This window comes from Gymnodraco acuticeps, unplaced genomic scaffold (genome assembly GCF_902827175.1).
Source record: "Gymnodraco acuticeps unplaced genomic scaffold, fGymAcu1.1, whole genome shotgun sequence".
NCBI classification, from domain to species: domain Eukaryota; kingdom Metazoa; phylum Chordata; class Actinopteri; order Perciformes; family Bathydraconidae; genus Gymnodraco; species Gymnodraco acuticeps.
The window spans coordinates 2,150,136-2,222,224 of record NW_022990440.1 but is presented as its reverse complement, the minus strand read 5'-3'; the positions used below and the strand labels follow the sequence as shown (position 1 = coordinate 2,222,224).

Here is a 72,089-nt window from a genome sequence, read left to right as displayed (position 1 = left end):
GGACACAACTAAATTTCCCATTACCAAAGGAAATCATTTATGCCCCCGTTCTCCTTTTGATCCATCAGACTTGTGATGAAAAGAATAGTGGAGCCTCAGTCTAGTGATCCGCTTCCTTTGAGACTCGACAGCTTGACTCATTTCATTACTGTCATGAATTAAAGATACCCAATCTCCTTTTACTCCATTCACACGGCAATGATCTACCCTTAGTTAATTTACAGTTGCTCGTTGTGCAAGGCCTCCAGCCTCAAAGCTCCCATGACAATTTACCTGTGTCCTTTTCACTTACTGGTATATATCATTATGATATACTCTAATGGAATGAGCAGAGGACTAAGGAGTTTGTGAGCATGTTGTATAATGAGTCTGGGGGTTGAATAGTAAACAGTTACTTCATTTCCTGGCACAAGGAAGCATATTAACAAGTGAGCCAAATTAGTGTTTTTCTAGCTTGGGATTTATTTAAGAAATGTTATACTCTGGGAATGTATTGCCGTAGCAAATATATACAATAATGTCAACAATGTGACTTAATTAAGATCCTTTTATTATGCAACTTGAGTTATTGACTGCTAAGCCCGCGTCACACTGTCCCGAAATTGACACCCGATGGACACACGATAAAGGGAATGTTCAAATTCGGCTCTGATCGTAACAACATCGGGCCATTCGTAAGGGCATCTTAAGCCATCGTATGACCGCCGGTGGAGTTTCTCAGGCTCCGGCAGAAACTTCGTGAGCGGCAACTTCGTAAGGCACTCGTGAGGGCATCTTGTCAAATCGTGTCATCTTCGTGTTATCATCGGTGCCATCGGGCATTTGCCCTCACTCTGATCGGGGCGAATGCCCGATGGCACCGATGATAACAAGATGCCCTCACGATGGCCTTACGAAGGGCAAAATTGACACACAAATTCAACACGAAAATGAACCTTTGCAAGGTCCATCGGCAATTTTTTGGCATGCCAAAGATTTTGCCACCGCTCACGAAGTTGCTGCCAATCACAATTTCAATAGCTTACCATTAAATGACGGATATACCTTTCTGTACAGACATCAGATATGAATGTGTATACACATTAATATATATTACACTATATATCATATATATATATATATATATATATCTACATTATGTAACATATTGTAGTTCTATAGAACTACAATATGTGAAATAATATAGCAATATCCTGTACAATTATGTGAAAACATGAATAAAACTACACATCTTCAGATGTTATACATACATAAGTGTCCTACATTAATAATACAAAGTTTTTATGGTATTGTATGCTGTGTGTTATTTGTAACATCTTCAGAAACTACCTTTCCAACTCATGCAGTTGACTGTTACAGGTCTATACAGGTTCATGGTACAATGCATAAGCTTCAAATCGCTTTCTTTACCGTTCTGTTTTAATTTCACAATAAAGTTAATAGTAACATTATGTTTGATATTATTATGTTTATAAGAAGACCACTGTTTTTTTTAACCCGCACCGCCTAGTGGTTAAAGCACGTTATTGAATTTAGTTGTTATATTTGATGAAAACATTTCAATATTAAGAGTAGCCTACATACAAAATAGGGGGAAAGTAGAAGGTCAATGATAGAAATATAGAATAGAAAATATCAAGAAGATACTCTAGTGATCCATCCATCCATCCATCTTCTCCCGCTTATCCGTGGTCGGGTCATGGGGGTAGCAGTTCCAGCAGAGAGCCCCAAACTTTCCTTTCCCTGGCCACATCAACCAGCTCTGACTGGGGGATCCCAAGGCGCTCCCAGGCCAGCGAAGAGATATAATCCGTCCACCTGGTCCTAGGTCTACCCCTTGGTCTCTTCCCAGCTGGACGTGCCTGGAACACCTCCCTAGGGAGGCGCCCAGGTGGCATCCTAACTAGGTGCCCGAACCACTTCAACTGGCTCCTTTCGACGCGAAGGAGAAGCGGTTCAACTCCGAGTCCCTCCCGGATGACCGAACTTCTCACCTTATCCCTAAGGGAGACACCAGCCACCCTGCGGAGAAAACCCATCTCGGCCGCTTGTATCCGCGATCTCGCTCTTTCGGTCATGACCCATCCTTCATGACCATAGGTGAGGGTAGGAACGAAAATGGCCCGGTAGACAGAGAGCTTTGCCTTCTGGCTCAGCTCCCTTTTCATCACAACGGTGCGGTAAAGCGACTGAAGTACCGCTCCCGCTGCTCCGATTCTCCGGCCCATCTCACGCTCCATTGTTCCCTCACTCGAGAACAAGACCCCGAGATACTTGATCTCCTTCACTTGGGGTAAGGACTCATTCCCTACTTGGAGTGGACAGTCCATCGGTTTCCTGCTGAGAACCATGGCCTCAGATTTGGAGGTGCTGATCCTCATCCCAGCCGCTTCACACTCGGTTGCGAACCGATCCAGTGAGTGCTGAAGGTCGCAGACCGATGAAGCCATTAGAACCACATCATCTGCAAAGAGCAGTGGTGCAATCCACCGAACTGCAGACCCCCTCCCCCACGACTACGCCTCGAAGTCCGATCCATGTATATTACAAACAGGATTGGTGACAAAGCACAGCCCTGGCGGAGGCCAACCCTCACCGGAAATGGGTCCGACTTACTGCCGAGGACCCGGACACAGCTCTCGCTTTGGGAGTACAGAGATTGGATGGCCCTGAGTAGAGACCCCCTCACCCCATACTCCCGCAGCACCTCCCACAGTAACTCCCTGGGAACTCGGCCATACGCCTTCTCCAAGTCTACAAAACACAGACCGGATAAGCGTGCTCCCAGGCCCCCTCCAGGATCCTTGCGAAAGTAAAAAGCTGATCCGTCGTTCCACGACCAGGACGGAATCCGCATTGTTCCTCCTCAATCTGAGGTTCGACAATCGGCCTGACCCTCCTTTCGAGTACCTTAGAGTAAACTTTCCCGGGGAGGCTGAGTAGTGTGATGCCTCTGTAATTGGCACACACCCTCTGATCCCCCTTTTTGAAAAGGGGAACCACCACCCCGGTCTGCCACTCCTTCAGTACTGTTTCCGACTTCCACGCAACGTTGATGAGACGTGTCAACCATGACAGTCCCTCAACACCCAGAGCCTTCAGCATTTCTGGGCGGATCTCATCCACCCCCGGGGCTTTGCCACTGTGGAGTTGTTTGACGACCTCAGTGACCTCCCCCCGGGAGATTGGTGTTGATCCCCCGTCATACTCCAGTTCTGCCTCTAACATAGAGGGCGGAGTTGTCGGGTTCAGGAGTTCCTCAAAGTGTTCTTTCCAACGCCCTAACACTCCATCAGTTGAGGTAAACAACGTCCTATCCTTACTGTACACAGCTTGGATGGTTCCCTGCTTCCCCCTCCTGAGGTGTCGGACAGTTTTCCAGAACAACTTTGGTGCCACCCGAAAGTCCTTTTCCATGTCTTCTCCGAACTTCTCCCACACCTGCTGCTTTGCCTCGGCCACGGCTGAGGCTGCTGCCCTTCGGGCCTGTTGGTACCTTGCAACTGCCTCGGGAGTCCCCCGGGATAACAAATCCCTGAAGGCCTCCTTCTTCAGTCGGACGGCTTCCCTGACCACCGGTGTCCACCAGGAGGTTCGAGGGTTACAGCCCCTTGAGGCACCTAAGACCTTGAGACCACAGCTCCCCGCCGCGGCTTCGGCAATAGAGGCTTTGAACACCGACCACTCTGGTTCAATGTCCCCAACCTCCACAGGAATGCCCGAAAAGCTCCGCCGGAGGTGTGAGTTGAAGGCCTCCTGAACTTGGGCCTCCTCCAGATGTTCCCAGTTTACCCAAACTACACGTTTGGGATTACCAGGTCAATCCAGAGGCTTCCCCCGCCACTTGACCCAACTCACCACCAGATCGTGATCAGTTGACAACTCCACCCTTCTCTTTACCCGAGTGTCCAAAACATACGGCCTCAGGTCCGATGATACGATAACGAAATCGATCATGGACCTTCTGTTACGATTATTGTGTTATGTCACGTTTTGTATGTCTTGTTTTGGGTGTTTTGCTGTTCTCCCTGTCATGTTTTCCTCTTGGTATATTGTCTGGTCCTTTTCCCTGTGTTTTTCCTCCTGTCGTTAGTTTCCCTGGTGTGTCTAGTTGTCTGATTGTGTTCACCTGGTGCCCCTGTGTTTTCTCCTCCCTCCTCACCTGTCTCTTGTTTGTTTGATTAGTCCTGGGTGTATTTAGGTTCTGTGTTTTCTGTTAGTCTTTGTGAGTTCCTTGTCGTATTTGGACGTTGTTCACGGGGTGAGAGTACTGTTTTGTTGAAGTTTGTTCCAGTAGCCTTGAAATAAAGGTATTTTTTCTGTTCATCTGCATTTGGGTCCTGCTTGCCTCATTCAACCCTGACAGAAGGAACTCACCAAATATGGGCCCAGCAGATCCTTTTGAGCAGGAATTGTTGGATTTTACTTTTTCTTTGGCTACCTACCTGCTCTGATCAATGGATGGGAGCGTCCAGGGTTCAGCAGCGGCGCGCGAGATAACTATGGAGAAACCAGGCTTGGTGAGATTCTTGCCGGGCGGGATTTTGGATTTCCTCATGGTGTGTTATCCCCTGCCTGACAGCCCCAGGCCTCCCAACTCCCGTTATGACACCACACGCATCGGTGTGGTCCGTTTGGAGTCAACCCTGGCTTCTGCCCCAGTGTTTGCTACAGTCCAGGAGCCATTCGCTGGTACTCGTCTGGCTTTTGGAGGTCCACAGAGCCTCCAAACGGCTCCTAAAGGAAGGAGTCGCAAGGCCAGGTTAGCAGCACGAGCCCAAAGGGCCATGATTCCAGAACCAGTTCAGCCCCCAGCAGCCATGGTTACAGACCCAGTTCTGGCCCCAGCAGCCATGGTCCTTGCTCCAGAACCGGTCCCGGCAGCCATGGATTCGGCTCCAGAGCCGGCCCATACAGCCATGTTTCCGTCTCCAGAACCGGACCTTACAGCCATGTTTCCGGCTCCAGAACCGGACCTTACAGCCATGTTTCCGGCTCCAGAACCGGACCTTACAGCCATGTTTCCGGCTCCAGAACCGGACCTTACAGCCATGATTCTGGCTTCAATTCCGGCCCGCGCAGCCATGGTTCCAGACCCAGCTCTTGCCCCAGCTGCCATAGTCCCATCTCTTGTCCCTTCTCTAGTCTCTTCTCGAGTTCCCCCTCTAGTCCCTTCTCTAGTCCCTTCTCTAGTCCCTTCCCAAGTCCCTTCTCTAGTCCCTTCCCTAGTCCCTCCTCAGGTCACTTCTCTAGTCCCTTCTCCAGTCACACCTCTAGTCACTTCTCTAGTCACTTCTCAGGTAACAACTTTAGTCCCATCTCAAGTCCCTCCTCTAGTCCCTCCTCTAGTCCCTCCTCTAGTCCCATCTCAAGTTTCTTCTCAAGTCCCCTCTCCAGTTTCCTCTCAAGTCCCCTCTCCAGTTTCCTCTCGAGTCCCCTCTCCAGTTTCCTCTCAAGTCCCCTCTCGAGCCCCCTCTCGAGTCCCCTCTCGAGTCCCCTCTCGAGTCCCCTCTCGAGTCCCCTGTCGAGTTCCCTCTCCAGTCCCAACTCGAGTTCCCTCTCCAGTCCCAACTCAAGTTCCTACTCAAGTCCCAATTCAAGTTCCTACTGATGTGCCGTTGGAGGTTCCGCTGGGGGTCCTGCCAACTCCATGTCTTGTCCCGTTGGGGGTCCCGCCGACTACTCTCCTGCCGGGGGTCCTGCCAACCCTATGTCCTGTCCCGTTGGGGGTCCCGCCGACTACTCTCCTGCCGGGGGTCCTGCCAACCCTATGTCCTTCGCCCTCGAGCCCGGCCCCCTGACTTTCCCGGCCGCGGTCCTCGCCCTCATGCTCGGCCCCCTGAGTTCGCCCGCGGTGGCCTTCGCCCCTCCATAACCCCCACCTTGGACTCTGTCTTGCCCCAGGGCCGTCCGCCCGAGTCCCCCTTCTCGGCTTCTGCCTTGCCCCCGGGCCGTCCGCCCGAGATCCCTTCCGGGTCCTCTGCGGCGCTCCTGGCCCAAACCCGTCCTCCTGAGTCCCTCCACCCACCCCGGTGGCCCTAGTTTTGTCTCCCTCCTCCGGTCCCCCTCCACCCACCCTGCTGGACATTGTTTTTTGGACGTTTATTGGACTGTTTTGGTGTTTTAGGGACGTCTGGAATCCGTCCCTTGAGGGGGGGAGGTTCTGTTACGATTATTGTGTTAGGTCACGTTTTGTATGTCTTGTTTTGGGTGTTTTGCTGTTCTCCCTGTCATGTTTTCCTCTTGGTATATTGTCTGGTCCTTTTCCCTGTGTTTTTCCTCCTGTCGTTAGTTTCCCTGGTGTGTCTAGTTGTCTGATTGTGTTCACCTGGTGCCCCTGTGTTTTCTCCTCCCTCCTCACCTGTCTCTTGTTTGTTTGATTAGTCCTGGGTGTATTTAGGTTCTGTGTTTTCTGTTAGTCTTTGTGAGTTCCTTGTCGTATTTGGACGTTGTTCACGGGGTGAGAGTACTGTTTTGTCGAGGTTTGTTCCAGTAGCCTTGAAATAAAGGTATTTGTTCTGTTCATCTGCATTTGGGTCCTGCTTGCCTCACTCAACCCTGACACCTTCTGCCTAGGGTGCTCTGGTACCACGTACACTTATGAGCATCCTTATGTTCGAACATGGTGTTTGTTATGGCAAACCCATGACTAGCACAGAAGTCCAGTAATCAGTAATCAGATCAGGGGGGCCGTTCCTCCCAATCACGCCCCTCCAAGTGTCTCCATCATTGCCCACATGTGCGTTGAAGTCTCCCAGCAAGATTAAAGAGTCCCCTTCAGGAGCCCCATACAGGACTCTTTCCAGGGTCTCCAAGAAGGCCGTATACTCTGAACTGCTGTTTGGTGCATAAGCACACACAACAGTCAGAGTTTTCCCCCCCATAACCCGCAGGCGTAGGGAGGCGAACCTCTCGTCCACTGGGGTAAACTCCAACAACGAAGCACCCAACCGGGGACTTGTGAGTATCCCCACACCCGCCCGGCGCCTCACACCTTGAGCAACTCCGGAGAAGAATAGAGTCCAACCCCTATCCAGAAGTAAGGTTCCAGAACCGACGCTGTGCGTAGAGGTGAGCCCAACCAGATCCAACTGGTAACGCTCCACCTCCCGCTCCGACTCCTTCCCCCCAGAGAGGTGATGTTCCACGTCCCCAAAGCCAGCTTCTGTCGCCCGGGTCTGGTCCGTCAAGACCCTCTGCTTTCACTGCCACACTTCTGGCAGCGCACCCGACCCCATCGCTGTTTCCCGTAGGTGGTGGGCCCGCGGAACGGAGAAGCAGAGGTGTTGCCCACGTTGCCTTTTCGGGCTGTGCCCGGCCGGGCTCCGTGACAAGCCCGGCCACCAGACGCTCGCTGACGAGTCCTCCTTCTGGGCCTGGCTCCAGAAGGGGACCCCGGGCTTCCTCCGGGCCGGGTATCCTCACTTCTTTGTTGTTCTTTCATGAGGTCTTTTGAACCAATCTTAGTCTGGCCCCTTGCCTGAGACCAATTTGCCATGGGAGACCCTACCAGGAACACAAGGTTCCAGACAACACAGCCCCCAGGTTCATCAGGGCACACTCTAGTGATCTCTACAATAAAAAAAGCTAGTGGAGGACGTCCAACGATATTAATAGGAGGATGTGCAAAACAAACAAACTAATAAGGCTTTATTCAAACATTAAACAATACTTTAAGTTAAGGTCTTCGTTTTAATAAGAACAAAACGTTGGGGGTATCAACAGATACATATTAAGTCTGACAAAGTACTTAACGTCTAATATATTGCATAGTTTATTTTGGCACTTGACAATCACCTTCCCTGAATTGTACTCAGGTGTAACTAAAGTCTGATTTAAGGGTTGTGACCCACTTTATCGAAATCAGTCGGAAGTCGCAACGGCTAATTTTAAAATAAACGTGGATTTGTGTAAAAAAAAGTTTTTCGGGGTTCGGGTGTTTTGTTTAATTTTAAATAAACAAAGTATTGGCTTTCAGAATATGAAACTTTTATTTCCAAAATCACACGATAAATACATTTTTGAAGCTTCTAAAGGGAAGATGACAGCTCTCACTCGCCACTCTGCTGTTCCACAGCGCTGCTTCCCCTTTCTCCGGCTGAAATTATTAATGTAAGGCGTATCATAATCATGGATAACACGGCAGGGTCCGTTACAGTTTGTTTTCATCTGATTTCAAATAAACAAAATCTTGGCTTTCAGAATACTAAACTTGATTCGGCAAATTCAGATGATAAATACAACTTTGAAGCTTGTAACGGCATGATTACAAGCGGAGAACGGAGTAACTTGACGTCACAGCAGGCATAACAACAGCCGATGTTTCTCGTGAGTGTTTTCCCCGGGAAACAAATACAATACACACAAACGCAAAAATACACACACGTATACACACACGCACACACTCGCAAGCTTCCCCCAGACCAGTAATCCAAAAGAAAATATCTTCCCTCTGTAGTATTTTAATCATTTGCTCCGCTAATAATCAATCAGATCGATGGATTTCAGAGAAGACGAAACTTTAAAGGCCTTTTTCTCAAAATGATGACTCGGTGACAGTCATTATATAATGTGACATATTTTGCTTAATATTTGGAGTACAAAAACAATCCTGATAGTATTAGAAAGCGAGGAATCTCCTCTTTCCAACAGTGTATACAACTCAAAATGTGTCTTCGGGTCAATGCGACTGATTTCGATGGAGCAGGTTACATATTTCATATCATTATTCAGAATCTGCAAAGTAACTGAAATAAATGTAGTGGAGTAAAAATACCAGGTTAACCTCTGAATTGTAGTGGAGTAGAACAAAGTAGTACATGCTGCTGTAACAAAAACATTTCCCAACTTGGGATCAATAAAGTATATCTTATCTTATCTTAAGATGATCGATGGCTACTGCCATATTTGCAACATGTGCCTCTGAACCCTGACAAGTGCATGTTTCAGGCTTTTCAATGAACAACAGGAGGGGTCACAGACATAAGACCAGCTGTTAAATAAAGCTCTTCTGACCTTAGCTGTCATGTGGGTATAGTAATGCTGCCCATTATGGACACAAGCAATTTTCACCCATTTATTAATGATATGTTTTAAATTTGATAACACCAATGTGTTTCGTATCCCCTAAACCTCCAGGGGTGTACACAGTTTAATACTGGCAACTTCTAATTATGGGAAATACGAAAACGTCTTTTAAAACTACAATTTCCAGTAGAGACGTGCCATAGAACATGTTGCGAAACACAATAGCCAGCATGTGTAGTTCTGGGGGGGAGGGGGAGCTGGGCTGGATCCGTTCAAGTCCAGTTTTGGATAGTCTGCCGTGGTTACATTCCATTTAAAAGAGCTGTTTGACGCTCGGTGTAACCTTGTTGCACTGCCACTCCAACATCCAATCACAGAGCTTGAGGACTATTATCACGGGGTTTGTAAAGGAAAGCGGATGCTGTAGTCACAAACGATAGCTGAGGATTCTGGGTAGTGTAGTGTCTTCGGAAACTCTGTAGTGTCTAAATTCCGAAAAAACTATTTGTTTCTCCGAATCGAAGGTTAAAAACACAAAAGCATTGTACACAATTTAAACCAATCAATATTGTGTAATTAACAAGGATAAACTGATGTTTTTTAGTGGATGAGTAATGCAGATATCACTGTGTAATCATTTGACAGTGTGGGGAATACTTCCGGTTTTATTAAGGTTGTGTCTTCCTGGTCGAATGTACTTATTGTAAGTCGCTTTGGACAAAAGCGTCAGCTAAATGCAATGTAATGAAAACTTCTAGACCGGAAATACTGTTTTGACCCCGTGAGGGTTGACGCCAACTTTACATGGACGCTGCGTAAATACGTAATATATGTTCTCCTGGCGAGACCTCAAATCATCTTCGTAATATCTATCAAACTATAGATCCTACACATTCACTGTGTAAAAGTACAATATACACTTCTCGCTAGAAATCTAATCAAAAAGCATTTGAAACTATCCTACAATTTAGGATTTTCCAGAGAGGGTTATTTGTGAATAAACGACCCTCCGGAGCGTTTGCAATCAACGGGATCATGTTGTTTCTTACGCGACCACTAGAGGTGCTACACTTTAAAACGTGACTATGGGTCGTGATAAACTGCTGAACAATCAACCTATTTGGTATTTTTTTGTAGGAGGACAGGCTATGGAAGCAAACAAGAGACAGAAGTATTTGAATTGTATTAGACACCGAATTTATAGCATTGAAAATAATTACTTTGAAAATCATGTATCTAAATGTTTTTGCTCCGAATTTACCTATGTGAAATACAAATGTAAAAATTCAAGTGAAAAAAATTCGAATAATCAAATTCAGATCCCAAAAATTAGACGTCAAAAAATTCGATGTATAAAATTCGATGTCCAAAATTGCGATGCAGCATCATCCGGGCTACGCAGACAGGATAAGCAATCGAGCCCTAATGCAACTCCGACTTCTGGCCTATCAGAGCACGGCTTTGTCAGTCATGTGATCACAACAACCCGGGAGAAAAATGACGGAGAACAGCGGGGCTCGCCGCTCGGGTAAGTAGTCAGTTTGTGCTCTTTATTTTACAAGCAGTGAGGGCTCGACAGCATTTGTATCTTACATTAGCTAGCTAAATGAGTGAAGTAGCCTTGTGCCTTGCTGTTAGCAAGCTCCGTTACCATTAATTGAAGTGAATCACAACGTGTGTGTGTGTGTGTGGGTTGGTTGGTTGGGGGTGACGGTTTGCAAAGTAACGTAACGATCACTTCGGTTAGATAAGTCAAGTAGACCATGCTACACTATACGAAATACTCTCTTACAAAAGCCCTGCATTTAAACATGTTAATGTTACTTTAGTAAAAGTATGCTAGTATAATTAGGAAAGTGTTGTTAAAGTAGACACAAGTTATACTATTATATCATTTGATTTATTGTTATTACCGATGCACGAGTTGACTTAACTGTTGTAGTTGGAGCTCATTTTGAACAATGAGCTAACTAATTATTACTTTCATAATGGTGTAATGTGCCAACTATTTTCTACATTAATAGATGGTCTGGTTTGTTCAAACTCTCAAAATAGTAGGACCAGAGCCCTAGAGACTCTAGGGCTGAGTAGGAAATGCTGTCATTAGTCCGAAGTGACACCTTTACAATGTTAAAGCTGTTAGATAAATGTAGTGACGTAAAAACTAAAGTATTCAAGATAGTGTAGTGAAAAAGAGATGTTTTTTTTTTTTTTTTTTTAAATGTTACCAAAACAAAATCTCTTGTTTTGGACTGACAGTAATAATTCAAGAAATAGTAGATACATAAATACACACACATCAATCTGTTGTGGATGGAACACAACAAATGGTGCTCTTAACTGTGATGCCTCCTCCACACATTATAACCAGACTGTATCATTCAAACTATAAGTAACAGTTCTAGCTACTTGACTTCAGACAAACAATTCAAAAGACAAAATCAACACAATTTATTGAAAGACCAATCTTTATTTCTCTCCTTTTGTTTGTGTTATTAAACCCTGTCAATCTAAAAAACTGAGCAACTCAACAGTTAACTTTATATTTCTTATTGTCCAAAGCATCTATTACACTATTTGTTCCCCTCTCATATTCACAGGATGGATGATTAGAGACTTTGGGGGAAACCTCAGCTTTATGAACTTCCTGTCTGTTGCTTTGGCCAGAGAGGGCTGAGGGTCTTTCCCTGCGAGGAGGACTCCTCGCAGGGAAAGACCCTGCAGGCCTGAGGGAGGAGGACCAGACCTGATGGAGGAGGACCTGCACCACCTACAGAACTTAGCCCATGCTGGGCATAGCTGTTACCACCTGCACAGGCCTAGCCTGTCAATTAACAGATTAACATTTAGTGTAACTTATGTATATTATTTCGTTTTTATTTAAAAAAAATGGTGATGGTTCATGCTTGATAACTTTTAGTTCACATTTCAATAAATTGTATTTGCACTCCTTTAGTCCGTTATTCTTGCTGAAAATGTTAGATTACACATTCACATCTGAATGAAGATTGGCACCATTTATTTATGACGTTGCAAACTCTGCGGTACAAGGCACAAGTGATGTGAAGCTCATAAAGTGAGGCAAATGCATTTGATCAGCTGACTTTTTTTTTTTGCCAAACTTTATAGGCCTGACAATAATCACACTGTCTCTGAGGTGCAACGTAAAACACAAAACAACACAAATGAAGTTCCTGTTAGACTACAAAACTATTCAGTGTGCAGGTCTTTGTGTTACAATACAAGTGTCTCTTAGTGAATGTCCTGTACTGCTCTTAAATCTCATAACATCAGCTTCTCCTTTCCCTCTTGGATGTTCTTCTGGACCCTCAGAGAAAGAGAACATGGTGAAGCAGTCCTGTCTCTCAGGCATGTCCTTTCCTAACATAAATATCAAAAAACATATTATTGCAGAGCAAGTGTGTTATTTAAGAAAGAGGTGTGTTTGTTTGTTCATAAATATAATGATTTTTTTATTTGAATGTGTTTTTCTAAATCCAACAGTGTACTGCAAAGATAATCAGATTATGAATAAACCGTTCTAAATTCCTCAACATTGAAATAAATGTATTATTAAAATAATATTTAACTGTTATCAAAACTTAGTGCAACTGTAGAAGCTTGCTCTGTTCGGTTGTCTCACTGAAAGACAAAGGGTCGCAGTTCTCACTATGTTCAATAATATTTGCCTTAAATACATTGAAATGTGAAAGTTGAACAAAAAAGTGATGTTGCTTGGTAAAATGTAAATGTAACCTTTTGCTAAGAAAGTCCACTCAACATCACTGATGTGTAGGAGATCTAGTATTCAGTCATGTTTAATGGCATGTCTATCAGTGTATTAGAGTCATTACTTTATGCGTTCTTTGTAAAGTATGAAAAAGGTGTACCTTGGAATCCGTGCTGAAGTTCTCTGCTGCTAGGACTCCAGATATGTCTCTCCTCCTCTGGTCCAGCCTGTCTGGATCACCTTAAGGACAAACAGATGTAAAGTTACATGCGTGGGTTACAGACTTCTTTACATGCAAACTACTTTTTATCTTCTTTTAAAAACAGGTCATAATCTTATTGTTATACTTAAGAAATTGCTGGATATCACAGTCCTTATACTGTATCAGTTTGATTGAGTATTATTGTGTAGGTCCTTTTTATTTTACTGTTTGGATGAGGTTTTCATGAGTCAGTCATATTCATTTGTTTTCATATGCCATATTCATATGTATCACACACATAGGGGTAAGACACAAACCTATTGAACAAATGCAATGCAATGGATAAGCTTAATTTCCACTGAAGTCACAGATAATGTCATATCTAATATTTAAACAAATCATTTCCTTGTCACTAAAGCATTGACTACGCTATTCATCGTCCTTAAATGCAGGCATTAAGTTACATGTTCCGTTGTACAGCCACGATAAGGCTGTTTCTCAAGTGTGATGATAATACAATTAAAAGAGGCATTGGTAATAATATTAAAAACAACAATGTTTGGGTCGTTCGTCGGATAGGCGGTTAGCTGCAATAAATAACTCCAGTTCAACAAACCATATTACAATATCTAAGGGAGCGTTATTTCTGGACCATCTTGAAATGTGACGTTCATATTTTAAAAGATACACACATTTCATTGTGAGGTTGATTTAATATACACTAAGCCTCTCTTCAACAATACGTTGAAGTTAGCTAGTCTATTTTATGCTATAGTAGAGCATAGCGAATTTAAATGAACCTTAACAATGCATACAGTAACCTAAATAGCAAACTAACTATCTAACGTACAAGGATGACCTTATTTTAGCAACCTCGCACAGAAGCCTTTTAGTATACAGTAGCATCCCACTTAATGTTTTACACTCTTGGATGCTACGCATAGCATCGTTAGCACAGATGGAGCTACGATTGCTCAAATGCTAACCCAACTCTAAACATTCATTAACGTTAGCTTAATAAAAACACCAGTAACATAACATAAAGTACGCAGGGTTGACTTACCGAAGAAACTGCATTCATGGACGGTCTGTTTCAACCACAGATAAATCCTATATTTGCATGACGAATAGTCCACCAGGAACCAACACAACAAACACGGCCGAGTTCAAGTAGTGTTGTCCTCATGCGCTGAGCCGCTGTAGCATCACGGAGCTAGCAGTGAGACAGAGGAGCTAGGAGCAGCAGTCCCGTTGTCATGAAGGGGGAATCTAACTATATACAGAATATGTTTTTGTAGATCCAGGCTAGAAACATGTTCATTTTCTGATGTTAAGTTGGACATTTTAACATAGGGTCTACGGGAATTGCTCCCATCTGCATCCATCGCCTACAGTTTGTTTGCAGCATTGGGCTTCACCGCACTGTCCCGGGGTTTGCCGCTTGGCTCTGATAGACCAGAAGTCGGTTTGATTGCATTCGGACTCGATTGCTTATCCTGTCTGAGTAGCCCGGATGAGGCTGCATCCCAATTTTTGACGTCGAATTTTATACACCGAAATATTTGACATCGAATTTTAAACACCGAAATATTTGACGTCGAATTTTTTTCACTTGAATTTTTGGGATCTGAATTTGAACATTCGAATTTTTTTAACTTGAATTTTTACATTTTTATTTCACATAGATAAATTCGGAGCAAAAAAAATTCAGATTCATGATTTTCAAAGTAATTATTTTCAATGCTATAAATTCGGTGTCTAATACAATTCGAATACTTCTGTCTCTTGTTTGCTTCCATAACAGGCTGCACACAGCATACAAATGCATGACAGGATTATGCACACGCGCACACGTGTTTGCCCGCACGGATGCATTCAGATAAAGTAGGGAAAACAGACGACCGTGAAAGGTGACAGCATTTCCTATTCTCGTGGGGTGACCTCGTTCTCAGCAGGTCGCTGCGGCGGCTTTGGACTGGGTCTCTACTGGCCATCTGTCCCTGCCGGTCTCCACTGTGAGCAAATACCAGGCGAGTGGCTCACTGACATATTCTGATGTGATTCAATATTGGTAGTTGTAAACCTGGGATTAGCCTGCTGCATGTACACCCATTTTACTCCACTACACCGCCCACCTGGCTGTGGTTTCCATTCACCTGCTCCCTACTGTAATCTGTTTGCTTTTAACTGTCTCAGTCTACCTATAATATATGATTAACACACTCATTTAATATTGTGTAAGTGCACATAATACACAATTTAGTAGTGTCTGTCACAATTCCAAAACATGCAATTCTATAGATTGAGTTTCAAATGTGGATGTTTTTCCCACATTTCCTGCCAGCAGGTGGTAATATTCCAGATTACTTTATAGGGAAAAAACTAATATAAACAATATTGTCTCCACGGTGAATTCAATAGTGCCTTTCCCCTGTCGTACAAACAAATAGACAGCATTATCCACAGAAGAAGCTGCCGTCTGTGGTGCTGAAGATCTATTTTTATGTTTGCCGGTAGGGGGCGTGTGGTACCTAAAGATAATAGCACTGCTGCTGTGAATCCAATTCTCCTGGGCTTCAGCAAACCAAGCATAGCTGCCGACTAGAGCAATGGTGAACTGGTCTATGGTCCAATCAGCATTGCCACAGCGTGCCTGCTGCTCAATGGTCTAATCACTTTGTAAAAGAAACCATTATCATATAAAATGCGTAGAAACTGAATGTTTAATGTGGGATTCTCTGCAAAGACATGCTATGCTTCCAGGCACTTTGACTTTCCATATAGAGAGAAACAGGCAGGAAGAATGTCTGCTTGAGTTGAAGATAAGATGTAAAATAAGATTTTATATAATCATAATAATAATTAAATAATGTGCAAAAGTATATAACTGAATGTCGTAAATTGAAAACATGTAATAAAAAATAATATTTCAGAATCGGTCTGAATTCTATTTAGTTTGTATTATATCTTGTAATCCTCTTTTTGTTAAACGGTCCCCTTTTTGCTGCTGTAATATCGCCATTTTTGTTTTTGTGATAGATGATTCTATAATGTTATATTATCTTCAAATCAAAATCTAAAAAGGAGAAGATTTCCCCAACAGTCCCAGGTAGTGATGGCAACTCCAACTACGACACCAGAGAGGCCAAATTATCCAATTCCCAGAAGGGATTGCGGGTCCCACCAGCAGACCAGGCTCTCTTCTGTCTTGTGGTTCCTGTTTTCGTATGCATGTGCGTGCCTGGATGTGTCCGATCCAAATAGATTCGCCTCACGTCACCTTCCTACCCACCCTCTGCACATAAAACATTCATTATAGAGCAGCCCTGCACTGCAAGAAATGACCGTCTGCTCGTACGTCCATTAAGTCTCGGATTCACTCTTGAAGTAGGCTACATCGGTTATGTAAAACAACTCATATTTCCAGTAAATGCCTGTTTGTGTGTTATCTATTCAAATCAAATCAAGTTTTATTTATATAACACATTTTAAAAACGATTTTTAGTCGAGCCAAAGAGCTGTACATGCAATAAAAACAGAAGACAATAAATTACAACAGCAAAAATAAAAATCACACACAGGGAAATGTAAGGATTATTAAGTTTGTGTTAGTTAAAGCAGGAATACAAACACACAAAGTTCAATAAATACAATCTAAGTATAGATGTTTTTTTGCAGTGTGATACATTCCCATGAAACATTCATCTCTCAAATCTCTGTCCCTTTTTCTCCCTCTTTCCGCCAAACGCACCTCGCTGCCCCGCCCTCCCTCTACTCCTCCCCGTGGTGGTAAACGCACTCTGATGCTCAGCAGTGCGGCCGACATCCGTGCGCAACCACCACAATTTGTCTCCGTGTTCTTGGAAAATATACAGAGGGGCAAAGTGGATATGTGCTGCTGTTTCCAAACATGGATCCGATACTGATTTTACGCCTGTGCCGTTAAGTCTCCACTTCTGCGTTAACACTTGCGCTCACCTCCGGAGCTGTTGGCGCGTCCTATTTGTGGGGAGGTGTCGACTGGTGTGTCGAGTCTACTGATCCAAATTTGGATGTTTATTGCTGACTATTTTTCAATCCCTCGTCCAAATGACTGAGCTCGGGTGCAGTCGGAGACGTGGCTCCCCACTCGGGAACACCTACGGCTAAAGTTTGAAGGTGCAGGGCTCTAGGCTGTCCGCCTCCCACCGTGCACTGGATTTGCAATTAGCCATACATTGCAATAAACAGCGGATATCCTATCTGTCTCCGAACACGCTGGGATTCATTCGACTTGGATTTATACAGCATCCGGATTTCACCCCAATCTAAATCATGAAGACCGTTATTATTAATGGTGAGTACGCTTTAAACAATAGGAAATCTCTTTAAAGTTTTCAGATAAAGCAGACCGGAGGATTCTTGGTTACTGCGCAATGACAAAATCCACATCGGGCAGCAGTGGTACCGCTCTGTGGAGAGCAACCAAAGATACATCAGATGTCCTAATTGGAGTTTACTCTGCTTGCTCCTCCGGGGTTTGGTAAACTGGTACATGACGGATAATCTGGGCAGAGACACCTCTAATCTACACAGTAACATATTATCCTCTTTTGGTAGCACTAGAGAAAACAGAGTCAATATCAGTTATGGATAGTGCGGCTGTAAACGACCTTGAATCAGTTGCTCTTAATTGAGTCATAATTCAGAGCTGATGTTGTGCTTCTTTCTTTCTTGTGCGTGTATCAGTGTGCGAGCGTGTGCGCGTGACAGGCCGTGTGGGGTTTGTGCTGGTCAATATGCTCTGCATGATATCGCAATTTAACCCGGGCATCCGATCAGCCCGTCTGGTCGCTGTGGGCTGAGTTTGTTTGATCAAGTCTGCAGATGGTCCGCATGGCGGCCCAATAATGCCGCTTTAACTCTCCAGCTCCTTGGCTTATAATTGCTGTGTTTGAGGCATCGTCCCACTCAGGGTGCCGCAAAGAAAGAGAGAAAAATCGGCCTTGTAGCGTACACTGACATGAGCTTTTCTAATGAGGGCAGAGATGCTTCTCCATTCCCGCCGGAAATGGCTAATAATTTCATTTTCTTGGCAGGAGAATGCTGTGTGTTTGTGTTTGCGCGCATAGGTGGGAGGAGGGGCGTGAAGGAGGAAGCACCTGGCATGTCAGTGCGTGTGTTCCTGCACGCTTGATTGTACCCGTGCCTGTGTTGTGTAAATACGTTTAATGCAGTGCATAGAGACTCACACTTGCATGGCGTGTTTGATAGGCAACACCAGGATGAGATAAGTGCATGAATGCAACATCCAATTTGTTCCACCCAGAGCTTGTGGAAACCCCTTATCTCCACCCTGCCCCACCCTTGCACACATATATTCTCTCTCTCTCTCTCTCTCTCTCTCTCTCGCTCTCTCTCTCTCTCTCTCTCTCTCGCTCTCTCTCTCTCTCTCTCTCTCTCTCTCTCTCTCTCTCTCTCGCACTCACTCACGCACTCAGACACACACACACACACACACAGCCTACTGGGTGATTATGCAACATGCTGTACACTCTTCCTCACGTTGTTCATTATTTGGATACAACTGCAGGATTATGAGAAGAAAGCCGCAGATTATGTGGGACTACAGAGTAACTTTGCATTTCACAACTATCAAAATCAAAGAGCCACGTCTACTTGTGCATTCCCTTTGATATGTCACAGGGTGATGCAAATTCAAATGCACACCCCTTCATTGGCACAGAATGGCTGTGGGTCCCTCAGACCCTTCAGGCGGGTTTTCATCATCCGACTGCTGGTGTGATTTAGCACCAGGCTTCTGAAACACACCTGTGTCTGATTATTTCTTTCCTCTGCTGCAATTATAATTGGCATCCATCTCTCCACTGATTTAGCAGAGAAAATATGGCCTGTCGTGTCTTGTGTTGAAGGTGTCAGAGTGAGTATAGGGACTTTAATTTAGACTGTTTTTCACCCAGTCAGCATATGATCAAATGGCTCCGTGGGAAAGCTGTTGCTCGGGGTTGCCATTGCAACCCACTGACTGCCAAGCAAAGCCAATAAAGCCTAAATGAATGGATAAAACCATTAAGATGGAACAGAATGATTTTCTTTTCAGGAGTTCAAACTGCTACACAATGAGTTTTTTTGTTGTTGTTTTACTTCAATTAGTTAACTTTTGTTGTTGTTTTGGCGGTGTCTTGCCAACAAGTCTGCCCTATTTTAAAAAATAGGCCACAAGATGCAGCATCTGGGGTGGCAAGATAATTGTTTAGAACGCACAAAGAAGAAGATGGCACGCAAAGAAAGAAAAAAATAATGACAATGGGTGATTTGCATAGCAGCATTAGGTGGGATCAGACATTGTATCATAAACTGACAATAAGACGCCGCATCTTGAAAGTGAATGTGAAATTGATCCATCTTTGTGTTGGGTGTGTATGAGCACAGAGGGAGTGCTGGGAGGGATCATGTGTGTGGGTGGGTGTAGCGTTCTATGAGTGTATGGGGAGGTGTGAGGCGAGAAAGGGAGAGAAAGACAACAAGAAAAGAAAGCTGCATATGAAATTAAGAAGTGTGAAGGCTGTGAGACTTATCATGTCTGCCGCTTATGTGCCACCATTTGTTTTCCAGTTACATTGTCTTCCCTCACTGTCAGTCTTTAACCTGCATGCATGAATTAGCAGTGCAGCATTTCTGCAGCATTAACTCCCATCAATGTGGAATGTTTTTTTTTACTCTTAATTGGCAAACAGCACCAATAAAAGCACAGCTCCCTCTTTTCCAGGTGAAATATGAGGGATTTGTAACTCCTGGTTGTGCAAAATGACAATTATATATCTGAAGCTGGAAAGGTCGTTGATCAATAGAAGTGACTTACTGATTACTCTTCCAGGTGCTGAGATTTCTGGCTTTCATTTCTAGCTTCCAAGCCTAAACTTCAAGAGCCTCCCAGTCTCCATGGTCTCATTTATTCACCTTTTTCCAAGTCTTTAACAATTGGAGTGGGTTCTATGAGCCAGACCTTTCAGTTATGAAGACACATTTAGCCTCATTACCTGTTCCAAAGCATCTCCAAGAAGAGGAGGTAATAATTACTGATAATGTTGTTGCAATTCCTTAAAATAAGCAATAGGTGTCGATGTAGTTCACAGGTTTTTTGGGACACATTTTTGGGGGTCAGTAGGGTCAACACATGTCAAATTACACTTTGGGAGTAAAAAGGAGTTTGGCTTGGTAATTCAGTTGTGTATTGCCGCAAACTGCACATGCATTGTTTTCTTGGTTGACAATGGATCCAGTAGACAATGAGGGTAAATACAGAATGTACTTGCAGGGTAACTGGCTCAGATGCAGTCCAATGCAGACATCCAGCCATTGTTCCTCTTGTCTTTGTCTTATCTGCACAACATCTCATGTGTCTTCGTTCCACAAGACTATCTTTGTTTCTCTCACAAGTCAAACATTTCCATCTGTGATGTACCTGCTCACCCAAGTTGGCAACAAAGGTATCTAAAACGTATCAACCACTCAAGCAGGCTAAAAAAATCCCTCCAATATATCAAAGATGTTAATCGAAAATGTGATTTTGAACTAAAATAGGACCTTCTGTTTATATGTCATTATTCAAGGTAGGCCTACTTCAAACATAATGATGTATGTCATTGACAATAATATAAATGCATTACTGTCTTGTGACTCATTCTGCACATCTTATTATATTATTTGGTTTAACATTGCCAGATTATAATATTGTATTACTATTTCCAATATTTTGATGTTGATTTCAAATGAACTATTTATTAAGATTATGCAACACATTATTCATAGATTTTTTTTTTTTGGATTCCTTCATAAAAAAAAAAAAATGAAGAAGTCAATATGTTGTGCTACATATAGCCTTGCTGGTATTTATGCCTAATGTAACAGTGACATCTGAGTGGATCTGCTAGTTCACTGCATTCTGATGAGCACGCTCCTTCAGGGGCTTCTTTTAATTGGCCTTCAAGAAGTACTGCATTTGTTTTTAAAGTACATAAACACACACACACACACACACACACACACACACACACACACACACACACACACACACACACACACACACACACACACACACACACACACACACACACACACACACACACACACACAGATTCCCTTCTGATACACACACAGCATACTGGCCTCAGATATCCTTGGAACCATCCGCTCTAGGTTATCCCAGCCTCCCAGCCCTTCACTGCTAATCAGCAAGACAGAGGAACTAAGTGGATAAACGAATAGAATTCTATTTGTTTATACAGAGGAAGCTAAGGGGCGATATAATACAGAAGCTGTCGAAATGCACTACACTATTCCCCCAGATTACCAGTCCTTAATCCTCTCTGTGGGTTATTATTCTACAGTCAGAATATTCAGAAAGACAATGAGCAGAGATTTGTAGATGCTAGCCTCCAGCTCCCTTCACTTCTCTCCTTAAATAAAAATAAAAACAAGTGTTCTTGTCTCGAGGAGGGTGTGGGGGGAGAAGGAGGACCTGAAGATTTATCGTTATGCAACTTAAGGGTGGAGCTTTTACGGGGGGATTTATTAGTCTTTTTACAAAAATCCACTCTAAAACTGTATCATTATCCTTTAAAGGTTCCATCGCATGACAACCCCCCTCCATGTGCCCAAGCCTAACCCTTAAATAAAACACGAGTGAAATGTACCCACAATATGCAGTTGCATCATGCGTTCACACACCAGAGTCGTGATACATGCTGATCGGCAAGCAACACGAAAGCCTCCCCCCTGGGAGTAAATAGGCATCTGTTGATTCCTTTATCACGGCAATAACATTTTACAGCTGCAGCTCCTATCGTGCACAGAGCTGGCTAATTTGTCAAGCACTTTGCTATCTCACTCCAGCGCACAGTGTCATCTTTCAATCAGAGGTTTCACAGTTCTCGCTGTGTCCTTGGAACTCGCCGTGCCTACTTTTCTGTCTGTGTATCCATGAAAGTCGCATGGTTGTTCTAATCCTATTGCAGATGTGAATTTGTGCACCGAGCCGCCCTGCACATCTGTGACGCTGATTATACCACAATGGGGAGGCTGACTGATGGCCTAGTAAATTGTTAATTAGACAGAGCAGAAGCCGCTCTTAAATTAGACGCATGAATGGAGTCGTTGTCAGCCTTATAAGTCAGACCTGCTCTGCGCTTCTTTTTGCGGGCAGCAGTACCACTCAGATTGATAAAGTGCCTAGCTGATCTGAGATGCGAGCACAAGTACATTAATCACAGGGTTATTAGTACAAACGATCAACCAACACACGTAGATAGAACGATAGATGGACAACTACAGACTCAAACAACATAGTGAATACAAAAAAAGCAGACAGTCTCCTGCTGTATCTGTCAAAACGTGACAGATACAGCAGGAGATAGAAACACACGTTCTCATAGATCTACAGCAGAGAGCTTGATGAAAGCAAAGAGGCAGGTCCCACTGAGCTTCAGTAAACACAGAGGACATTTTGAAATAATTAGCAACATCTTGCCAACATATGATGAAATCTGAAATCTAGTCCAAGCAACAACAGGACTGTCAAATGTAAACTAAATATTTTAAGGCAGGATATCCCGAAGAAGAACCACTTTTTACCCCCGTGGATATATATAAATATTCTCTGGTATTTTTAGCCCTGCTGAACTCATTAGAATCAGTGACGTGAAATGGACTCCCTAGCAATCCTTGTGATCATCCTTTGCCAGTGGGCCTGTTGTTGTGATTAATATGCAAACCTGACAGATGGGAGTTTGTGTTTTGATGCTGCATCTTATTTAATCCATGGTACCGCCTCGTGGAGGAGCTTAAGCCAAGGGGGGGGTCACCTTTCTCTCCTGTTTGTATTGTTGGATCCTTTTCTTCTCGTTATTTATCCTGATTCAAGGCAAAGTTCTAAAAGACTACTTCAGAAGAACTGAGTGAGTTGCATAAATAGCTGCATATATAGGTGTTTTTAATGTGAAGGACAAATACTGTATGCTGAATCCACAGACTGCATATTTTAGCAAGCTTTCAAAGGTAGTTCTACAGCGTGGGGTGAAAGAAAAAAGCACCTTCAGATCACGGAGCACTCTTAATGACAGAGAGGGCGGCACACAGAGACAGACAGGCTAGATACCACTTTGAATGTACCCACGCTATGAGATGTGTTGTGTAGATAAAGTTGCCTTACCTTAATTGCAAATAATGAAACATTTAATATTAGAAAACTTTGTGTTAAAGTATCTTATTAAACTAATAAAAGTATGTGCAAATGGCCCTTCCAACACCAGATAATACGCCTGAACATTATATAAAAGTATAATTACAATAAATGAATAAAAACAACCTACCAACAATTATACCTCTTGTGACTGACTGGTTCTCACTGTTCCTGAAAAGCAGACGGGATCTAGGGCAGGTAGAATCATTTGGGCACATTTCTCACCAAGTACAACTGGGTTACTTAAAAAGTGACAACAACAAAAGGTAAACATGAGGGATTCACATCCTGGCATTGGAATAGCGTGCTCCATCACCACCAATTAATTAGTATGGCGATTATAAATTACTTAATGTTACACAAAAACAGCTTTTTACCATGTACAAGAATGACACTTCTTTTGTATTGTTGTGACAGAAAAAGCAGCACAACCATGAAAGTCATAAAAGCTCAAATATGTGATGATAAGACCAAAATAACTGTATAGTTTGTTAAAAAATGTTAGTCGAAATGCCACATGATGGCTGTTTTCTGTCCATTACAAATATACAATAGGGGTTTAATGTTGTGAAAATAGAAAGACAGATCGATAGATAGATAGATAGATAGATAGATGGTTGGATTGATGGATATGTATAGATAGATAGATAGATATAAATAGATAGTAAGATACTGTAGATAGTTAAAAAGCTGGATTTAACATTTTGTCAAATGCTACTTCCATTTGAAATTGAAGTAGAACAAAGCCTTTCAGAAACTCAGCGACATATTGTGCTTGCATGGAGTCACATTGCAATACATTCACAGCAGTAATGTGTCCCTCTGAGCTTGAGAGCTGAAATATGTATGGGCAGCCCTTCAAAGGAAATAGGTCGTCACTCCTCGGGCTCAGGGGAAATTGATCTGTTATAGATGTGAAAGCTCATTCCGTATGTGCTAAACATATCATAGATACCTGTTCTGGTGGCTTTATACTGTAATTCCACAATTTTAGGTGGCGGATGTAACTTTTTTTCATACACAAATCAATGTCCTCAATGGCAGGTGTGAGTAAAATGATTTGTCGAGCAGTAAATGCATAATCCTGCTGCTGCTGTAGGAATAAAGCAAGAGTTTTTGAGCACTCACAAGTAGGAAAGTGGAATCAATGAAGTTCCCACTCGTCTGCTACAATAACCCTATAACCTTCACAACAATATTGTTTGTCTGGCTGTAATTGGACAGGGCTGCCCTCGCAAAGCAAAATACAACATGAAGGTAAGGTAACTCCCTCCGAGCTAAGATGTAACATCTGTGTTCAGGGATGCTCGTTTGAATCAGGTTTTGCTCTCAGTCATCTCAGGGGCCCAAAGTAGGTCAATCTTATTAGAATGCAAATCTGACAAGTGAGCCTCATCGTTACTCTGCTATTGTCCCAGCGGATTGTGTGCCGACAGCGTTATCCTCCTGAATCTTTCCTTCACTCTCACCTCTCTCACAGTGTTGGTCATTCTCCACCCACCGTCGCTCATCTTTCTGTCTTCACTCTCAGGTGTAAATGCTGATTATCTTGTGTAGATATCAGGCCACGGCAAATTAAATGTGACCGCTGCTAGCCTGCCAGGACGTCCATTATAATGATATCTGTAATCTGCTGGGCTCAGGGGCGAAGATATAGGGATGGGGATTCAGCGTGTAACTAGAGGCTGGCAGGCGAGAGCGGACATGGATTTTCCACCACTGATGAGCTTCGTGTGGACTACAGGACCATATGTCATCCATGGGTTTAAGTCCAGGGAACGAGAACACCATCAAATGACTTTCAGGGCTTAGGTCATGATCTATACAGTCTGTCGTGTTAGTGGAGAGCTGATTCCTATCATTCCCCCTAGTTCTAGCCTTTTTTTTTTCTTAAACTTTGACTTTTGTGCTACTTGCTGCTGTTTTTCTGCACCATATATAAATGTTTTAAAATCTATGTCCTTGTATGTTCCCTGTAAAGTATCAATTTGGTAGTGTATAAGGATCTCCCTCTCTTCATCCATATAGTAGCAATGAGATTTATGATAGCTTCCTGTGTTTTGTCTTCATTTAAATAAGGCTGGATAGAATCGCAACATTTTCCCAATATAAATATAGATGCATAGGCTTTTAGGAACATCAAATATAGATGCTTTTGTCTTCTTCGTGTGCTATCAGTTTGGATCCTGCAGTGCAGTATTTTGACATGACACTCAGCGCATTAGTAGTTGATGGGAGTCCTGCGTAAAAAAAACTCCCATGGAATCTCTTTGACAATCGGGATAAGGAGAGGCACAAAGGAAGAATAGTCCTGAGGAGCAGCACAAGATTGTTCTGGGGATATGTCGCTGTCGAGGCTTGTCAGCTTGGCTCTGTTTGCAAAACCTCTAATCAGGAACTTTGCTTGTTTTCACATGCATGTTCAAGCAAAGCCTATCATCACAGCAATTATTCCAGTAAGGGAAAAGCGCCAACACTCCATCTCTGAGCTGTAAACAAATTACGCTGAGGGGTCTTGATGATGTCTGTGTGAGAAACTAAATAATCTGAGACCAATGCTGATGGTCCCGCTGTGCCTTCTTGGGTCCACAGCCAGCAAACACTCAAGGGGGTAAAACTGTGCCACTACTGGAAGAGCTTTATTTTTGTCTCTTCCGTCGTCAAAAAAACCCAAAACCCGCCTAGCTTGTTTGGATAATGAGTTTTGACAAATCCAGCTTTTTCTCTGTTAGCATAAATCAAAGCCAGAGATTTCTACCTGGCACTTGCAAGGTATAATTGATGAAGATACAACTACCATATGCAGCCTTGACAAAATATAATTCAACTTGACGTCATTAAGTCAGAGGAGGTTAATTTTACTGGCATAAACTTGCAATTAGTCAAACAACTGGTGGCTGGTGTTTTGATCTATCGCATGTTTAAGCTCTTTTGTCTTGTGGAATTTCGGGTGGTTTTCAATAAATCTTTGAGTGGTTTTGCCGTGGGTAATTGACAGGTTATGTTTTCTCCCCCTCCATCGCTCCCTTGGAAGGCATTAGCATATTGAGTTTCGTGCCTGACTGTCGAGCGATTCCCACCATGCGTTTAAAAGGCATCTCATGAATAGACTGCACATTACACCGCAGAGAAATATGAGACTGGAGAGAGAGCACACTCTTCCTTCACTTTTCCCTTTCAGCTCATACGCACTTGAGCGGAATGAGCTCGACATGCGCACACACACACACACACACACACACACACACACACACACACACACACACACACACACACACACACACACACCGGCTGTTAGAACCCCCTGCTGCGTGCTGACTCACACAAGGTTTTAGGAGGTGGGCCGTATTTCAGGTGCTTGGAGTTGTACATGCTACATCTCCCACGGTTAACTTTGGTGAAACAGCCATGAAATAGGTACACCTTCACCTCCAAGTTAAAGACACCTGAGCCTCCCCTGGTTTTCCTCTTGTTTATTGTTGCCTACTCTACTGCAACACTGAAATTAAGCCCGGGAACTCCCCAGAATCAGCTGTTTAAATTCACACCTAGGAACTCAACTGCTGGATACTGGAAACACATAAATCAAAGTGCTGGAGTACATTTACTGTCAACAGCCCAATGTAGCATTAAATATGTTTCTGAGATGGCTAATATATCTCACACACTTTTTTATTGTTATTACCATTGATTTTCAGGCTTTACACTCACATAAAGAAACACCAGAGTAAAGGAAAATAACTGTTGTCTTAAGTCGAATGCAATCTTGTTATTCATTCGTGGTCTTCTGCAAACATCCTCATGTTTAAAATGAAAAGCCATTCTTCATCAGAATTACATAAGCCTATGTACTACATAATATAGCCTTTTAACCAGTTTTCAAATCCTATAAGCTACAGAGCAATGAAACTAACATTATGTAAATGGTAAGTATAGAAAGGTCATAAAAGGTGGCTTATACATTCATTATTACAAAAACAAGCAGATAACAAGAACTACAGAAAGAAAATGTGAGAGAATACAAAGAGGCATCACACAAGACAAATCTAAATATTTAAATATATTTGTTTAAATTGTTCTTCAAACACAGTAAATGTAAATTATAATTTTATTTTTTTATTTAGCCTTTATTTATACAGGTGTAGATCTCATTGAGACACAAGGTCTCATTTTCAAGAGAGACCTGTCAGTGGTAACACTACCACACAAAGTTACAGACAGACAGGACACTAAACACAGAGGCAACACTAAAATACAACATAATGAAATATAAAATCAAGGTACAGTAATGCATTCTGACTAAGACTGCATTCATCACGCTGTCTTAACAAGGAGATATTTGCTGTAGGAATGTCTGCCTCCACTCCAGGAAATGTGCCTCTGAAGTATTTGCTTCTCCTGAAGTGAGATGCTGACAATTAAAACATGGTTTGAATGTTTTACATTGTTGTAAAAATGTTGTTGAATATTTCAGTTATTTCAAGGTTATCTTTATTTATTGTAATGTTAATCCTAGTCTATTAAGGACTTTACTTTACTTACATTTTCCCGACAACACTGGTAATCTTTTTTAAAAAAAATAGTTTGCCTATATTCTGCCTATTAGAGTTGACATCTGCTGCTTTTCATGTAGTCTTTAAGTATTACAATCTGTAAGCTTCATATAAAGTTCAGTGTATTTCCTAACGGATCATCGTTTTAACGGTCACTGAAGACCAATATTACCTGGTAATCTATTGCTGCATTTCATAAAGAGTATACCTTTTCCAATTGAAATGCTTTGTTAGAGAGGCAAAGACATACAGTAAGACATTCTAGGAGGTCATTTGTGGCAGAGTTTCCCGTCAATGGACTCTAACTGCACACAAAGTCCTAATAGAGACCAGTTATTTGAAAAGCCAAAGCATCATGCATTAGAAACCATAACCAGCCATTAGCTTCCTCCAGTGTGAGAGCACTGCACCTCAGCACTGGCTGGGAGAAGCATTACTCAGCAAATGGAGCGACTGGAGACTGGAAACTTTATGAGTGGATGAAAGGAGATGGTTTCCTGACATGGACTTTATAGGCATCTCTTCCTCAAAGTAGCCTCAATTGATCTCGCAGGGTTTTTATACGGGGAAGCGTATTATATATTATATATTGGGTAAACATTGTTGACTAAAGCTGAACGATGTTTTTGTGTCTTACTTTGGACAGTTCTTAAAAAAACCTGAAAAGAATGTGCTCTTATTGTTGCAATTTTGTTGTAGCCATACTCTTTGTGTTTCCACGGATATGTTTACTTTATTTTGACAAGATGTCATAATAAAGCGCCAATAAAGTTCCCTCCACTGACAATAGGCCCTGCTGATGTTTCATCTCCTCCAGTGGAAACGTATTCTACATTATGTAACTGACATTGAAACAGCTTCTCTAGGAGGATTCCTCTGTCAATACAGCAGCACTCTAATGATGTCCTTTTCATATCAGAGCAGGGAGTGAGTACTGCCTGATATGGTTCTGGAGTATTTGATACCTTCTTTATTACTGAATGAGTCTATCCAGCCCACCCTCTGCCATTGCCGTGAAAACTATCCCCTAATGCACCACCTTCTCAATGAGATAGTCAGAGCTGAGCATATTGGGACTGTATTACAGTATCGACTCCTCGTCCACTTAACTGGTGAATCAGCTCCGTTTACGACTAATTAAAGCCATTACAAGGGGCACACACTAATGCATTTTTGCACAGATAACAGAAACATGGGTGGCTGTGGCAGCCGGGCTCATTTCACTGGCAGGTCAAGAGGAGAGTAATTAACCGGGTATTAAAGGCACAGCGTGCGGTTTATGCAAGCTTGCTCTTAGGCGAGACAAGATGGAGACAAGGGTTCAGATTCCTGTTATGGATGTCTTTAAAACTCTGGCAGATTGCTGCTCAAACTTCACACTTTTTAATTCAAAAGCTTCCCTCGAGGATCCTTGGGGAAATGAACGTAATGTCTGTAATGAAACAAAGATGGGCATCAAATGTTTCACTAATGAGTATTAGATGAGTAGAACTCAGATCAACATAAAAACACCTGAGTTTATATAGCTGCTTTATCTACGTACATGACAGTGGTGATAAGAGGAAGTTCAGATATAAATACAAAACCTGATGAAGGGAAAGGTGAGGAAATCAGAGGACTTAGTTGTGAAAAAGACATGAAAACTGATAACACCAAAATGCTGCTTTTGTAGACACTCCTTTGTGTTGCAGTATTTGCTGAAAGTTTTCTTACTTTTAAGCAGTTTTCAAGAGCAACTCTTGAGAATAATCAAAGGTTACATCATCAGAATTTGCATAAAATGGTCTGCCGATTAACTGGATTTTGTACCACATTGTACCTTTTTTTGGATTTTCTGTGAGAAAAACAAAGTGTTATTCAAGAATTAAAGGTAAAATGGTATGGGTAATTCATAAACAAACAGTCATTCTAATGGTGAATTATTCTGCAGTTATATATGCATTATTTTGTTATTCCTTTAACCAGCTACAGAATAAACTGAATGAAATGTATCTGTAATAATCAAATCATGTAGCACCACAATGACATGTGTCATTATGCATTACAAGTATATTTATTGTATTACTTCAGGTGCATTTTGCTCCGTATCCCTGTACTTTCACTAAACATGTAAATACTTCCTCTGTTACTGTGTTTACCTTTGGAAATCCAGGCCGACAGGTGCAGTCTGTTTCTCTGCAGGGAAGGATGTAGGTATGAGCAGAAATTACATAGATACATATTCAGTGTCCAGATGTAGATTAAAAAGACAAAGCAAAGCCTGGTATCTGCCACACGGAGCAAGATGAAAGCAGAGGGCTTTAAGAGTTCTTCCACCTAAGGTAAGCTGTTGCTAAGCTGAGTCTGCACTATCTATTATCCACTGTGCTGAAAACAGGAAGATGGGAAAGGGAAGGGAAAATAAGGGCTAGGCATTCTGTTGCCAGATTGACTCCATCTTCAAAGAGATATTAACATAGCTCCAGATTCCCTTTTATCTTCCTTTAATTTCAAGGATGCCAGCCCAAATTAAAATGCAATGTGACTGAAATGAACCTAAAATATCAGACACACAAAGGAAGGACAGAAGGAATGGGAAAAAGAGACATGCAGGTTAAAAACATTGATCCAAAAGAGAGAAAGCTGCTCCCACATTAATTTCCCCATCTCCCACGAATCCTCTGTAGTACTCTACACATTGTATTGCTACAAACCAAATCATGTTCCAGTTATCTAAATATAAAGAACTAATTGTACTTTATAAATCCTTGCTTATTAAAGAACAGAAAATGAAATCATAGAAGTAGGAGGTGCAATAATTCAATTAGAGAACTGCCAGGTTCATTTCCATTCAGATGGAAAAAGATTAGATCTGCATGACATGTGATTCTTGCTAAGCGGGACACTCAGAGCTGTATTGTTATAACTGTTTAGATACATTACTTTTTGGATGTCTGGCGATGGTATCAGGAAGTAAACCCAATTACATTACATTTCAATATTTACCAGGGCAAGGTGAACGTGCATTTGGTTTGGTTTTTGTTTTGTCATGAACAGAAACATCCCTACTGCTTCTTACGATGAAATGCTTCCCTGAAAATGTGGTTTTAAAATAAAAAATATTAAGGCAAGTGCAGCTGGTTCCAAATAACATATATGGGTTTTAAATAAAGTCCATATAGTTCATGGCTGTTCACATCAGCAAGGAAATAGCACATTCAGGATCGAATGCCACTTCACAACAAAACATAGTGTCTCTCTCTGTCACCCCGGCTCCGTATATATATATTTTAACGGCCTTGCATTTCTTTAAAAGTTTCTTCTTTGTATTGCAGAACTTGTAGTACATTTTTACAGTGTCCCCTCGGCAGGCATACACATCCTTCTTCCTTCTTCGCGGAGCCAGTTGGCAGAAAAATGTTAGAGATTGAATGTCACAACTGCTCCTTCAAAAGCAGATTTCAGCTGTTCTTTCCCCATGCGGTGCTGCTGTCAGCGACATAGCATGTTTTAGATAAAATGGGGTCTTGGAAGATGGTGTAGCAGAGCTGGTGATGGCAAAGAAGATCAGACTGCAGTGGAGAACCCTGGGAGCTGAGAAAGACAGAGAAGGAGAGAGGAAGCATGCATACTAATGCCGCCCTCTCGCTTATTGTCTCTCTTTCACAACTTTGCATAGGGGTCTTAACTTCAGAATTCACTTTTATACTATATACTACTATATATTCCAGCTTTTATATAACTTTCCTGAACTGAAGCACTCATGGATTACAAAGCCTAGGCTGTATCCATGCTGTGCCATCAATCTGTCTTCCTGATTGTTCCAACTGCCTTTACCTTGCATGGTGTCAACCTGATAGAGGCGTCAGTCATTTACCCATGCTATATTGCTGGTAATAACTGACACAGCATATTGACTGGGCTAATTGACTTAAGAAATGATGGTAGTGGGAAGATAAATGATGGGTTGTCTGTAGTATATTTGTGTCATTAGTTGCATACTATACCGAGGTGAATACCTGAGGAGGAGCTCAAATGGGTTATCTGTCTGAGGAGAGGTGATGAAAACAGATGAAAGTGACTGATGCGGCGTTCTCTCGGCAGCGGAAGAGATATGAGGGTTGATTTCTGAAGGCCCATATGGCCATACAAAGTCATTATGTTTGGATACACTGCAAAGGGACATTTGATTTCATGCCGTTTTAGCAATCAATCTTGTCATTGCACTCACCGAATTAATTCATAAGATATTGGAAAATAAATCAAGATGACACACTGTACATGAACAAGGAAGGGAAGAAAGGAAAAAATAGCAAACTTCGCAGCAGAGGGTTAATATCATTACAAATTTGCACTATCATTCCCTGATTCAGCTTTGATCTACTATTTATTTTTCCATGTATTGAGGGAGTAAAACCTGGTCTGATATGAACAATATCTGATAAAATAAGTAAGATGGCTAAAATAACGATTAACTATAATTTACTAAATCAATGAATTGATAATTATTTTCTGGTCAAATTAATAAGGAATTTGTTCTATGAAATCCCCCATTATGGTACCTCCCAGCTCGTTTGGGAAAGGGATGCAACACAAACACCTTATAACAAGTTATTTATTAACAATAGTTGCCTTTAACATCGGTAACAATCTACAAATTAGCGAAATGTCTCATAGTAGCATCAACAGACGAAAGACCACAAGCTTAAGAACTAAAGGTACATGGAGTCTGACACAAATTCAGCGCCTCAAATTACGATCATCCACATCTTAGGCTCCCTCTGAAGGTGTGTCCCAGGATTAGAGGGTACCGCACCAATCGATTGATAACATGAATGGAAAAGAAGGAGTGCTCGTTCTGGGTACCGCGCCAATCGGGATCCTCAACGCTTCCAGTGGGCGGGACAAGGCAGCACGTAATGACAAGTAGGGGCCAATGGCATCTAAGATGCAGCACAGCTAACAAACATACAGCAACTCACAGTACTGTTAGTGGAGTGGAATCTGGAAAGATGTTAACAACTCAATATTAATATTTTGACATTGGTGCACCTTTGAGTCAAAAATACTTACCTTTCCCTGGCACTCTTTCTGAAATGCTGCTGAAAGAAAAGGTCACATTTAATAAATACCTGATGTTATTCTTCTACATAGTAACATGTTGTTCCCTTAAGGGTTTCTGTTAAGATGAAAAGAAGGCATGTAATGGTATTTCTAAACTAAATGTGAACTGTGAAAAGATTTGACTTGACTTGTGCGAAATACCAAATGGCAACGCTTACTGCAGGGTTGGATGTTAGACTGTAATGTCAAAATAAATGTCTTAAAAAGAAAGTAGGTCAGACGTCAGCATGATACCCATGTCTAAATACATTCACACCACCAACACTGCCTCACAACTAAATACAGGAATCCCTAGAAATATAAAGGTAGTGTGCCTCTAAGTTGCTAACAGACACGTGTTCAGATTTTGGGTGACATCCGCAGTCAACAGGTGCCAGAGCGCAACAGCTGCTTCTGCTGTACCTCGTCTGCTCTGACGGTGCCCTGGGGAGCCTGATGCCAGAGCTGGTTTGGGTTCATCGTGCATCCCATCCTGCATTCCTGCAAAGTTTGTTAAGGGAGAAATGTGATGGGACAAGGAGGAAACAGTAGTTACATTTTGACTGGTCTTATCTTCCTTTGTATTAATGGATTGGATTGACATTTGATATCCTTAAAGGTCCCCTATGATACTCTTTACCAAACATGTCTCTGAAGTGTTTGGCTCGAAATACCCAAACAATTATGCATTGTAGCCATGCCTCACACCCCTCTATTTCAGCACTGTTTCAAAAGTGCTTATTCTGTGTCTGTTACTTTAGATGAAAAGAAGGAGCCCCTCCCCACGCCCCTCTGCGAGATATTTGGTTACAAAAAACTGCTCTAGGAGGAGATTCAGGTGATAAGGTGTGGGGGGGGGGGGGGGGGGACCTTGGTTGGTTATTGGCTAATGGTTACACAGCCAAAAAAAACGTTATGACATCTTAAAGTGGCCAACATCTGATCAGCTCATTTTCAGACAGGTTTTTATATAAATGCATCAGGACAAAAAGAGAGCGAATATTTTTTCCTGAAACTTTCAGAATCTCTTTACGCAGAGGGGACACACGTTTATGTATAAAATACATGAACAAGTGGATTTTGCACAATAGGTGACCTTTAAGGTATGGGAAAATCTTGAGAACCGCAATCACTTGAGAACAAAATTAACCTGAGTTTAAGGTGATTGATAGATGAAGGGCTCGTTTGGGATCCAGAAAGTGTTTGGTTCTCAATCAACCCAGCTGTGACAAACCCTAAAGTTCTTGAGGGTCTATTGACTTCTTGACCTCTCTCCAAAGAAGAGAGATGGGGAAGGTCTCCACTTGGCTCCTTGGGTGCCTTTTAAGGAGCCGATCGACTGCGCTCACTATTTTATCTGCGCCACAGAGCAGCTATTGGGTCCACATGATTGATGTGGTCTCATCTCTCAGGCTGTCACACTGTCCTGATGAGCAGATACTTTATCGACTCTGCTTTGGTGTCCCACCACTCACAAGAAGTATAAGCTCTTTTAAGGACTAGCCTCTAACGGGTGCCTCCATCCCTGATCCTCAAAATGTCGATTTAAGTGTAAGGTCCCATCAGATAAGTTCCTCTTGGTAGGATATTAGTCTTGAGGAGAGATTGTTGGCGCTGTGTGCAAGATCCTATTGACAAAACAGGAAATTCTGGAGTTTGAATAAAGGCATTAGCTAAGGTGACAACAGTCCATTGATGTTCTCTTTTGAGCTGAGTCTTTTTCAGCACGTACATTGGCTCCATTCTGCTGCCATTCATGTCTAGCTGGTCAGTTTGCAGTGAACATCAATCCTGCAAGCTTCTCAGATAAATGCACCCCTTTGTGTATGTGCATATGAGAATTAAACTATTTCGAGCAGACATGAAAGTACATTTAAATGTACAAGTGGATGTTCCTGCTGTTGTTTGCTTATCCCTGCTTTGTGCTGTGATATTCAGTTTAGGAACAAATATATATATATTTAAAAACTGTAATTCTCTCTTCCCTTGGCTTTGCATTTTCACAGCTAAGCTCTGTCGGCTGTATCAGAGGGCAGCCTTCACAGAGAGATTGTACGACCCTGTGTAATAAGCTTCTTCAGTTACAAAGGGCAGGCGCTTATCTTGTCTGTATAGAAGGCTTTGGTCAGGCTGATCTGGTTCGGAGAAAAAAGATCATTACCTTCTTGACCAATCCTATGTCCACCAACCATCTCTAGCAGGAAACAAGCTTTTAAGTGAAAAACCAGATTGAATACTGTTGAAAAATCCATTGAATGACAAGCTTTCTTTTATGAGAAAACATGCTTTTCTTCCCATGACCCTTTCCCCTTTTGTATCTTGATCTGTGTTAGGAAGTCATGTTTAAGACAACCAATTTGTTCCACTGAGGGAAGGAGGAACACTTACATAAAAGGTCTTAGTGTCAGGAGGTTTTCAGCTGTGTGTTTTTATGCCGTGTTAAATCATAACGAGAAGAAAAGACAAGAGACTAAAAAATAAAAAAGTGCGGTGGAAATCACAGAGGAACATTTGAATGGAACCACTTACATTTAAGGCAATCTATCATGCTATGCTACCAAAGCTTTCTGTTTTCTGTTGTTACCATTGTCTTGTATTACATCATTTCCTGTCCCCTTATTAATTTAAATGTCTTTCGTTCTGATATTTAGCCTTACACCACTTTGACTGGTAGAGTTTCCATTTTTATATTATGCAGCCAAAAGAAGCAGCTTGTTTCAACACAGACTGTTTTGCATGTAGGCGTTTCCTGCCCCAACCAAGAATTGGCCCTAAACAAGCACGAGTTTTGACTGGGAGCCAGCATCGTAGACAGTCAGAGTTTCCAGTGTTAGGATTCACAAACTGCAGCTTCTGTGAATAAAAACACCAGCGAGTAACACCATAATAACACTACACCACTATGTGTTAAAAGAGTCATATATAATAACAATTTAACGTTTTGCATCAACTATTGACTTTAATTTGCTCGCCTTTGCCTCAGGACTTGTCTTGGGCAAGATGCTGGGTGTGTCCCTTTTTATTTATATGGACTAAGCAATTCATCAAGTACTTCGAAAAAGCAATCGACTAATTAATCCATGATGAACGTAATTGTTACTTGCATCTTTAAATTGGTCCATAGCCAACACAGTCTAATTAATTGTTGATGCATTTTCCCATATTGTGCTTTTTTTTTCATCATTGAACCAAGATAATTAAAAATGTGGTTTAAAACATTGGTATTTGTAATATTTTGATACGTTCATGTGGGGCATTACAATGATAAAATAAATGAAATCCATCCATGCAAACTAATGGCTTATGGTTTCAAACTGTTTTGTCAACAAATTGATTAGTAGTCAGGGTTTCACCTTCTTCTCTGCTTATATTATCCCTGAACCCAAATCCTTTCTTGACAAAGTGTTTATTAGGAATGTAACAGGGATATTGACACTGTTCACTGATACTTTAAAAATTGCCATTGATAACCATGTTAAGCCAATGACAGCTAAGCTGCTACAGTCACTTTGCTGTGGTTTGCCTTTCATACCACTGGCTACTGGGATTTGAGCTGTCAAACGGCAAAGCTTATCTCAATACAAAAAGAGATGTAAGAGACAAAAACATTTGAGAACCTCTCTCTGGTTTACAGCATGGACACGAGGGCGGCGTGTAATATGCCTTTTCACATGCAGATGTTGCCTCAGCAGCTGGAACATTTTTAACAAAAATGGAAATGAACATCATGCAAAACAAAATACGTTTTGTTCAGTCAAACTTCTGCATTTCTAAATGTAGTGGTGCTTTTCTTTCATGAATTATATGACTAATATGTTACTGATCTTACAGTGTCTCCATCCAAATTCTTTAAATATCTTTATTTATTTTCCTTTGTCCAAGCATGTTGAATAGTCTTATGTGTTTTCTTCGTTCAGCCTGCCTGGCGCTGGCATTCCCATGTTGAATCACTGCACATTATTAAATCAAATCTGCTGCTGGCAATACAAAATGGAGAATATCCAAAGCACAGCGGAAGGAGGTCTATTTAATAATTACATTATTTTTCATCCTTCAAATAATGAATCTTTCTATAAATGTAGTGCTGACTTTGATGTCGATTCACAGGCTTATACACCATTAGTTATAAAGCTGTCTATTGCCCACTCTGTTTGGTGTTTTTTTCACTGTAGGACATACTTTGTTTTCATGGCCTTTGATGCCAGACTGTTGTATTTTCCATCAACTTACTACACATCAATCTACGTCTCTAACCTTTTTATCTAGAGTAGCTATTTAAAAAAACTAAATAGGGAAGGTGTTCAAAGTCAGCCAAATGTACTGTTAGCGTATCCCATTTTATTAATGAATGTACAATATATAATGTATTATTGTGACAAATTCAGTAATTAATAAAATTAACAACTGTTGGTTGATCAGATCCAAACATTGTATTATTCCATCAAAAGAGGGGAAACAATCTAATTAAAACCAAAGGATTGTTGACTATAAATAAAGCAAGCCAACACAAATGTTAAGTGAGGCTGGTAAATTCCACAATGCAGCTTTTCTTGTTAAAGAAGATTTATTGAAATGAGCATCAGTATCCTAAACCAGACTGCAAAATGCATATAGCTGCACAGCAATCAAGAAAATGACACAGGTTTAAAGACAAATCGAGAGACATTATGCCCCCAAAAAACAGGTTGAATACTAAAATCCTCCTCTTGGCAGACTTTTGGTTCATGTTCTGAGAAAATGAGGTTTTAGTATGTGATAACACCATTAATACCTTGTTTAGATGGAGATTGCTCTGCACTGTGCTGTTCTGGTGCCATGCATACGGGACTGGAATGAACACTAGGGGGCAAGCTTAAGCCTTTCTTTTTGGTCCATAGCATATTTGGGCACTTATATCTCCTCTCTCTTCTCCCATCATTTAACACTCAAGATTGTGTGTTTGCCTCACCGTGGCATTGTGACAGACTGTGAAGTCACACGTTCATATTTGTTTGGGTGTGGGCCTGCGTGTGGTGAGCCATTCATTCTAATCCTAAAAATAACATTCATTAGTCCATGTGCCATTCTGATTGAGGCCAGTTGTGTGGATGTCTCGGATTAAAAAATGGATTGCATTCCCAAATCCTTCCCTCTCTTCCTGCCCTTGCTCCCCCTTTCATTTTTTCTTTCTGTCTCTGCAACCCTTTCACACACTGTCAAATCTGCAATTGCAGGCTGTCTCTAAAGATACACTAGCCTTTCTCTATGCTCTCAGCCTCTTTTACTGGAGGCTCTCTCATCGTGTGGCGACTACATTTGCTTTCTATCTCTTTCTACTTCCTCTCTTCCCCCCAACCATTCGTCTCCATTTGTCCTGCTCCCTAGCTAGCGAGAGTCTCTCCCATTGCATGGCGGCTCCTTTGCAGTGTCAGCCTCAATTTGCATCATTCCTCGGTTTGCGGTATCTGCTCAGGCCTCCTGATCAGATCCTAGCAGCTGATGACTGCTTTCATCCCACATTAAGCTGCCTCGCGTCCATGTATCTGCCTCCCTGTTTCCCATAATTCCTTGCTGGTGCAGGAGTGGTGCCCGCCTGTGTCTGCTGGTCTGTCTGCTGCGTTGGTCTGTCTGTTGCTGGGGATCGGCGAACAGATGGCGCGCTACGTTTCCCCCTGCTGAGTGTGAATGCTGCAAAGTGCAGCATCATGCAAGATGGATCTTACTGCAGAAAAAGCCTACCACAGTAGATCTTCTTATACTAAATAAATATTACTATAACATACTGTTTGCAGAGAATACAATCTCATCGTTTTACCTGCCTGCATGCATTTGCTAGGTTTTTATCTAAAATGTGTTCAATTTGTAATGCTCAAAATGCATTGGTAAAAGTGCGTTCGCACCAAATGAAAGCATTAAAAATGAAATGATTTTCCTTTATAGTTTTCCATGATAACTGGTTAATTATTAAGAGCTTCTAGGGGAACTCTTTGTGCTACTAGAACTCCGGAATCCACAGTCATTTGACGGTTCCCAAGTTCTGTAGGGATTATGGGCTTCGGAAAAACTCCCTGGATAATGCTGCTGTAGCTAGAAATATATTTGTAGGAAACTAGCTTCGGTTCAAGCATGTAGGCAGGATACCAACCCCGGGGGAGTGAGTGGGCTTATGATAATTCTCAAGAGGCCCCTCTTGCTAAAATATTAACAAGGTGGATGAATTAATTTCACTTTATTTAATTTCTAGCAAATGATTGCTGCCACTGAAACTGCAATATCACATCAATGGCAGCATTTGGTAAATTGCGGCCATGCAGCCAGCACCATGCAGCCAGCGTCATGCAGCGCTGCATGGTGCCGCTTACAGCAGAAGTACTTTTTTTTAACTGCTAATGAATCAGTTGTGTTTCACAGCCGATGGCACTCTGAAGCCAAGATTAAAACTCTGCTCTTGCTCATCATAACAAAAGCCACAGGATTAGTCACTGGAGATAGAGGCAAGGTCCTTGCCCACACAGCTAATTGCGCTCTTATCTTGGCCCAGCCGGTAATGACATTAATCATAAATGTCATGTCATGTTCGTGAAAAAGTGTGGAAGCTCCGTAAACTCCTGATGAGCTCATAACGTGCATAGAGCTTTGTTGCAAAATCTCATGCCGAGCCTTTTGGATATGGTGTACAGATTAGCCTATGCGGGTGTTTTATTGGTTGCTTGGAATCACACAAAAAGGTAAAACAGGCACGTTGTGATTTCTTGCTCTTCTTTATGACTACATTTGTGCTCAGACCTCTAGCCTTGCTTTCTTCTGGCTGGTGAGACTAATGATAATCTGTGGGAGCATGATTTGTAGCCCGGAGTAAACACAGAGCCTCTGTTTTCTTGTTTATTCTACTTTACCGCAGGCAGTTTGCAATAGATATAGCCAACAAAAGTGGAAGAGCAAACATAATCTATTGTTAACCACATCAGTTGCCGCACATCTATTTATATGTGCCCTGTAGAAATGCACTGGTGTACCTGTGAAGCCACATGCACTGTAAGTAACTCGCACTGTTTTCTGCCTAGAAGCTATTTTTCTCTTTGGAAGACATGTGTGCTCTGGCGGTAGGGGCTTGGACTGTGAGCCGTAGGGTCGCTGGTTCAAGTCCCGGAACAGACCTAAATATGGAGTGTGGACTTCTACTTGGAGAGGTCCCAGTTCACCTCCTGCCCTACCGTGGTGCCCTTGAGCAAGGCGCCGGACAACCCCCTTCCCCCCTCACTCCCATTGCTCCCCGGGCGCTGTACAATAGCTGCCCACTGCTCCTAGTACTAGACTCCTGGTACTAGGATGGGTTAAAAGCAGAGAACACATTTCACTGTGTGTGCTGTGTGCTCTGCATGTGTGACCATTAAAGAGGGTTTCATCCCTGCGATTCTTCTTCTAAACCACGCACTGTTGTCTTATGACCTCTGATTGAGTATATTTTCCCCAGGAGAGTGCAAAGAATTATAGCCTTTTGTGTTATTGTATACAACTGTGCATAACTTGAATTGCCAGCCAATGATGGGGTCTATGAGAAAGCTCTAAAACGTGAGTGCTCCCATCAGTGTGGACCAGTCAATTAGCATGACAGTGGCTGCGTTGGGAGTATTGAGGAGGCGGTGTTGCAGACAGGGTTACGAGCTCAGCAGAATGATTGAAATCCCTGCTGTCAAATGAAGGCTGCTCAGGTGGTGCGGCAGAACGCTAGCGCCTCTCGAAGCAGAATGCAGACGCGACGACAAGACTTTAGAGGTTTTCATATAAGAGGGGATCAAGAGGGGATTTCATCCTATGCTGACTATTTCTTTCTTGTTTCTTGTCAGGGCAGCGTGTCATATGCAGTCAGAAAACAATGCATAATGTGAAGAGGCACATGTACAAACTGCCAAACAAACAAAAGTCCTTTACCAAATATCAGTGGGTAATAGGATTTAAGATTCAAGGGTTTTATTTATAAGCACAATAACTGCAGCGTAGCTATGAAGGTAATACACATTTAAATCCCAGGCACATCAAACTGTGTAACACTCAATATAGTTAAAATATATATAGAAAAAAACATAAATAATGCAAAATAAATTGTGCAAGTGACGTGTTAGGGCACCTTAGTTTTCTTTCTTAGTATTGTACAAACCCTAGACGCATATCATCATAATTATGTTACTTGATTATCTATAGATAATACAGCCAAGCAAGCCTAGTATTGCTGCTTAACATATCTTCAGACTATAGACAAGATGTAAAAAAGGTCTGTCCTAGGGCACTTGATCTGGGAAAAAGCATAAAATACCACAGAACTACTGTATGTTGTCAGTCTGTGTTGAAACAAGCTGCGTCTTTTGGCTGCATGTACTGAACTATCTCTTTAACCAAATCACAGACAATTAACGTTTGGCTATTCCATGTGATCTTCTTTAACTGAAGTTAATGTAATATGTTTCATTTCTATTCACTGAGCCAACTGTTTTGAGCTACCCTTGGGAGGCCCAGCTTCCACTTTGAAAACTTCTGTGTTAGAAGTATCAGTTCCAACTTATGTTGAGATTGTGAAAACAACAAATATTTAAACAAATTATCAAGAAACCTTGAAAGCTTTCTTTACAAACAGAAGAACATGATTGTATGTAGAAAAACACATGTTCAACTTTGAATATGGTACTTTGTTATCGATTAAATCACCAAGTGATTTGTAAAATATTTCACTCAAAAACATCTACAACATTAAATGGCTACTTATACTGTAAATAATCAGTAATAACGATCCAATACACTTTAGAAATGTACATCCAGTAAATTGCGGATTATACATTTGTTTTAACCTGAGTACAGATATTTTGATGGAGGGTTTGATGGATGATATTTTCTCTCTTCATGAAAAGTATAATAACGAAAATGTCACAGATCAGATCACTAGAATTGAGTTAACAAAGTTAATAATTATTCTCTGTTCCAGTTATGAGTTACCTCCTGAAGAGCTATACACAGGGCTGCACCTGGCCGACTTGTGGCCCCCCGGGTCTGCACACAAGTCATTACTCATGTGTCGCGAGCGTCGACGGGGGGTTAGGGTTAGAGGCGCATAATTGCGCCGCATTTACTCTCAATCTTCGCATAAGATGAGGCCCCCTCCGCAAGATGAGGCCCCACGCAGTCTGCGTGATCTGCGTGTAGGGAGGGGCAGGGCCCGGCTATACAGTATGTTGTCATTTTGTAAGTTTATACCTCCCTTTAATTGTTGATATCATCTATTTAGTTGTTTGTATTTTCATAAATTGTTCCCACATGTTTTATGAATCAACACTTACGGTACATGCTTGTCGTGTGCTGCTTTGCTTCTGAAAATGACACTCAAAGGTAGATGGAAAAAATGTTTCTCACACTCTAGTTATACCATTAGTCAATAGGGTTTATTATTGACCACATATTTAAAATATATCATGGCACACAACTATATGGCATTTTGTTACTTTGCACATGTCCTTAAGTCTTAATACGGTCGGACATGGATAGACCAAAAGTGGCAATAAAAGCACTATACTGCATGTGTATAATTCAAACACAAGGACAAGAAATGACATGCATTTTACAAGCCACCAACAGCTTACAAGCTGGAGCTCCTGGGAGGAAGGAACAGCTGAAGGATGTGGTTTAAAACACCAGATTGTTTTTCTCCAGGGCTGGAATGACTCATTACCCAGGCAGCAAACCAGTGAGTCTTGTCAGTTGGGTCGTCCCACAGTACAACGATGCGCAAATTGCGCTAGCGCATCAATTACAGTGCTTAAGTCATTTTAGGGCTACAGCAGCGATACACACATACACTTGAAAATATAGTAATATGTGTGTTTAAATCCAGGGAAGTGATGCAGACAGGGATTTGTTTGTGTTCTGGGAGGTATGGTTAAGTCCCAGGTGTTTGCCATATGTTTGCACATCTTGGGGCTAACTTGTTAATATGCAAGGGGTGTTTGGAGATAGCAAGACCAACACACTCACATACGACCGCGCCGCCGTGACGACTTGCTACTATTGGACTACACTGGTCTTATCTGATGGCCGCCCGGCTCTGAGGTGTTCGGCACTTACGTCACCAGCTCTCCTACTATCTCTCTGGATGCAGCCCAAGGAGGTGAGCGAGAGATGTTGAAAGGGATTAGAGGGCATATTGGGGGCAGACTGGCATGGCACTCAGTCTTGGATCATCCCTCACCTGGGAGATAAAGGGCAGGAATGATGACTTCGCATGAACCGAGGTTTAGGCCAGCGTTCGACCTTTGCGGTGAAAAGGTGACTGATCCGTGGATGCCTCTGATGTAAAGTACTGCCCTTATCAGACCAACAGGGAGGGAGAGGAGGAGATAGCAGACAGGGCTGTGCAAACACATTCAACTGATTCTGGGCTTGGCTTGGTGGGAATGTTCCTAATGTCTCTCAGTTTGTCTCCCCTCCTTTTCTGTTCCCTATATCCTCCTCATCTGAGCTCCTCTGCAGAAAAATCAATGTTCCTGCAGTAGGCCTCTTTGTCTGCGCATGGTGCAGCGGTTCTGAGGCGGGTGGTAAATAATGCACAAGTCGTTCTCCTTTCATTCTTTCAAAGGAGGGAGCGCTTACTAAGAACCTCTCTGAAGTGGGCTTATTAAACCAACCAGGCCAAAGCCATTGCGTTTTCCTTTTTGGGGGGGTAAGGTGAGGTAGAAGTGAGAATGTCCCTAAGGAAAATATTTGCTGTAAGGGCCCATTATCCAATTCCTTTAAGTCTTAACTGGTGAAACTAAAAGAGGAATACAAATGGGAGGCGGATAGAGCTCCCAAAGTCAACAAGTGTGCCTTTGCTGTGGTGCACTGCAGAGATCCTGCTGTCAGTGCCCGATCCCTTGTAGAAAGATAAGATTGCAGACTCGCTGTTTGATTCTCAGAGGATGCTCTGTCTTTTAAGTTTTGGTAAGGAAAAACAGGAGCAGATGGAGAGGACTTAAAGCAATGGTTGATAAATCGAAGTTTGGAAAGCTTGTCCACCTAAAACCTTGATATGAAATTGATGTCTTACTCCGGCATGTCACTTTCTGGCTTTTACTCCATTTTAAGAGTATCCTCATAGTTTCTTCTTCACCTTATTCTTTATATATTTTGAGTACTTTCTTTTTTTGGGGAAGGGCTTTCTGCCTTAATTTGATAGTGCAGCCAAATATGGGAAGAAAAGGGAGAGAGATAAAGTAGACAACATCGATAAATGGCAAAGAGTCGGATTTAAACCGCAGGCAGCTGCTGTAAGGATTCATCCTTAGTACTTTGAGTGCTATGCAAGCCCACCCAATTCGATCCTATAACCCCGACTCAATTGCTGTTTCATTTTTAGCCTGGGTTCTGCAATGATTTTCATTTCTCTTTAAATCTTAGAATAGAGATCTTAAAGCATGCTTTTATTCTCTGCTTTGCTTTAAGATACAGTTAATACAGTATATATCAGTCAACAGAGGCTGGCCAAATTCAGTTTCAAAGCTGCAGTTTTTACATGCTTTGGGTTCACGTGGAAGGTCTAGCATAGAGAATGAATCAGATACATGTGGAGGCAGGGGAAGATATGAGATCCTATACCTCACTGATGTCAAAAACCCACCTACATACGCTCACAGAGGGTATTCTGGCCTCCGCACATATCTACCATATTCTTAGTTTCCATTGTGCAACAAATCCCAACAGAGCCCATTTACTGCACTATTTCGCAAGTTGCAAAAATAAATTCAATGGGATAGGAGCAATGCACTGATGGGAACACTGCTCTTGTTACAGCAGAACAGCAGAAGTTGGCCTCGTGTTATTGGCCCTAACACATTTGGTTTCAAGAACTGACTCAAAAGATGAAAGGAAGGGAGAGGTTTGTCTTTTTCAGGTCAACATGCCTCCAGGGCTGCCTACACATCCAAAATAGATGGATCCACAAGAAAGCTGGCCAGAGTTAACGCTTGTACAATGATGACCCTAATTTATTTATTTGACTATTTTCATATTCTGCTAATCTAAGGACGTCTTTCTCCCTCTAGCGATTTCTTACAGATGCTTTAAGGCATAGTATGTCTCTGTATTCCTTCCACTGCGAATCCGATGAGTCATGCACGGGGAGCAAAAATAAATTAAACAGTCATTGTTTGGGATAATGGATAACTAATGGCTACCATAGGAGATGGAGATTGAGAGTATGTGTCGTGTGAGATGAAGCAATTGAATATGCCATTATTCAGTTGTGACATTAAAACATGCTGACATTCTGATGTGATGAAATAAACCATGTAAATACCAACAGCACAACAACAAGCAGGTCAGTCACCACAAACTGCAAAGTAGGTGTCACCTGCCCACCTCATTGAAGTCATCCATCTCATCCATCTTTCATTGTATTCTGTCTGCATTAGTGTGATAATTATCTGCAACACTCACTTCTGCACAACCAATGTAATATGATACAGGCTGTTTTAAGAAATACATTTCTTTGTTTCTTGTTTAGTTATCTAAATAATACTAGACATAGATTGACATCCTTGAGAATGTACAGCAAAATATTTGAAACATTTTAAAACTGCCAAACAGTCACAGAATGGTACATTTTATTGTATTAAAGATTTAAATAAATATAAATAAACAAATATGTACAAAAAGTACAAAACTCTTGTAGACTCCAACATTTACTAATTAAATCGGCTCTTCAGCCGATTTAAGGTCAAAAGTTTAATAAAATGTAAGCCTATTATGCTCTTCACCAGGGTCTGAAGGTAAATATGATTTTAGCTGATAAATGCTCTTTTTTGTTTACCAGGTAAAACCTTGCAAATGTAGCTTCAACTCCAATTAGTTAATGGGCTAGTAGTGCTCAGCAGATCTTGAATCTTTTGCGGTTAAAATAGCTAAAGATAACTGCTGCTTCAGGGCTCAGTGCTGGGGCCGATCCTGTTTTTAATCCATCTATTACCTCTGGGTCATATCATCAGACAACATAACATCAACTTCCACTGCTATGCGGACGACACCCAGGTCTATATCAAAACACAACCCAATCCCACCAATACTATCCAAACCCTAAACACCTGCCTAGAAGACATCCACTCCTGGATGACCACCAACTACCTCCAGCTCAACAGCAGCAAGACAGAGGCAATCCTGATAGGCACCATCGACCAGCTTGCCAAGGCCGCCAACATAAGCCCCTCCCTTGATGGTCAGCTCATTTCCCTCTCCTCTGTTGTCACCAACCTTGGTGTACGGTTTGACTCCACTCTGTCTTTCCAAGCCCACATCACACATATCACCAAGACCTCTTTCTTTCACCTGATAAATATTTCCCGACTGAAGCCCTCACTCTCAACTAGGGATGTAACGATATATCGAATATCGCGGTAAATAAATGTCTCAATACCGTCGTGAGACTGACAAAATCTACCACGATTTTCTTCAATTTTTGAATTTTTTTTATTTTTTATTTAAAAAAAATAAATTATTATTTGTATGTATTATTTATTCTTTAACTTTTTATCTATTTTTTATCCTCAAATGTTATCAGTGTCCTTTGTTGTGAAGCGCTTCGAGATTTGTCTTGGCAGATGAGAAGCGCTATATCAATTAAATGTATTATTATTATTATTATTATCATAATGGGCTTGTCAAAGCCTTCGAAATAGTCACACATTGATATTGTCCATTGAAAATATAAAAATAAAGATTTTAGCAGCTTTAAATACCTATTGTCATAGTGACAGCTCACCTCTTCCACTTTTTACTTTTCATGAAAGGGCTTTCCTCTCTTTCTATCAATGAGTTTGGATATATATGCTTTTCAATTAATTTATATTTACATTTGTGCAATGGCATGGCCAAGTATACATTGTATCCCCTTCAGTAAAGAGGAGTTCAGTGGTTCTTTGTAGCCACACTTGCTGGCTAAAGCATGCCTTTCTGGGCATGCACTGTCAGTCAGTCTGAGGTGATTGCAGATGACACATTTGCAGCCAGTCTGCACAGTCAGTTGGCCAATCCAGCAGAGTGACAGTATCGCAAAACTGGAGAAGAGTGATAAAGGTTACACATTACTGCTGTAAAAAGGCGTCAATAATGGTCTGTCTTTTAAAGAAATGTCCCCGCCTCTCGCCTCAGGCAGTGGATCTACCTGTATCCTTCATTGTCTGTTCACATTGATAGGAAATCTGCCAACTCAAAATACCACTCTGTACTGTACAGTACATTCACCTATGCCTAACCTTGGAATAATTAATGTGTGTGCTTGCAAATGTTTCTATCCCGGACTAAAAGGCATGCAAGCTTAAGTAGAGCATCCATGTGAAGAACATAGCAGCAAAGGTGCTGGCGGCTTAGAAATCCTTTTTGTTTCCCCTAAAGCTACACTTTTCTACACAGCAATTTTCCAAACCAACTAAATGGATTTCTCACAGAATGACTTTTGTTTAGTCTAGACTGGTCAAAGATTAAGTCCTTTTTTGATGTATTTTTTCCCCAATTGTAACTCACACAAACACAACACTTTTTCAGTAGCTAGTTTCTCTTCGACAAGCACAACAAGTGCCAGTCTAAGAGGGCTGCTGCCAAACACAGGGATTTTGTAGTAATGAAGCTGTCAGAGAGATGTGGAGTGGATAATGTTTGCACCCGCTCCACTTCCAGGCCTGGAAAACAGAATGGACCATTCTCTGAGAGCCAATCTATGCCTGCAGCAAAGACAGGCCAACAGGACATTAAACGGGGTAACCAATCATTACAGCCTGTTTTCTGCTCAGACCACCTCAATGTGCTTCTCATCTTGACCAAATATACTAGCCTGCCTGTGGGTGCTGTCACTGATGTCTCCCTCTCCAGGTGACTCTTCACATGAGGAGGTGTAAGCACTTTCTGTGGCTATCATCCAATATTTACTGGGCCCAGTTTCATTTTTAGATACAGCAGTGATTCATTATGCTTCATTTGGTGTAGGGCCAGTGCCGTGGATTAACTGTGAGGAGGCTCACAATCCTCCCCTTTTCCAATTGTTGACACGATTACCCCAGAACTGCGTGAGGGACCGGTTGTAGGAGTGGTGAATCAAGTTTTTTTTAAATAAATGAAAGGTAAGGATTTCATTCAAAATATAATACTCCCCTTTTTCTCTGAGTCATAACTATCTTACACACAACTCAATATATGATTAAATTATAACAGTGACTGGAGTGCAAACAAGAAATGCCAGAAGGCAGAGGCGTGAAGACATATAGACTTAAACCAATTACTGATTCAAAGGAAACAATATTTTCTGTTGGCATTTTTTTAAGCATTTTGAGTCACTATTATCAAAACAATCAATTTAAATGAACTTTACAATGAACTTTAATCACTTTTGACTATTTCAATTTTGTAGCGGTAGTAAGACATCAAATTACCTTATATTTTCACATCAATGAAAGACTGACTATTCTTTTTCTTCTCTGGACATACAGATCTTTCTTGCTCAAAAATCACTTTCTTAGTTTCTTTTTGACATATATTTTAGTATTCTGCTGACTTCAAACAAAGGAAGTAATAATGGCTATTTTTCCGTGTGACTAACAACACCGTTTCTTCTGACCTTTGAGTTAATGTGATTTAAGTTTTTTTATATACATGCCCACGCTTTAATGGCAAGATAAGAGCATATATGTCAGTATCTTTATTAGAGTGAATACATGAGGAATAACCCATATGAATCAATCATACATCAATGGCAGCCTTTACCCACAATCCATGATGATGAAGACATAGAACAACTTAAATGCATGGAAAAAATATTTTAGAGACCACCAAACATTTTGTTGTCATGTTTCTCTTTCTGGCTCTCCTGTAGTTCACACTCTACTGTACATAATACATACAACAACAAAGAACCAAGCAAACACTCCCTACAGTACAGCTGAAACACTTGGTTTGCGTACTTCAAGTGCCAAGAAATATGAAGCAGTTTCTATGTATTTCTTTGCATGACAGATTTTCCCACAAATCCTCTAAAGTACTAAAGGAGGATGACACATTCTGTGTTAAAGAACAACTAAAAAGTATGCCTCCTAAATTGTTGTTAACACCTGTGCTAAAATCTGCCTCAGAGCTAAACAACAGGAAAACACATGGGGCATGTAATGTTGCAGCTACCCTCATTTATTTTCTCTCCAGCCATGTGTAGATAAGATAAAGCTGTATGCACTCTGTTAAGCAAAAATGCTTGGCTGCACTACTGGCAGTCCGCACGGTTCAAAACCCCAAAGTAGGACATTTCAAATTCCTGCTCCTCTGAGGCCTGAAGAGTGCATCTGGACACCCCCACACACTCATGCCTGCATTATTTTTACAACACTTAAATTATGCATTTTACATGCTTTCCCATGTGAAAATTGCCCATGTCTGTGACATGTGGAGGCGGGAACAAAGCTAGATTTAAGCCTTTCTGCATAACCTCAAGGGTAGACTTGACTCCCAACCCTTTCCGTGTAGTGAGCTGAAGCAGCACTGAGAGCTACTTGGTTTGCTGCCAACTATGCAATGCAGTTGTGAGAAATGAGCCATTTTTTGCCCCCTAATCCAGTGGCGCTTTGCCACCACACGACAATGAATCCTTTGTAGTGCCGTTTAAGCATACCTAACTCTATTTCAACTTTCTTTAAATGCAACTAAGAAGAAAAAGCATTTGGTGCCCATATATTCAGTCAGTGGTGTAAGAAGCAACCATGCTTTACTTAAGGGGACACTTTGCCAGTTGTACAGGTCATATACTGTTTAATCGTGATTAGGAGTCCTACACAGCCTGTGAAGAACTGTTGAACAATGTTTCCTGTGTTTTTTGTCAGAGCTTTGTCCAGTCTGAGCATTGTTTTCAGGGGAAATTGCTTAGGTATTTCATCCTTGGCATATAAAACAGAAATTGTGCAATAGAAACTGTCAAGTTCCCCTCTGCAAATTTGATAGGAGTGCAATACAAAAGTTCTTAAATACTGTATATTCATATACAGTAGTACTTAAGTAAATATACTTCAAGTTATTCAGCACCACTGAGCACAGCAACAACAGTGTGTAATTGTTGAGCATTACACAGTCCCGACTGATATCCTGCTGAGGGAAGATTTGAGCAGCTGGGAGGTCAGTATACTTCACTCAGGGGTCGATGGTAATCTAATGTCAGTTGTTGCAAGGGAGAACTCTTCACTTCCACTTTCGCTTCCAATCGTTCACCAGTCGAGCAGGGATTCGATCCGACAGCCCTCTGATTGCAAGTTCATTGTCTCACTGTCAGCATATCGCCCGCCCTCTGCCTTCCTCTCAGACAAGAAGACTCCCATGTGCACATACATAGACCCTATTTTTCCAAAACACACGCTGTTGCCTGGATCTGCTTCTCTGTCTGTCGGCCGACCTCCGGTTATTTCAGTTATTCATGAGCCATCTGTTTGGGCAAGTGCTGTGTCAGATGTGTGTCTAACAGGACCTCATCTGTCCCCCCTGTTCGTCTTCTAATGGTGTCCTTGTATGCATACTGAAGCCACAAGCCCCTGCAACACTCCATGGATAGCCAAGGGACTCCAGTTCCACTCTCCATCATGTCCTAAATAACCTGTTTGATCTGATGGGTGCATCTTTATTTAAGATCATAGCTATGGTTCATCACTAGTGTAATGGCAAACACAAATCGATATGTGTGTGTGTGTGTGTGTGTGTGTGTGTGTGTGTGTGTGTGTGTGTGTGTGTGTGTGTGTGTGTGTGTGTGTGTGTGTGTATTAGTCATGGTTCCACTGGGATACAGAAGTATAGCCTACTTTTTCAATAATAAACCCATTATGCCAAGTCAAAAGTAAAATGGTTGTGCACTCTTCATTCCAAACATATTCAAGCAGTAGCGAGGACACCATCGGAGAGTGAAATTAGACGGCATCAAGGTTGAAATTGACTGGAATGCAAAAGTGAATACAAATATAACTTGACCATGAAGTAAGAATAATTTTGTAGAAAATCCTGTAAAAGTAGTTATTTTGAACACTGTGATGGCCTAAATGTGGTATCCATAAAAAGGTCAATGTAGCCTTGTGATCACAACCTTTTCCATATAAACAGGCCCTGCAAACCAATCCCTCTGCAATTCATTTGAATGTGAAGAGCATTTATTCTCTTTAATGGAACTTTTCTCCCTGGCTAAGGAGAAATGACAGTTTCAATGAAAACCTAAATTCTCCTGGTTTGCCGTTTACCTGTAGGCTAGTCTGTAATGTTGCCCTTTCAAAAGTAGTACTTTTTCAAAAAAAACTTTACTTGAGTGAAAGTAGAGCACCGATTTAGGGATGTATTCCAAAGGAAAGGATTTATAGTTGGTGGAATACAAATACATGCAAATTATCATTAGCTGCTGTTGAAAACATGCATTTATTTCCAGTTTCCGCATTGTTCACAATTTATCTGTCAGTTTTAAATTAGATTTAGTCTGAGGAGAAAATATCTGACTTATCACAATTATCTAAGAAAAATCCTCTTATATTCGTATATGACATAAACCAATCATATATATTGGCTGGGTTATAATTTTGATAACATTGCGGAGGTTTTGGGTTAGTATGATTAATGAACATTTCATTATTAACTAGTTGCGTTATGCACAATTTAAATGTGTTGAGCAATGCAAGATTGAACACATTTCACATTTGTTTTTTAATGAAAAATTACCAGTACCAGTACCAGAAGGGAGAGCAGAAGGAAGCAGAACAGTCAGCCCTTGATGACAGGCTTGAGAGACAAATCCAAAACAGACAAACACAGTATGATAATAATTGTTAAATAAACAATAGAGTCACAGTCACCGATCTGTCTAACTATAAGCTATTAATGCCAAACTTGGGAAAAAGTGGATCTCTGATGCCGAAAAAAACAAATAAAACAACAGACAAGGTTTTTTATGAACATTCAAACTTGGTATTCCTATACAAAAGGAAAGGGTAGTAAGAATTTGTGTTTACTTCTCATAAAAAGCATGTGTATGAGGTTTCCAACCTGTGTTGCACTAGTTTATTGCCCTATATTACTCTCAGTTCAAAAAGGCATGTGTAGCTGCAATGCAAGTGCAAACATCAGGCTTCATACAACTGTCATACCCTTTAAAGTTTGTTTAAGTTATTCCTTTCAACATGAAAAAACACAATTTATTTATGCATGGATGGATTTGCATTAGACACATGACGTTAGTGAGTGGATCATGACTGTAATAAATACAGGCCCGTCTCTGAGCAACACAATAATGTATGATTTGGGAAAGAGGCCACGAGGTCCCTGTGGAGAGCTGCTGTTATTCATCTTTGACAGAGACATCACTTCCACTCTGGGCCAAGGGGATAAGACTGTCATGTTAGCCATCCCTCCCCAATCCACAGCCCTTCAAAGTAAAGCCACCGTGATGAATCGGAGGCCATCTTCAATGTGCTGTCCCAGCATTTCCTTTGTGTTCATTATGGGTTTCGGAGCATGAGGAACGGTTCAAATGTGTGCTGTATTTTCACAATAAGTCAAAAAAAAGGGCTAAAAGTTTCTGGCTCCAAACATGTCAGGGACACTTGCAAATGAGCGCATAGTTTGGCTAAGTGATATGCTCATGACATAAGTAAACAAAGCTGTCTGCGCCGACTCATTCCACTCCTGTGGGCATCTTTCTGTTTTGCTACTTGTGAAGCTGACCGTTGAGCGGCCCAGACCAAGCAAGGAGGCAGAGGCAGAATGTCCAAAAATATAACCCGACGTGGGCATTTATTAAAATGTCAGCACAGGACACAGCCTCAATCTTGCTGTTCCTGTGCACACAGCCACCAGCCTCAAGGATCTCACCCACACTACCAGCCTCCTAACAGACAGGGAAACAGAGCCTAAATACACACACTAATCAGCACAACAAGACACAGGTGAGGGGGGGAGGAGACAACACAGGACACCAGGTGCACACAATTACCCGGCCTGAAGCAGTCAGTCCATAGTGACGAAGTTACCTTCGTCACATTTCCTTCCCCCTCTCCCCAGGATGCACAGTGTCTTTTGCAACCTCCTTTTCGCTCCAATCCTTGGGTTTCTCCTTGGCTGGGACCCGTTTCTCTTCGTCACGACGGCGTTCCCGCTCCTCGATCTGCTGTTGACGAGCGTGCTGCTTTCGTTCCTGCTCCTCGAGTTTGCGCAGACGCTCCTGGTACTGCCGATCCTCCTCCTCTCGCTGCTCATGTTTAATGCGTTCAGCCCTCTCAAAGTAGTCAATCTTTTTCTCCTGGTTCTTCAGGCACTCCTGGAGTTCCCTCTTCTCCTGCTGCCTCAACAGCCGTGGCCCCCTGGTCCGTTCCAGGCATAGCCACCCCCAGCCGCGGTTCCTCTCTTTGGTCCCTCTTCTTTCCTCTCATAATTTTCACTTCCTTACTTGGTCAAATCCCATTTCTGACACCAATTGTGAAGCTGACCGTTGAGCGGCCCAGACCAAGCAAGGAGGCAGAGGCAGAATGTCCAAAAATATAACCCGACGTGGGCATTTATTAAAATGTCAGCACAGGACACAGCCTCAATCTTGCTGTTCCTGTGCACACAGCCACCAGCCTCAAGGATCTCACCCACACTACCAGCCTCCTAACAGACAGGGAAACAGAGCCTAAATACACACACTAATCAGCACAACAAGACACAGGTGGGGGGGGGGGAGGAGACAACACAGGACACCAGGTGCACACAATTACCCGGCCTGAAGCAGTCAGTCCATAGTGACGAAGTTACCTTCGTCACACTACTCAATGCAGCGTTGTCTAGCTGCTTCTCTAGAACTGATAGCAGTATTTATTATTTATCAACACTTATTTACTTTCGTGCTCAAATGTTGCTCTCTCAGTATTTATTCTTCCTTTTTTTGCAACGGGACAAAACTGTCCTTAATCCATAGAAATGCAATTATTTGTGTTGAGTTGTTAAGGAAAGACTAAGCAGGTTTCATCGCAGGTCTTTCTGATTGTCATGCCTTGAGCTGGCTGAATATATCTTCACATTTCTAACCAAGCATTGGGGACACTCAGATGCCAATATCCAATATATTTTGGGTGGAGGACCAATATTACCCAGATGTAATGTCCTAACCAGGTTGTCCTCAGCAGCCTCACATTAATTTGGAGTATTACATTTGACAGACAATTAAATTAGTTAAGCAGGGAAGCTGTACCGCCTGCCAAGTTTAAACCTGCCATATATTGTCAGGCTCTACTTGTAAAAGGAGTGCTTGTCTTGGAGGAGACTTAGAGGGTGATGTACAGAAAGCTGAAGGGCCTACAGTGTCAGTCTGCAGGAAACAAAGGGTATTGTATGCTTTCTAACAGAGTGATAATAGCTATGATACAATAATATAGCTTTCAGAAAAGAGAGGCCCCCTGGCACGGTCAGATAGGGGAAGATTAAGCGTTGAAACCAAAGCTGGCAGAAGACGATAAGAGAATGGATTTTCTTTCACCCACTACCTTGTTGCTGTATTTTGAGATGTTTAAGATTTTGTCAACAACAACAGCTGTGAGGACAAACAGCTAAACATAACTTCCTATTTGTGTAATCTTTGCAACGGTTTCTTTTCCACGCAAAGACAACAAGGTAGTGATGGAAAAACGAAAAGGGGTTAACCAACATTGTTTTTCGATCAATGTTGTGAACAGCGATCTTACATTAGCTGAACATAGATAGAACATCTCTTGAGCTTAAGGTGAGAGATGTAACTGTGAAGTCATACAGAGGTATTCAGACTTGAGACGTGAACGTGTTAAATGTTACAAAGATGTCAGGAAGCGGTAACTCCCAGATATTTGTTTGCAACATCTGGTAATGCAATCAGCGTTATGCAGATGGGAATATGTTGTAAATGAGCAACAAATAATTGGGATGAAGTTGATGACATTGAGGCACTTACGCTGTCATTCAACAGATGCTAACAAAGACGAGACATATTATGCCGAAGGCTCAGGAAACCGAGCTTTGACATGAAACGCGTCGGTGGAAATAGCCTGCTAATGAATAGACAGCAGAAGGGGGGAAATGAAGACGGCAGAGGAGATACACGAAGTGTGCTGTGCGATAAAATATGGCTATTGTTAGGCAGTGCTGAGAGAAAAGTGCTGCGATGCAGAAACAGTGGAAAGTCTTGACAGCTTTCCGGTGGCAGTCTGACGGCTGAGCATGGAGATTGGAAAGGAAGTGCAGCAGAGGGCTGCCGTCAGGCCACAGCAGAGCTCCGTTTAACAAGGTCCAGAGATGAGCTGCACCACAACACATTGCAGGGAAATGAGAAGAGGAAGAGTTGGGGTGGAGGGAAGGCTGAGTAAGGCCCATGCATTTTCCAGAGCTTGGCTACCTGTCAAGCCTGAAGGCAAGGGATTCCTCACATATGCATGGGAACAAATATTGGAAATTCTCAAGAAGGACAGGAGCTGAAAAGGGTTCAGAGATACCTGCCATTATATGCTGCTACTAGACAGGCCTGTGACACTTTGACACAATCATTTTTTACATGAAGGAATGTGAAGCCCAAATAGATGCACTTCATTTGACCACAGCTGTACAGTGTTATGTCGGTAGTGATCATTCATATGCCGTAATCCAGTCCATTTCACTTATCGTGACACTGAGTAGCATGCTGATCCATGGCAAAGGACAAGCAGAAATAATTAATGCGTGCAAATGCGGCATAGACCCTATTTTAAACATGGATGCCTTCAGGGCAACATATACAATAATATTTATAAGCCTCGCTCTGAGTGCTACCATACCTCCTGTATATCTCATCTTCATGCTGCACTTAGAAAACATGCTTTAATCATGGCTGTGCAATGGAAACTCTTGCGGGGCATATGGACCCCTCTTTACATTTTGACTACAGACTATCAATCTCTTAGTCCGGCATGAAAGCTTATCTCCTAGCGTCAGGCAGAATGTCATCCTCACGGACGCTGAAAACACCATTAGTTATGTCTGCCCTATTAGAGCAAGCTAATTCCACATACAAGCCACCCACCTCATTTTAATGAGTCTGCCTTCATAGGGCTCTTCTCAGCTGTTCAGGACCTAACGTCAGCAGAGGCAGCAGGGAAGAGATGTGTCCCCAGATCCAAATAACGTCACTGTTAAAATACATGCTGAATCACTATAATGTAGAGGATTCCCTATTCTGTTGTAATGAGTTGTACGCTACACAATGTGATTAGATGATGTGTTCATTGTCATTTGCTTAAATGGCGCATATTGAGTTTTGCTCATAAAGACATAATATTCCCAGTCAAATGAATAAAAGGAACAAAAACTACACATTTGTTTTATCTACACTTTATGTGAGATACCCTCACGCTATAAATAAGACTGATTCTTCAATTAATTGTATGATTTAAATGTAGTGGGTTCTTTCAAGGGTGTATGCACATTACATCCTGATCTAAATGTATCTATTTCTAAAGACTCCTTCTATACTAGAAGTGTGACTTTTAATATTAATATCTATGATTTACTAACCCACTGATGTCTTTTCTCTGTCTTTGTAGGGGGGCGGCTCCTGTTTCTGGTGATGTGGCTGAACCTTGTGCCTCAAACTGTCAGCTGCCCTGCCAAGTGTGTCTGCTACAGTGAGCCCAAGCCCACCACGGCCTGCCAACAACAAGGACTGTTTGCCATCCCGACTGAGATCCCAGTGCGGAGCCAGCGGATATTCCTTCAGAGCAACAAGCTAACGGTGGTGAGGTCCACCAGCTTCAGTTCCTGCCACAATCTCACTGTTCTCTGGCTCTACTCCAACAACATCAGCTATATTGAGGCTGGAGCCTTTTATGGTTTGGAAAGACTGGAAGAGCTGGACATTGGAGACAACAGTAACCTCCGTACCATCAGCCCTACAGCCTTCCGGGGCCTAACTAAGCTGCACACCCTTCACCTGCACAGGTGTGGCCTGTCAGAGCTCCCTGTTGGGGTTTTCCGAGGAATGTTTTCCCTACAGTACCTTTACCTGCAGGACAATTTCATTCTATCCCTGCATGACGACACCTTTCTGGACCTTGCCAACCTCACTTATCTCTATCTGCACAATAACAAGATCAAGATAGTAACAGACAACATGTTTCGAGGCTTAATCAATCTGGATCGGCTGCTGCTACACCAGAACAGGGTTATCTATGTCCAACCAAGGGTTTTTACTGATCTTGGTAAACTGAAATCCCTGTTCTTGTTCTTCAACAATCTCACCGTCTTGACGGGAGAGACCATGGATCCGCTGGTGTCTCTACAATATTTGCGTTTAAATGGAAACCAGTGGATCTGTGACTGCCGAGCGAGGACGCTTTGGGACTGGTTCAAACGTTTCAAAGGATCCAGCTCTGAGTTGGAGTGCAATGTTCCTGAGTTGCTTGCAGGAAAGGACCTGAAACGACTGAAAAGTGAAGACCTGGAGGGGTGTGTGGAAACACCTCAAATCCAGACCAATCTTTTCAGCTCCAAGGGACAGTCAGGGAAATTCTCTTCCACCGAAAATCCTCTCGGGGAGACCATTCCCAGGTGTTGCCTTGGAGATAATGACAAGTCCTCTATCCTGTCTGGCAAGAGCCGCCAAATTACCAACAACCCCCTAAAGGAAAAGGAAAACATTTCAAAGACTAAATATAAGGAGCAAGAGAGAACGAAAAACGAGACCCAGAACAAGCAAAATGATGGACCACTGGGAACCTTGTCCAACACCCTGGACAAGTCTTTGGAAACTCTAAACCCTGATCTTATAGACACTCTGGAATCATCTACAGCATCAAACAAAAAGAAAAAGAAGTGTTCCAAAAAGCCCAAATCAGATGCCCACTGCATTAAAAGCCGGGCTTCTACTGTGCAAGTGCTGTGCTTTCTCTTCATTCCTACGATCTGGATATCTCTAGCCATGTCTTAGGACTCCTGATCTCACTCCGAAACACAGGACTAAAGATTGTTGATGCTCATGACAATGATAACAGAAGATGCAGTGACCTCTTCATCAGACAGTGACTGAAAAGCGAGTTTTGACGTTGACCAAACGTGTGCGAGGACAAACAATGATGATGAACACATTAGAGTACATTTAACAAAATGCCTTTAAAGAGCTCTACAGATCTAATGTATATAATGAATCGGTGCCCAAAATTGTTCGTTCTCTATGTACTTAAATGTACTGTGTCTAAGCTACACTTCTGAGTGAGACTTCTCCCTTTTTCCCTCTCAAAAGCTTTTACTGCTTAGACAAACCACCAGAAGACGGAAAAAAAATGAAGACAAAAACAAAAAAACAAATACTGGAAATAAGAGACGGAGTGCACACAAAGAATGTTGGGTCGGTTTAATGAAAATAAACAATCTCCTCCCATTATTTATTCAAAGTGATGCATTTGTTGGGTAATGTTATGTTTTTTTTATGTTTATAAAAACAAATGTTTTACCTCCCCTGATTTTAGTTCTATTTTCATTAAAGAAAGGTTTTATGGGTATCAATTACCAAAAGAATGCTGTCAGTTTGTATGGAGATTGCAATGGAACCATAGATATGCATTTTATTTTACTTGTGTACAAGTATGAATATATTATGAATAAAAGTTCTTATTTCGTAGATGTTTTGATGTTGTGTGGTATTTTCCAGTATGGAAGAGTCAAGGACTCAAAGCTTTTCTTTTATAGCTCTGACAATTCAAGGTCTCAAAGATTTGAGCTGTTGCTAGGACAAACACCTTCAAAAAATTGGGGTAACATTGTAAAAAACGATTTTATTCACTAGATAATCATAAAAATAATCAATAGATTAATAAAAAATACAATTCAAAAAATATTTTCTGGCAAAAGTAGTAGATAATTGCTAGACTTCTTGTATTAAATAGGAAGATATTTGTCTGCTCCATTTCTGGTGCATTGTTTTAAAGCGGTTAAGATAAGCTGAATTAGAACGCTCTACATTCAAAGATTGAGTACGAAAAACTGCTCTAAATTAGTACCTAAATCCATATGAATTGAGCAATGACAACAGCTTTTAGTAGCCTGTCTCACTTACACACTTTTTAGCCAAAAGAAAATCTTCTTCCTCAACAGATGGTGAGCATACTGTGGTATGTTAAATGTTTTTAGGATTGTTGGGTAAAATCTGTCCCTATCCCAAATCTGAAGCATCACCATTTTGTTTGTGTTCTCCTAAGCTTCTTCAGGCGATGGCACCACAGTGCTCGACACATTCCAGATAAGACCTCACCAGCAGTGATATAAAGAAAAGGAATAAAGGGGAAATAAATTACTTTTATTAACTAAGCATTTTAACTTTTCACCTGTTATTTCCAACTGATGAAACAACCTTTTTAACTTTGTTTTTATGTTGGTCCTTAATGAAATTAAATGATCATGCCTCCGTTTGATCTTTATTAATTGCAACCTCTGTTGGTGGTATGATTTTACTTAAGCTTTCTGAAAGATCAAACAGATCAATGATTATGCCATAATTAGCAGCAAGGTCAACAACCAACCATAAAGTATATTTACTTCGTTATGACTGCTGCAGAGGCAGTATGATGTTGTTGGATGAAAAGCCCCAGGCAGCTTGATAAAAATTCATCATACGATAATGCTGAACGATTAGACCTAGTTATGTATATTACTGCCACATTTCATATAATGAGTGAAAAAAAACTGTTTTTGAAAATGCTGTTGCAATATTCAAAACATAACTCCTCACATCATAACCTTGACGTTGAGAGCAGAAAAGACCCCTAAGGCTTCATATTAAGTACTGTTTTGCTTTCCTGACATGGAAAATAAAATATGAAGTGTTGGAATATAAAATAATTTAAGCCTATTTAAGTCATATAGTTCTGCTAGGGAGAGTTGCCAGTTGTGGGTCCATCCTGGCGTCTCCACAGGCAAGGATAATGTGGAGAGACTTATTTTCTGTGGCAAATTAAGTCAAGATCTTGTCAACAGCTCTCAATTTATCTGGCACAAAGTGAAAGGATTAGAAGGCAGGTTCTCCTTATGTCCCTGGAGCTTTCTAGTGTCGTCGATTAACCCTGAAAAGTAAGAGGACTGAAGGGGACCCGAGAAGATATTGATCTTGAGGAATCAACAGAGAAAATCAACAAGGCCCCTCCAACAGAGTTATCCTATCCTCTGCTGATACACACGCAGCTGCAGGCTGAGAGGAAGCAAGTAATTGTATATCAGACGAACCTCTGTATCTGATCAGGCAATCATCAAACAACCCTCCCTATCTGAATCCCATTCATATGGTAAACTCTTAAAATGACTGCTGTGCATAAGGGCCTGTCACTCTTATATTCTAATAAACCTCTCTACTTCAAAGAGTAAAAGAGGTCAACAGGTCTATGATCAAATAACTTCTCAAAAAAGTGCTGCCCTAGTGTCACACAATAGAGATGTTTAAAATGTGGTTAAAACCTCCAGAAAAAGGGTGATCATTTGTGAAACTTTAAATAATATATTTGGTAGCATCCAGTACATGCTGCTACATTGTTTTAACACCATTTCCAATGTAGTTACATTTACATGTATTTAAAAAAGATATATAAGGAAATCGATGCAAAGTCATCATTACGGTTGGGAACCGAAACTCGGTTCCAGATGAGAACCGATAAGAAAATGCCGGGTACCCAAACAAAATACACAATTTCGGTTCTGCTTAACGGTTCCTAAACGCGGTAGACCCTGTATTCCACCGGGTCCGTCGGTGACCCGGTGGAATACAGGGTAAGGGCAGACTGGCCATCTGTGTGTTCTGGAGAATCACAGAACGGCCGGTCGTCAGCGGGCCGTTGACGGACGGCTCGGTTCGCTGCACAGTTGCCCCGCAGCGAGGCTCCCCCCGCCCTCCCGTAGACAGTTCACGAGCTCAGTCACTTCATAACACCAAAGATGGATCACGGTAAACGCTCTAAAGTGTGGCTCCACTACACTAAAAAAGAAAAAGACAAGGCACAGTGTATTGCCAGTTAATAGCTTGCCACAGGCATAGCTCAGTTAAAAGAAAGCACAGCTATTGTGCAATATACATTTGTATTGCAATATATTTTTTATTTGTAAAAATGTCAGTTAAAGCTTAAAAGAATAAAGATATTGTCGTTATCTAAACATTTGACCTCTTTCTTTTACAATTTTGGAATCGAAACGGGGGATCGATAAGAACTGGAATTGATACATTTCAAACGATACCCATCCCTAGTCATCATCAACATTTGCAGTTTTTTTTGTACAGTAAACCAAAAATATTGAAATAACATGGACGAAAGTTGTGGCAATGGGACAACAACTTTATTTTGTTTTGTTTGGGCTCTAGGTCCAAGAACATTCTAGAAACACTAATTTGTCATGTATATCTTCACCTCAGTTATAAAAAGTATTCATACATGTGTCCTAACAATACATAGGCCTATTGAGGCGCCTTATTTCACTCTTTCCAATGAGTCCTAGTTGATCAGTTTAAAAGGCAAACTTGTTACCTGTCCAATGTCCCCTTTCCTAGATTTTAGTTTTCTGTCTCGATAAAGACAGGAAGTGTGAAAACCAAGTTATTTTCTGTCCCTTCAGAAAGTTAACAATTAATTTACTAATGAGGTTTTTCTTGTCAGTGATTAAGCTTGTGTGGCTATGTAAAGGAGGGGGAGAGCAGCCGCGGCGCCAGGACTTCAATTGTGGGTGGGCCAATGTAATTTCGGCTCGGCCTGTTCAAATGTTTTGTCGCGATTTTTGTTAATAATCTAATAAAAATGGGCTATGCCTAGAATGACATTCGTGTTTACTGAGAGCATAGTCGATGTGTTTCCAGTCCCTTTAACCATGGCGACTGAATGTATCTTCTCCGCCGGCCCCGCCTCTCTCTCTAAAATGCCAGCACATTTTACAAAACACACTGGGTGTTTCTCAATGTCGAGTACGCTAATTGGTAGCACGTCTTCCGAGTCACTTCCTTCAGAAGCGAGGCAGGAATACTTCCTGGCATTCGGAATACAAAGAGTGGAACAAGCAAGTGTGCAGGTGTGCGTCATATGAGAGGCCCCGCCTTACATTTTCCGCTGTCAGTACCATATCTGCACGGCCTGTCACTACCCGATCCGTCCCCCTGCCCGATCGGTACTGCGCATGTGCGAGATGGTCCGCCATATTGGACAACTCCGGACGGCAACCCAAGATGGACACTTGACACAATGGCATTTAGCAAAGCTCAAAAAGAAAACTCGAGAGAGATGAGTTATTGTTATTACAACGTGACTTCACTATTATTTCACAACTCTTTTTATTGGGTTCTTTTATTTGGGGTTAAGTACATTGTCAGAATAAGTGAGAAATGGATTTAACTTCTGTTAGACAGCTATCATACTGAATACATATTTACTGTGAATGTATGCAAAAATGTATGGCATATGGCTGTCTAACAGAAGTTAAACTTAGTTAACTCATCTCTCTCGGTTTTTCTTTTTGAGCTTTGCTAAAAGCCACTGTGTCAAGTGTCCATCTTGGGTTGCCGTCCGGACTTGTCCAATATGGCGGACCATCTCGCACATGCGCAGTACCGATCGGGCAGGGGGACGGATCGGGTAGTGACACGGCCTACCAGATAAGCACGGGGTCCGTTACGCTTACTAATGACGTCACACATCGGCTGTACGGCAACCCAAGAGGACATTTTACACGGCCAAATTCCGCAAAGAATATTAAAATATAACAATCGACAGTGAATGTATGTTCGTGGAACTGTATCAGGAAACTGAAGTGTTAATTAAGAACTGAAATGCATACAATTGCAAGTTAATATGAAGCATATCCCTCCGAAATATGGTCGTAGACTTTACTGATGATTTAGAATGTATTGAAACTCCAGACTCAATGTAAGAGCTTGTGCCTCTTCGGGAGGTGCTAACATTTAAACATAAATAATAATAATAATAATAATAATAAATTCTAAACGACCATATTTCTTATATTATTCTAACATATTACCATTACCATATTATTCTACGACCATATTTCAGAGGGATATGCTACATATTAACTTTCAATTTTATGCATTTCAGTTCTTCAATAACATTACTTAATTAACACTTCACTTTCCTGACACAGTTCCACTAACATACATTCACTGTCGATTATTTTGTAATATTCTTTGCGGAATTTGGCCGTGTAAAATGTCCTCTTGGGTTGCCGTAAAGCCAATGCGTGATGTCATTAGTAAGCGTAACGGACCCCGTGCTGGTAGGCCGTGCAGATATGGTACTGACACCGCCACAGATTCGGGGAAATTGGTCAGTGCACAAAGCATTGTGGGGAGTTTAAGACCGCGGAGTCTACACATGTGCAGCCTCGAAATTTCTCCAAACGAAGTACGCCGGGCTCGGTAGATTTCCAAGTATGCTGGACATTGGAACAGTACTTCGGCGGCACTCGATGACGTAGTATGCTTGAAATAGTGGCTCTGAAGCAGCTTTCCTCGAGATTGAGAAACACCCACTGTCCTTGCTAATGCTATACTCCAAGAATGTGTGCTTGTCATACCAGTGGGCAGCGAAGCTCCTTTTCTTTTGTCCGAAAAGTGTCTGAGGGTACTTTATGAGCGTTGGCTGTGTAGCCGCAGGGTCTATATATTATGAAGTGTCTTGACTTCAAGAGAACACTTTCAAATTAGCTTGATCATCAGAAGCTTTTCTGTGCTGGCAAACACCAGGCCTGTGGATCTGGGACTTTGAAAAAGAGACTCATGCTCGGAGGAAGCTAGAGTTTCCTGGCATTAATAATATTAGTTACATTTGGCAAGATACATGAATCCCCCTCACAAGAACATCACATCATTCACACACTGAAGTCTTTATTTATCCTCAAAATCTACATATAGGTTTACATAATTAATTGTCATTGTCTCTCAAATTCCCTTTGACTGTATTTCTTTATTCTCTGGCCAGATTCATGGTTCTCTCTGCTGATTTTCCAGTGTGATTTCTTTCAAATGTCTTTTATATTTGTTCAGTATTTGTGTGTTTAACAAAGAAAGTCATTATGTATTAATTTGTCAAACTACAAAAGCATTCCTTAGCACTTTTTTCACTGAGCTCAAACATCAACTTTGGATGTTATCTGTATTTTGACAGACTGTTCACAGCAATCTATGCAGATATCCAATACAGTATAAACATAACTGAATGTCCAATTTAGATGTAGATAACAGTATGAACGGTATGGTAAGTTGAGTTTTACGTAAGACAGAAAGTATAGCAAAAACAAAGAAGGCAATGCAACGCCATATAGTAACCCAATGTTTCAGCCATTCGAAAGTTTTAAAATTGCCTCATTGTGTTATAGTATAATAACTCTGGTGTGTTTTTACATGGGATAATCCTTTAAATTCAGTGTATGTATCTCAAACTGGACTAGATTATAATTAATATTTTCCTTACTTACTGGAAGCAACCACGCACAAAACGTCTTCTAGTTTAATGCTATTTCCGGTCTGAGAAATGTGTAATGCACATGAATGTACATATTTTCACCCCAAACTCTCTTCTCAGGGGCTCAAAACAACCATTTTGACTCACTACTTCAGCGACATGGAAACTGGCTTTCCACCAGTAAACGCTGCCAATGGTGTTGGTTGGGATTCCAAATCAAGCCAGAGGGAGCTTTATATATAAATATACATATGTTCTTTTTTTCTGGACCTTTAAAGTTGATAAAGTGTTGCCACACACCAACACCCTGGGATCATTCCAATTTTCTTCTAGTTGACCGCCCAAGGAGACTTAAAACCCATCAGCCCTGTCTCTTTACAAGCCCCCAAAGTTGTCTGCAGGGGCTGTGAGGTCTGACAGCAGAGCATTGCCAGGGCCACAGCTCCATTTAATGGTGGCTGGAAACAAGATAACCTGAGCCTGTAGACGCCTGCCAGACATCAAGAACTTTCTCATCAGAGGGTGTAACAACTGATACCCACCCCTCAGTCAAAGTGTATTTCTTGGTGTCTCACTAACAGTCTTACCCGCCTTTTGCACTGATGAAAGGAAATTAAGTTAATTATCGGCACTCAATCTGCATTGGGGGTCCGGATGCAACATGGATTAGCATCTTGGCAGGGAATCAAAATAACCACAGGCTATGGAAGAAAATCTGGTGTTGGAAAATAATCAGCATAGCAAAATGTTGCATTTAGCAAAAATTCTGCACGCTGCAACTGACAGCCATATCAAGAACGCTTTCAACATTCCCCAAAAGTTGCTTGTTATACTTCTCTATTATGAGGGATAGTTTTACCCAAAACATCTAGTTAAATATATAGTTCAGTCAGACAACTCACGTGTTTCTTTAACATGTTTATTAGAAGCAGCATATAGCAGCATATAGTTGAGTTTGGCGTCTAGGCTCGGGCCTCATCACTCCACAGATATACATAGCACGATGAGTGATGATTAAATAACTAACCCCCGGGCCACAGGTGGAAGCTGGGGTGGTGGTGGGCAGGCAAGCAGCAGCGACGTGGAAGTAGCTGCAGCAATAGCAGCAGCAAGCAATGCATGGAGAGATATCTGGCAGGTTAAATAGAGCGGCATATTAAGGAGACTCTGTTTGTTTGGTTGTAGAGTGGCAAGGGGCGTTATGTATGAATGCAGCATAAGTGCTCGAGTTGACTGCCTGAACTAGCTCGCAGGCTTCGCCCCATTTATGGATTTGGATGTTGGATGAACTTACAATGATTTGACCAACCATTTTAATTACAGGGAATTGAGTGAAACAGTTTGGCAGTGTATACTGTAGGCTATAATGTAAAGCTCTCCATAAAACTAGCTTTAAAAAAAGATAAGCTTTTTAAGCAGGGGTGAGGCAGGTGTTTCTAACAGGTGTTGCCATTTCCGGAGCAGGCTACACACAGATCAACACTGATTGACTAAAAAGTCAACTGGTTCAGAACCAGCTAGAGCAGCTGAAAGCTTTTACTATAAAACTATACAATTATATTCAAGAGTGCACACCCAGACGGCTGAAACTCCAAAATGGCATATAGTAAATACATAAATAAAACATTATTAAAAAAATCATTTTATGTCTTTAAAAATTAACCAATACATTATGATATTATTCAGTTAATAATGAATGCCCAGCTCTTCACTGTAAAAACAAGGTCAGAAAGAGAGTGTAGTGTCTTTGGCCGCTGAAGTACTGGATGAAGCATTTGAAGGGTAAGAGGTGAAGATTGGTGTCAACAAACTAGAAAGTCTAAGGAAATCCAGGCGATGGGTGAGTGCCTTCCTACATGACTTCTAAAATTAACCATAACTGTAAGGCCATAAAAAGGTCACCTATTGTGCAAAATCCACCTTTTGTGTCTTTTATACAGAAATATGTGTCCCCTCTGTGTAAAGAGATTCTGAAAGTTTCAGGAAAAAAGATTACCTGAATCTCCTCCTAGAGCACCATCGTGTTTGTAACCAAATATCTCTCAGAGGGGCGTGGCTCCTTATTTCCATCTAAAGTAACAGACAGAGAATCAGCACTTTTGAAACAGGGCTGAAAGAGAGGGGTTTATGGGATGCTACAATGAACGATCCGTTTGGTATTTCGATATATCTGAGATCTATAATATATTGATGAAAAACAGTATAATAGGGGGCCTTTAAGGGTCTGGGTTAGCCCAAATCAGGGCAAAATCATAAGGCATAATTGAGTAATGTGAAGTATTAGAGAAACAGGGCTCTGTACTAATCGTAATGAAATTAAACATAATTACGAGAATGGTAACCCAGCCTGGTCTTACGCAGCTAGCTTGAGTGCTTTGATGCTCCAATCTTGCTTTTCAGCCTTGGCCTCGCTTATTTCATCATTATTGCTATAATTAATGTTTTATTTTATTTTGATATATTCTTTCCGCCCCACATATTACTCACATCTATACTCTCTGACACAGACACATACACATATACTGTGTACACACATACACATATACACACACACATTTATTTTGTATCTCTAATATACTGCATTTTTTTTAAGAATAAAGGTCAAGCAGGCTTTTTCTTTGCATTTTACAGGGTCATGTGACTTTAATTTGAAAAATACATTTACCACTTCATTTTTACTACTCATATTTAGTTTTCATGAATGTTTACTCATGTAAACAGCCTTCAAAGGAAGTGAGCAGAAAATGAATCCCGCCTGTTTCTGAATGTCTGTATTTTCACTTAAAATGACCCGCCTTTGACTCGTAATGCATCTTCTAGTAGACGCTTCATGTCTCCTCCAGAAAACACCACCCTTTGATCATAAGTAATAAGGCATTTTTTTCTTCAGCTTCAGCGAATGTGACTGAAATATTTGAGTTCATGGCTCCAGGCCAAGGCTTATATGAGAAAGTTAGCCCGCTCACTGCAGTGGAGTCCCAGACTTTGACAGAGGGGCTAAAAGTCTCTGCAGCTAACATGCTTTTTTTCAAATCTCACTCCAATCCGATCTCTATGTCTGTCTATTTATTTATGTCAAATAATCAAAGGTCTTCTTTGTTATTTATTGAGCTTTAAAACAAATGAATAATGACTCTATATAATCATATAATAATCTAACACGGAGGACGGAGATCTCTTTTTCTCCCCCTCTTCTGACAGCCCAGCAGCTGATCTCAGAGCACGCTCCCCTCTCCTGTAGGGGGGCGTGGTCAGCTGCAGCTAATTTGCATTAAAGTTACGTCACAGAATCAGCCCCTGCAAAAACAGGGCTGGAAAGAGCAAATAGAGCGAAATGAGGCATGGCTAAAATGCAGGATCTGTTTGGTATTTTGAAAAAATAACTATATTTATATACTTTATATATGTATGGCCCTACAATATATTGTTCAAATATAGCACGATAGGTCCACTTTAAATTGACAAACATAATGCAATTCGTGGCACAATTCAAACGGAATCGAAAGATAATCTTTCTCTCCCCATTGACTTCAATACATAATTTTTCCGAAATAAGGTCCCATGGAGCTCCCCCGGAAAGGGAGGGACTTCGCTTCTCTATCGAAATCAGTCGGAAGTCGCAACGGCTCATTTCAAAATAAACGTGGATTTGCGTAAAAAAATAGTTTTTCGGGGTGCGGGTGTTTTGTTTAATTTTAAATAAACAAAGTCTTGGCTTTCAGAATATGAAACTTTTATTTCCAAAATCACACGATAAATACATTTTTGAAGCTTGTAAAGGGAAGATGACAGCTCTCCCTCGCCACTTTGCTGTTCCGCAGCGCTGCTTCCCCTCCCTCCGGCTGAAATTATGAATGTAAGGCGTATAGTAATCATAGATAACACGGCAGGGTCCGTTACAGTTTGTTTTCATCCGATTTCAATCAAACAAAGTCTTGGCTTTCAGAATATTAAACTTGTTTCGGCAAATTCAGATGATAAATACAACTTTGAAGCTTGTATCGGCATGATTACAAGCGGAGAACGGAGTAACTTGACGTCACAGCAGGCATAACAACAGCCGGTGTTTCTCGTGAGTGTTTTCCCCGGGAAACAAACACAATACACACAAACGCAAAATTACACAAACACACACACACATATACACACACACTCGCGAGCTTCCCCCAGACCAGTAATGCAAACGAAAATATCTTCCCTCCGTAGTATTTTGATCATTTGCTAATAATCAATCAGATCGATGGATTTCAGAGAAGAGGAAACTTTGAAGGCCTTTTTCTCAAAATGATGACTCGGTGACAGTCATTATATAATGTGACATATTTTGCTTAATATTTGGAGTACAAAAACAATCCTGATATCATTAGAAAGCTAGGAATCTCCTCTTTCCAACAGTGTATACAACTTAAAATCGGGTCAATGCGACTGATTTCGATGGAGCAGGTCACATATACAGTAAAAACCTTGTAATTCCATTGACTATCACCAATTTCAATGGTCTCCCGTGCCAACTCCTGATTTGTGACTGTATTGGCTCCAGCCACTCCAAAGGTCGTATCAGCAGGACCTTTATCCTGATCCTCTTTGAAATGATGAGGATCACGATTCTATTTATGCCACTAGTGCGATAGCATGAAATGCTGCTTAGGGATAATTGTTGAGCGTTTTTAGATGATGGTGGTCTGAGCATGAGGCTTTCACCACCGAGGGGAGGTCAAGGTTTATGGGGTTATCACGCTGTGTACCACCCTGAAAACGTCATAATGTAATGGATTACATTACAGAGCATAAGAATTATGGTCAGATTGACATAAATACTGAGTAGCTTATATGAGGACACTCCCATCCGACTCACACGGAGGCATTATCTAGGTTTGTTATGTCTATAATAACGTTATGAAACCATCCTGGACAGGGTGAGCTGTATAATTCAGAGGGGGATAATCTGGTGAACCATTTATGTAGGCTGAGCTGCTCATTATTTCTCAATCACACCTGGATTTGGTTATGTAGAGTGGCAATTTGTTCTCAATCCTAATTCAGCCAAATTAATGCTGCAAGTATGTTCATACCCAGGTCTGCACTGAGGGACACAGAGTCCCCAACATGGCTGCCAAAGGGTGCTGCAGGGCTTTGCTGTAGATTAGGCTGATATCCAATAGGACTTGGTCCCGATCATGAAAGCACTGTGAAAATGGGTCCGTCTAATGATCCAATTTAATGTGATTAAAAAGAATGAAGCTACCCATGTACAAATGCTGCCTCTCTTTCTCCCTGTTTCTGTTGGTCCACACACACACACACACACACACACACACACACACACACACACACACACACACACACACCCACACACACACACACACACACACACACACACACACACACACACACACACACACACACACACACACACACACACATACACACACACACACACACACACACCATGTATACATCACTTCAGGGGACATTACATTGACTTACATGCATTTCCTGGAGACTTATCCTAACCTTAACCATAACCAACACATGCCTAACCCTAACCCTTACCCTTAACCTTACCCTTACCCAGGGCCGCCCCTCCCTACAGGCCAATCACGCAGGCTGCATGGGCAGTGGCGGCGCCAGAGATTTTCTCTAGGGGGTGCAGTGGGGTAGCTTGACGTTTCATAGAGGGTGCTCAACATTAAGGGTTTCCCATTAATGCACCAGCGCTACAGTTGAATTTTATACTGCAACACTCCCCACACACACACACAGTGCACCCGAGACTGTTACAATGAAGGCTTGATAATCAGCTCACGGCATATAGGTGAAATCAGGGGTAAAGTGCTATTTTTACAAGTGGGGAGTGGACCTCACCTCCTCTAGGAGGGTCCTCACCTCCTCTAGTAGGGTCCGGGGGCATGCTCCCCCAGGAAGATTTTTTGTTAAATATTGAAGTTAAAAGCATCAATCTGGTGCACTTAGAGAGCAACATTAAGAGATCTGTGGATACATCTCTCAACACCCATGAAACAGAACTATAAACAGATTTTCTATTTCTTTATAGATATTTTACAAATCACTCCCCTTTTATGCCAAACCGTTTGAGACCCACTGAGATAACTAGACTAAAGTGAACTATCTAAACACTGAGAGAGTCCTTTACTTCACCTGAGCTGAGGCTATCTGAGACTCTCAGTCTGACAGGAGAGAGTTCTCCCTCCACCTTGTTGTTGAAAAAGCTCCTTATATCCGTTAGCTTGGCTAGTTAGCACCAGATGCTAACCACAACGATCTCCGGTAGATAGTAGATACCCACCGGTGCGCGAGCTCTCTCGCTCGCTCACTCGCGCACGCACACAAACACACACACACACACACACACACACACACACACACACACACACACACACACACACACACACACACACACACACACACACACACACACACACACACAGAGCAGAGCTTGAATGAAACACAGAGACCCAGAAGTAAGCTACTGTACTCACGAAGCATATTATGTGCAGAATCCCTCTCGCTTTCAGGTGGTTTTGATTGAGTATCCACACGTGGACGTTTAAGGACTAAAAAACGATCCATTTTTCACTTTGCTGTTAGCAAATAATTTGGCGCTCTAGCTAACAGGAAGTCAGTCAAGTGTCACAAAGTAATTTAGCCTATGGATAGGTCAAAAATCGAATGGGTGCTGGCCATTGGCCTAATCATATCACCTGTGTTGACTTTATGTTTTTGGTCAAACATTTGTTTGTTTCACATTTGCATTGATGTAATCAATAATTTTTCTAATTTATTTTAATAAAAAGAATAATAATAATTTCTTTTTTAAAACGAAAAAAAAAAAAACATATTTATTGTGGGTGCTTAGGGGGTGCTTTGGCAATTCTGGGGGGTGTTTCAGCACCCCCTAGCTCCCCCCTGGCGCCGCCCCTGTGGGCCCCGCCCAGAGGGCCTCAGCTGCTGTGCGCAGTTCTCCGCAGTAGGGCCTGGCTCATTTCGTGGCATCTGCAGGCAGTGGCAAGTCCTTCCGGCATATGACACAGAGGCCACTACTCTGTGGTAGCTGTGGCAAGTACTTCCGGCATATGCCACAGAGGCCACTACTCTGTGGTAGCTGTGGCAAGTACTTCCGGCATATGCCACAACTTGCCGAGGCATATGCCGCTGCTCAACGGGAGTTGCCACAAGATGCCAGAGTAAGAGAACGTTTACGGTAGCTGCCACTCGCCTTCCGTGGCAAATGCTGCTATTTAAACCCGTATTTATCGTGTAAAATGTCGCTGTTTTGGCATGACTTTATCGAACTGATCTGTACACAGGACTGATGATCTGCGCTGGCTGTCTCTCGTTCTCCGCGCACCCCCCGCGAGAGTGAGAGGTGACAAGGGGAGCAGGTCTGTAACCCGACACGTTGCAATGAATCGACATCTGACCAATCACGGCTTTGATACGGCCACTAGTGCAGGTGAAGAGATGTCGGTGAAAAGACAGTTTCAGTCCGGAGCTAGCAAGAGGGGAAAAAAACAAAACATGAAGAAACTAGAGCATCACTCAAAGGTGGGTTATTGTATGAGTCAAATGTACAACTTGCGAATGTTGTATAAGTCAAATTGCCAATTGCCATATTAAAACATCAGCTGCAATTCAGGACATGAAGAAGGCAGTCTCTGCATAGCATATAGGCTAATGGAGATGCAGTTATTTCCAGCATTCTTTATTTACCATTCATTCAAGTATGTGATGCCTTTTATCTGCTAATGTACAGGAGGAAGAGTGATAA

General features: G+C 41.8%; 1 protein-coding gene across 1 annotated transcript; it reads left to right on the top strand.

Annotated features, from left to right (window-relative positions):
* The first annotated feature begins 16,766 nt into the window (after window positions 1-16,766).
* rtn4r (reticulon 4 receptor) lies at window positions 16,767-58,479 on the top strand. The gene is made up of 2 exons (XM_034225187.1): window positions 16,767-17,295; window positions 56,408-58,479. Exons 1-2 carry the CDS (start codon window positions 17,274-17,276, stop codon window positions 57,787-57,789), a joined length of 1,404 nt encoding a protein of 467 aa, XP_034081078.1. The 5' UTR covers window positions 16,767-17,273; the 3' UTR covers window positions 57,790-58,479.
* Window positions 58,480-72,089: the final 13,610 nt, after the last annotated feature.

Bases quoted from the DNA above. Each gene is read 5' to 3' on its own strand.
- rtn4r (XM_034225187.1), top strand. From the start codon at position 17,274: ATGAAGACCGTTATTATTAATG. The intron at 17,296-56,407 runs GTGAGTACGCTT...CTGTCTTTGTAG, and splicing joins GAAGACCGTTATTATTAATG to GGGGGCGGCTCCTGTTTCTG.